At 47.2% G+C, this 72,089-nt stretch overlaps 2 protein-coding genes and 1 pseudogene across 2 annotated transcripts; all 3 read left to right on the forward strand.

Annotated features, from left to right (window-relative positions):
- Positions 1–75: 75 nt before the first annotated feature.
- Positions 76–2,935, forward strand: LOC109782144 (indole-3-acetic acid-amido synthetase GH3.8-like). The gene is made up of 2 exons (XM_020340739.4): positions 76–1,234; positions 1,313–2,935. Exons 1-2 carry the CDS (start codon positions 903–905, stop codon positions 1,830–1,832), a joined length of 852 nt encoding a protein of 283 aa, XP_020196328.2. The 5' UTR covers positions 76–902; the 3' UTR covers positions 1,833–2,935.
- Positions 2,936–15,222: 12,287 nt separating this feature from the next.
- Positions 15,223–17,063, forward strand: LOC141041549 (indole-3-acetic acid-amido synthetase GH3.8-like). Its single transcript, XM_073508048.1, has one exon. It carries the CDS (start codon positions 15,602–15,604, stop codon positions 16,463–16,465), a length of 864 nt encoding a protein of 287 aa, XP_073364149.1. The 5' UTR covers positions 15,223–15,601; the 3' UTR covers positions 16,466–17,063.
- A 34,849-nt stretch (positions 17,064–51,912) lies between these two features.
- On the forward strand, positions 51,913–54,451 carry LOC109782145 (alpha-copaene synthase-like; annotated as a pseudogene).
- The last annotated feature ends 17,638 nt before the right edge of the window (positions 54,452–72,089 follow it).

Below are 72,089 nucleotides of genomic sequence, written 5' to 3' on the forward strand. Positions count from 1 at the left end.
GCCCATGCGTGTCGGCAACATGTTTACTTTACAGTCCGCAAACTCGTTTGATCTCCTGCATGGTTTCAAGTTTTTTTTTTTATACTAGTGTAGTGTCAAAAAATGTTTTATATTATGGGAGGAAGGGAGTAGTTTCTAAAACTACTCAATAAATTTGTCGACCGTCGTATCAAGTTTCAGCAATTGAAACTTAGAAAGTTTTAGAAAACTTGTTAAAACGTATTCAAAAGTGTTTTATTTCAAAGCTCTCTCGTCATACAAAACACGAATATACATACGAAACATAACTTGGACAACTTGGACTTTCGGTTTGATATATAACCAATTCAAAACTGAAAGTACAAAAAAAATGGTGTCGGCGCCTCAAGTCGCCCTCCCGCACATGCTTGGCGTATATGCTGTCGGTTTGTAAATCGTGTCAGGTTAGCAGCATAGTGTACTATTGTGATTTGTACTGATCACCATCTCTAATTCATCGCCACCTGATTTCGAGACCGATAACCCATTTATAAATAGAAGAGGAAGCTCAAGGACCGAACACAGCATAGTACTCACTCCGTTCCTAAATATAAGTCTTTATAAAGATTTCACTATAGACCACATACGGATGTATATAGATGCATTTTAATATGTAGATTTACTCATTTTGCTCTGTATGTGGTCCATAGTAAAATCTCTTCAAAAACTTATATTTAAGAACGAGGGACTATATACGTGATCTAAAAAAAAAAGCATAGTATATACTACGTTTTGTAGCTCCTAGCGCTGAGCTATCGTTGCCAGTACGTGTTCCGGGGTGAGCAAATGGCGCCGGCGGCGACGGCCGGTCAGAGACCCACCTCGTCAACAACGGCGTCGGAGGCGGAAGCTAGGACGCCGAGAACCTCCGTCTCATCGACGAGATGACCTCCAACGTGGACGACGTGCAAGAGCGAGTCTTGGCCGAGATCCTCTCCCGGAACGCCGCAACGGAGTACCTCAGGGACTGCGGCGGCCCCATCGACCGCGCCACCTTTCGGGCCATGGTGCCGGTGGTGTCGTACGACGCTCTCAAGCCGTACATCAAGCGCATCGCCAACGGAGACAGGTCGCCCGTCATGTCGACGCACCCCGTCTCCGACTTCCTCACCAGCTCCGGCAACTCCGGCGGCGAGCGCAAGCTGATTCCCAGCACCGCGGAGGAGGGCCGCCGACGCCAGCTTCCCTTCGGCCTCCTTAAGGCAGTCATGAACTTGTAAGTCCACTGATATATACTCAACGTAGCACTCATTTCCATGCAAAGCACAGAGTGATGGTCGTGCTGAATGTGCAGGCACTTCCCTGGGCTTGACAAGGGGAAGGGGCTCTACTTTCTCTTCGTCAAGTCGGAGACCAAGACGCCGGGCGGGCTGACGGCGTGGCCGATGATGACAAGCATTTGCAAGAGCGAGCAGTTCAAGGACCCCTTGCGCGACCACACGAGCCCGAGGGCGGCCGTGCTCTGCGCGGACACGTCCCAGAGCATGTACGCGCAGATAGTATGCGGCCTGTGCCAGCGCCACGACGTGCTCCGCGTCGGCGCCGCCTTCGCCTCCGGCCTGCTGCGCGTCATCCGCTTCCTCCAGCTCAACTGGGAGCAGCTCGCCGCCGACATCGAGGCCGGCACGCTCGCCCCGTGCGCGAGCGACGCGTCGGTGCGCGAGGCGGTCGCCGGCATCCTCCGCCGCCCGGACCCCGAGCTTGCCCGCTTCGTCCGGGACGAGTGCCGCACGGGCGAATGGGCCGGCATCGTCCCGCGCATCTGGCCCAACGCGAGGTACATCGATGCCATCGTCACTAGTGTCAGCAAATAATCCCGTTGAGCTGTTTGTTATCCTCTAGTTTTTTCTTAGCTAAAATAAAGGGCCATGCAGCGTGGAATCTGTTCCCGACTTGGCGTAGTTTCAGACTTTCAGTTAGTTTGTTTAGCTGAGCCGTCACAGGTGGATCGTGGATGGCACGATTGTAAACATGTGACGGCCACACCCTAGCGATCGGGAGGACGTGGGATGGCACGTCCGATCAGCCCGCTCGTGGACCGGGTATCTTGTAGTTTCTGTTCTGAAGCACTTGACTGAATAAGAAGAAGAAAAAAGGCTGCAGAGGTCGAACGCAGCGCAAACACTCGTGTTCTTCGTGTGAGAAAGAGTTAGAACTGATCCTGCAACTACAATTGGCATCAGAGCCTTGTGGTGACCATGTCGGGACATGCATGGTGGATCACGCACGCCGCAGCGCTCCGGCTCGCGCCGGAGGAACACCCCATCGCCGGCTCGTCGGGGACGAAGCCCGACACGGCGCGGTGGGAGAGAGTTGGTCATCCACGAGCGGGTGGTCAGAGATGGCGGCGCGGACGCGATCCCGATGCTGACTCAGACGAACTACGTCGAGTGGTCAATCCTCATGAAGGTACATCTTCAGGCTGCACGGCTGTGGGAAGCCGTCGAGATGGGCGACGCCGATCACCCTGATGATCGTACCACACTGGGCGTCATCCTCCGCGGCGTCCCGCCGGAGATGCTGCGGACGCTGGCGGCAAAGGACTCCGCCAAGGAGGCGTGGGACACCGTCAAGACGCTTCACATGGGCGTCGAGCGCGTGCGCGAGTCACGGGCTCAGGTGCTGCGCCATGATTTCGAAAATCTCTCCTTCAAGGAGGGAGAGACAGTGGAGGACTTCGCGCTTCGCCTCACCGGCCTGATCCGCGATCTTCAGGAACTTGGCGACGACGTCGACGAGATCAAGGCGGTGAGGAAGTTTCTGCGGGTGGTGCCGCCTCGCTACGCCCAGGTAGCCATCTCCATTGAGACTCTTGTTGATCTCAAAACACTGACAATTGAGGAGGTGGCCGGCCGTTTTCTTGCCATCGAGGAGCGCCTCGACCCCGACACCGGCGGCTCCGGCGGCAAGCTGCTCCTCACAAAGGAGGAGTGGCACGAGCGGGAAAGGCAACGGCAATCAGGCGGAGGCTCGTCCGGCGGTGGATCCAAAGGCGGCAAGGGGAAACCCAAGCCGAAGCCTCCCACCGGCGCCGGCGGAGGACAACCTCACGGCGGTGCTCCTAAACGCAAGGGGAACTGCCGCAAGTGCGGCAAGTGGGGCCACTGGGCACGCGAGTGCTACGGCAAGCCCAAGAAGGAGCGCCGCGAGGAGACAAACGTGGCGCAAGTCAAAGAGGTCGAGGAGCCGGGGCTGCTCATGGCGGTGCTCGATGCACCGGAGGAGATCACAATCGCAGCTCCGCAAGCCGTCTTCCTCAACGAGGAAAAAGTGGTGCCCAAGGACGTCGGCGATGGCTCTTGGTACGCGGACACAGGGGCCAGCAGCCATATGACTGGCCGCAAGGAGTTATTTGCCACGTTGGACGAGACGGTGCGCGGTACTGTCCGCTTCGGAGATGGATCAGTCGTCGAGATATGCGGCAAAGGAACTGTGTTGTTTGAGTGCCTCACCGGCGATCAGCGTGTACTCTCGGAGGTATATTACATTCCCCGTCTTCGGAGTAACATTGTTTCGCTCGGACAGCTAGATGAGAAGGGCTGCGAGATCGTCATCAAGCGCAGTGTTCTCGCGATCTTCGACCAAGAGGGACGGCTGCTGGCGCGTGTCAAGCGCTCAGCAAACCGTCTGTACAAGCTGAACCTACAGCGTGCTGAGCCGGTGTGCCTGCTGTCCAAAGGAGGCGACCTGGCCTGGCTGTGGCATGCACGTTTTGGGCACCTCCACTTCCGTGCATTGTGTGCCATGGCAAGGAAGAAGATGGTGCGTGGGATTCCTGATGTGGATCACGTTGGGGAGTATTGTGATGGCTGCATGCTCGGGAAACAACACCGACTACCCTTCCCGCAGGCTGCAACATATCGTGCAAAGGCGTCCCTGGAGCTCGTACACTCGGATTTGTGCGGTCCGATCTCTCCGCCAACACCGGAAGGTAGAAATTATTTCTTGTTAATTGTGGATGATTACTCTCGGTACATGTGGATTGAGGTACTCAGGACAAAGAGCGAGGCTTTTGCTTTCTTCAAAAAGGTGAAAGCGGCAGCAGAGACCAGGAGCGGCTGCAAGCTGCTCGCATTCCGCTCGGATCGCGGCGGGGAGTTCAACTCCACGGCGTTCGTCGAGTACTGCAACGAGCTCGCCATCAAGCACTTCACGACCGCCCCGTACACGCCGCAACAAAACGGGGTTGTCGAGCGCCGTAATCAAACGGTGGTGGAGATGGCGAGGTGCATGCTGAAGAGAATGGGCGTGCCCGCGGTCTTCTGGGGAGAGGCCGTCAAGGCGGCCGTCTATGTCCTCAACCGATCGCCGACGCGGAGCCTCGACGGGGTGACTCCGTACGAGCTGTGGCATGGCAAGAAGCCGAGTGTGGCTCACCTGCGCACCTTTCGGGTGTCACGCGCATGTGAAGAAGCTCGGACCCGGGATCAACAAGCTGGCCGACAGATCGACGCCCGGCGTCATGATGGGATATGAGGAAGGTGCCAAGGCCTATCATATCTATGATCCCGTCGCCGAGAAACTGCTGGTGTCACGTGATGTTGTGTTTCAGGAGACACGCCCATGGAACTGGAAACCTGAAGCAGCAAAGGAAAGCACACCATCAGGTGTGTTCACGGTGGTATATGCCGCTGAGCCGGGAGTCACGGTGACTAACAGTGGCTCGGGTTCGCCTCGTCCGGTAGCAGCGGAGATGGCACCATGCACACCCGAACTGTAGACGCCACCAATACAGTTCGTGTCGCCGCCGTCGCGTGATGACGCGCTGGACACGGACAGCGGGCACCCGCGATATCGGCGTGTGTCCGACATCTACGACACCACCAAGGAGATCACAGCGCCGATCGACTACAGCGACTTGTTCGACGACGACGACGAGCAGCAGCATGTGGGCCTTTGTCTTCCGGCCGCCGAGGAGCTGGCGAGTGTTGAGGTAGCACTCTCTGATCACGCCTGGCGCAAGGCGATGGAGGAGGAAGTGGGCTCGATCGTCGACAATCAAACCTGGGAACTCACATCTCTTCCCGCTGGGCACCGCGCCATCGGGTTAAAGTGGGTTTTCAAGGTGAAAAGAGATCCTGCCGGCAACATCCTAAAGCATAAAGCGCGACTGGTGGCAAAGGGGTACTCTCAGCGACAGGGGGTGGACTTTGAAGAAGTTTTCGCTCCAGTGGCTCGCATGGAGACTGTGCGGCTGCTCCTCGCTCTCGCCGCGCACGGTGGATGGCAGGTACACCACATGGATGTCAAATCCGCTTTTCTGAATGGTGATCTTGCAGAGGAGGTCTATGTACAGCAGCCGCCAGGGTTTGTCGATGATCGAGAGAGCTGCAAAGTGTACAAGTTGCAGAAGGCGCTGTACGGGCTGCGACAAGCACCACGGGCCTGGAATGCTAAATTGGATGCATCATTGCAAGCCTTGGGTTTCAAAAGAAGCCGGCTGGAACATGCTGTGTATAGGCGTGGTGACCACAAGAACTTCCTGTTGGTGGGAGTATATGTGGATGATCTTGTTGGGAATCGTAGCATAATTTTAAAATTTTCCTACGCTCTCCAAGATGCATCTATGGAGTATACTAGCAACGAGGGGAAAGGAGTGCATCTACATACCCTTGTAGATCGCGAGCGGAAGCGTTCCAATGAACGTGGATGACGGAGTCGTATTCGCCGTGATCCAAATCACCGATGACCGAGTGCCGAACGGACGGCACCTCCGCGTTCAACACACGTACGGTGCAGCGACGTCTCCTCCTTCTTGATCCAGCAAGGGGGAAGGAGAGGTTGATGGAGATCCAGCAGCACGACGGCGTGGTGGTGGATGTAGCGGGATGCCGGCAGGGCTTCGCCGAGCTTCTACGAGAGAGAGAGGTGTAGCAGGGGAGGAGGGAGGCGCCCAAGGCTGAGATATTGCTGCCCTCCCTCCCCCCTTTACATAGGCCCCCTGGGAGGGGGGGCGCCGGCCAAACCCCATCTAGATGGGGGGGGCGGCCAAAGGGGGTGCCTTGCCCCCCAAGGCAAGTGGGGCGCCCCCCCACCCTAGGGTTTCCAACCCTAGGCGTAGGGGGAAGGCCCATGGGGGGGCGCCCAGCCCACTAGGGGCTGGTTCCCTTCTCACTTCAGCCCACGCGGCCCTCCGGGATAGGTGGCCCCACCCGGTGGACCCCCGGGACCCTTCCGGTGGTCCCGGTACAATACCGGTAACACCCGAAACTTTCCCGGTGGCCGAAACTTGACTTCCTATATATAATTCTTCACCTCCGGACCATTTCGGAACCTCTCGTGATGTCCGGGATCTCATCCGGGACTCCGAACAACTTTCGGGTTTCCGCATACACATATCTCTACAACCCTAGCGTCACCGAACCTTAAGTGTGTAGACCCTACGGGTTCGGGAGACATGCAGACATGACCGAGACGCCTCTCCGGTCAATAACCAACAGCGGGATATGGATACCCATGTTGGCTCCCACATGTTCCACGATGATCTCATCGGATGAACCACGATGTCGAGGATTCAATCAATCCCGTATACAATTCCCTTTGTTAATCGGTATGTTACTTGCCCGAGATTCGATCGTCGGTATCCCAATACCTTGTTCAATCTCGTTACCGGCAAGTCTCTTTACTCGTACCGCAATGCATGATCCCGTGACTAACGCCTTAGTCACATTGAGCTCATTATGATGATGCATTACCGAGTGGGCCCAGAGATACCTCTCCGTCACACGGAGTGACAAATTCCAGTCTCGATCCGTGCCAACCCAACAGACACTTTCGGAGATACCCGTAGTGCACCTTTATAGTCACCCAGTTACGTTGTGACGTTTGGCACACCCAAAGCACTCCTACGGTATCCGGGAGTTGCACGATCTCATGGTCTAAGGAAAAGATACTTGACATTGGAAAAGCTCTAGCAAACGAAACTACACGATCTTTAATGCTATGCTTAGGATTGGGTCTTGTCCATCACATCATTCTCCTAATGATGTGATCCCGTTATCAATGACATCCAATGTCCATAGTCAGGAAACCATGACTATCTGTTGATCAACGAGCTAGTCAACTAGAGGCTTACTAGGGACACGTTGTGGTCTATGTATTCACACATGTATTATGATTTCCGGACAATACAATTATAGCATGAACAATAGACAATTACCATGAACAAAGAAATATAATAATAACCATTTATTATTGCCTCTAGGGCATATTTCCAACAGTCTCCCACTTGCACTAGAGTCAATAATCTAGTTACATTGTGATGAATCGAACACCCATTGCGTCCTGGTGTTGATCATGTTTTGCTCTAGGGAGAGGTTTAGTCAACGGATCTGCTACATTCAGGTCCGTATGTACTTTACAAATATCTATGTCTCCATTTTGAACACTTTCACGAATGGAGTTGAAGCGACGCTTGATATGCCTGGTCTTCCTGTGAAACCTGGGCTCCTTCGCAAGGGCAATAGCTCCAGTGTTGTCACAGAAGAGAGTCATCGGGCCCGACGCATTGGGAATCACCCCTAGGTCGGTAATGAACTCCTTCATCCAGACTGCTTCTTGCGCTACCTCCGAGGCTGCCATGTACTCCGCTTCACATGTAGATCCCGCCACGACGCTTTGCTTGCAACTGCACCAGCTTACTGCTCCTCCATTCAAAATATACACGTATCCGGTTTGTGACTTTGAGTCATCCAGATCTGTGTCGAAGCTAGCGTCGACGTAACCCTTTACGACGAGCTCTTCGTCACCTCCATAAACGAGAAACATATCCTTAGTCCTTTTCAGGTACTTCAGGATATTCTTGACCGCTGTCCAGTGTTCCATGCCGGGATTACTTTGGTACCTTCCTACCAAACTTACAGCAAGGTTTACATCAGGTCTGGTACACAGCATGGCATACATAATAGACCCTATGGCCGAGGCATAGGGGACGACACTCATCTTTTCTCTATCTTCTGCCGTGGTCGGGCATTGAGCCGTGCTCAATTGCACACCTTGCAATACAGGCAAGAACCCCTTCTTGGACTGATCCATATTGAACTTCTTCAATATCTTGTCAAGGTATGTACTTTGTGAAAGACCAATGAGGCGTCTTGATCTATCTCTATAGATCTTGATGCCTAATATATAAGCAGCTTCTCCAAGGTCCTTCATTGAAAAACACTTATTCAAATAGGCCTTAATACTTTCCAAGAATTCTATATCATTTCCCATCAATAATATGTCATCCACATATAATAAGAGAAATGCTACAGAGCTCCCACTCACTTTCTTGTAAACACAGGCTTCTCCATAAGTCTGTGTAAACCCAAACGCTTTGATCATCTCATCAAAGCGAATGTTCCAACTCCGAGATGCTTGCACCAGCCCATAGATTGAGTGCTGGAGCTTGCATACTTTGTTAGCATTCTTAGGATCGACAAAACCTTCCGGCTGCATCATATACAACTCTTCCTTAAGGAAGCCATTAAGGAATGCCGTTTTGACGTCCATCTGCCATATCTCATAATCATAGTATGCGGCAATTGCTAACATGATTCGGACGGACTTCAGCTTCGCTACGGGTGAGAAAGTCTCATCGTAGTCAACCCCTTGAACTTGTCGATAACCCTTAGCGACAAGTCGAGCCTTATAGATGGTCACATTACCATCCGCGTCTGTCTTCTTCTTAAAGATCCATTTGTTTTCTATGGCTCGCCGATCATCGGGCAAGTCAGTCAAAGTCCATACTTCGTTTTCATACATGGATCCTATCTCGGATTTCATGGCTTCTAGCCATTTGTCGAAATCCGGGCCCGCCATCGCTTCTTCATAGTTCGAAGGTTCACCGTTGTCTAACAACATGATTTCCAGGACAGGGTTGCCGTACCACTCTGGTGCGGAATGTGTCCTTGTGGACCTACGAAGTTCAGTAACTTGATCCGAAGCTTCATGATCATCATCATTAACTTCCTCCCCAGTCGGTGTAGGCACCACAGGAACATTTTCCCGCGCTGCGCTACTTTCCGGTTCAGAAGGGGTGACTATCACCTCATCAAGTTCCACTTTCCTCCCACTCAATTCTTTCGAGAGAAACTCCTTCTCTAGAAAGGACCCGTTCTTGGCAACGAGGATCTTGCCTTCGGATCTGAGGTAGAAGGTATACCCAATAGTTTCCTTAGGGTATCCTATGAAGACGCATTTCTCCGACTTGGGTTCGAGCTTTTCAGGTTGAAGTTTCTTAACATAAGCATCGCATCCCCAAACTTTTAGAAACGACAGCTTAGGTTTCTTCCCAAACCATAATTCATACGGTGTCGTCTCAACGGATTTAGACGGAGCCCTATTTAAAGTGAATGCGGCAGTCTCTAAAGCATAGCCCCAAAATGAGAGCGGTAAATCGGTAAGAGACATCATAGATCGCACCATATCCAATAGAGTGCGATTACGACGTTCGGACACACCGTTTCTCTGAGGTGTTCCAGGCGGCGTGAGTTGTGAAACTATTCCACATTTCCTTAAGTGTGTACCAAACTCGTGACTTAAATATTCTCCACCACGATCTGATCGTAAGAATTTTATTTTTCTGTCACGTTGATTCTCAACTTCACTCTGAAATTCCTTGAACTTTTCAAAGGTTTCAGACTTGTGTTTCATTAGGTAGACATACTCATATCTACTTAAATCATCAGTGAGAGTGAGAACATAACGATATCCTCCGCGAGCCTCAACACTCATTGGACCGCACACATCGGTATGTATGATTTCCAATAAGTTGGTTGCTCGCTCCATTGTTCCGGAGAACGGAGTCTTGGTCATTTTACCCATGAGGCATGGTTCGCACGTGTCAAATGATTCGTAATCAAGAGACTCCAAAAGTCCATCTGCATGGAGCTTCTTCATGCGCTTGACACCAATGTGACCAAGGCGGCAGTGCCACAGATATGTGGGACTATCGTTATCAACTTTACATCTTTTGGTATTCACACTATGAACATGTGTAACATCACGTTCGAGATTTATCAAGAATAAACCATTGACCAGCGGGGCATGACCATAAAACATATCTCTCAAATAAATAGAACAACCATTATTCTCAGATTTAAATGAGTAGCCATCTCGAATTAAACGAGATCCAGATACAATGTTCATGCTCAAAGCTGGCACTAAATAACAATTATTGAGGTTCAAAACTAATCCCGTGGGTAGATGCAGAGGTAGCGTGCCGACGGCGATCACATCGACCTTGGAACCATTCCCGACGCGCATCGTCACCTCGTCCTTCGCCAGTCTCCGTTTATTCCGCAGTTCCTGTTTTGAGTTACAAATATGAGCAACCGCACCGGTATCAAATACCCAGGAGCTACTACGTGTACTGGTAAGGTACACATCAATTACATGTATATCATATATACCTTTGGTGTTGCCGGCCTTCTTTTCCGCTAAGTATTTGGGGCAGTTCCGCTTCCAGTGACCACTTCCCTTGCAATAAAAGCACTCAGTCTCAGGCTTGGGTCCAATCTTTGACTTCTTCCCAGTAACTGGTTTACCGGGCGCGGCAACTCCCTTGCCGTCCTTCTTGAAGTTCTTCTTACCCTTGCCCTTCTTGAACTTAGTGGTTTTATTCACCATCAACACTTGATGTTCTTTTCTGATTTCCACCTCCGCTGATTTCAGCATCGAATATACCTCAGGAATGGTCTTTTCCATCCCCTGCATATTGTAGTTCATCACAAAGCTCTTGAAGCTTGGTGGAAGTGACTGAAGGATTCTGTCAATGACCGCGTCATCCGGGAGATTAACTCCCAGCTGAGTCAAGCGGTTGTGCAACCCAGACATTCTGAGTATGTGCTCACTTACAGAACTATTTTCCTCCATTTTACAGCTGAAGAACTTGTCGGAGACTTCATATCTCTCGACCCGGGCATGAGCTTGGAAAACTAATTTCAGCTCCTCGAACATCTCATATGCTCCATGTTTCTCAAAACGCTTTTGGAGACCCGGTTCTAGGCTGTAAAGCATGCCACACTGAACGAGGGAGTAATCATCAGCACGCTGCTGCCAAGCGTTCATAACGTCTTGGTTCTGTGGGATTGGTGCATCACCTAGCAGTGCTTCTAAGACATAATCTTTCTTGGCAGCTATGAGGATGATCCTCAGGTTCCGGACCCAGTCCGTATAGTTGCTACCATCATCTTTCAGCTTGGTTTTCTCTAGGAACGCGTTGAAATTGAGGACAACGTTGGCCATTTTATCTACAAGACATAGTGTAAAGATTTTAGACTAAGTTCATGATAATTAAGTTCATCTAATCAAATTACACAATGAACTCCCACTCAGATAGACATCCCTCTAGTCATCTAAGTGAAACATGATCCGAGTTAACTAGGCCGTGTCCGATCATCACGTGAGACGGACTAGTCAAGATCGGTGAACATCTCCATGTTGATCGTATCTTCTATACGACTCATGCTCGACCTTTCGGTCCTCCGTGTTCCGAGTCCATGTCTGTACATGCTAGGCTCGTCAAGTCAACCTAAGTGTATTGCGTGTGTTCCGAGGCCATGTCTGTACATGCTAGGCTCGTCAACACCCGTTGTATTCGAACGTTAGAATCTATCACACCCGATCATCACGTGGTGCTTCGAAACAACGAACCTTCGCAACGGTGCACAGTTAGGGTGAACACTTTCTTGAAATTATTATAAGGGATCATCTTACTTACTACCGTCGTTCTAAGCAAATAAGATGCAAAAACATGATAAACATCACATGCAATCAAATAGTGACATGATATGGCCAATATCATTATGCTCCTTTGATCTCCATCTTCGGGGCACCATGATCATCTTCGTCACCGGCATGACACCATGATCTCCATCATTGTGTCTTCATGAAGTCGTCACGCCAATGATTACTTCTACTTCTATTGCTAACGTGTTTAGCAACAAAGTAAAGTAAATTACATGGCGTTATTCAATGACACGCAGGTCATACAAAATAATAAAGACAACTCCTATGGCTCCTGCCGGTTGTCATACTCATCGACATGCAAGTCGTGATTCCTATTACAAGAATATGATCAATCTCATACATCACAAATATCATTCATCACATCTTCTGGCCATATCACATCACATAACACATGCTGCAAAAACAAGTTAGACGTCCTCTAATTGTTGTTGCAAGTTTTTACGTGGTTTGTAGGTTTCTAGCAAGAACATTTCTTACCTACGTATGAGCACAACGTGATTTGCCAATTTCTATTTACCCTTCATAAGGACCCTTTTCATCGAATCCGTTCCGACTAAAGTAGGAGAGACAGACACCCGCTAGCCACCTTATGCAACTAGTGCATGTCAGTCGGTGGAACCTGTCTCACGTAAGCGTACGTGTAAGGTCGGTCCGGGCCGCTTCATCCTACAATACCGCCGAAACAAGAAAAGACTAGTAGCAGCAAGAAGAATTGGCAACATCAACGCCCACAACTGCTTTGTGTTCTACTCGTGCATAGTAACTACGCATAGGCCTGGCTCATGATGCCACTGTTGGGAATCGTAGCATAATTTTAAAATTTTCCTACGCTCACCAAGATGCATCTATGGAGTATACTAGCAACGAGGGGAAAGGAGTGCATCTACATACCCTTGTAGATCGCGAGCGGAAGCGTTCCAATGAACGTGGATGACGGAGTCGTACTCGCCGTGATCCAAATCACCGATGACCGAGTGCCGAACAGACGGCACCTCCGCGTTCAACACACGTATGGTGCAGCGACGTCTCCTCCTTCTTGATCCAGCAAGGGGGAAGGAGAGGTTGATGGAGATCCAGCAGCACGACGGCGTGGTGGTGGATGCAGCGGGATGCCGGCAGGGCTTCGCCGAGCTTCTACGAGAGAGAGAGAGGTGTAGCAGGGGAGGAGGGAGGCGCCCAAGGCTGAGATATTGCTGCCCTCCCTCCCCCCCTTTATATAGGCCCCCTGGAAGGGGGACGCCGGCCAAACCCCATCTAGATGGGGGGGCGACGGCCAAAGGGGGTGCCTTGCCCCCCAAGGCAAGTGGGGCGCCCCCCACCCTAGGGTTTCCAACCCTAGGCGCAGGGGGAAGGCCCATGGGGGGCGCCCAGCCCACTAGGGGCTGGTTCCCTTCCGACTTCAGCCCACGCGGCCCTCCGGGATAGGTGGCCCCATCCGGTGGACCCCCGGGACCCTTCCGGTGGTCCCGGTACAATACCGGTAACACCCGAAACTTTCCCGGTGGCCGAAACTTAACTTCCTATATATAATTCTTCACCTCCGGACCATTCCGGAACCTCTCGTGATGTCCGGGATCTCATCCGGGACTCCGAACAACTTTCGGGTTTCCGCATACACATATCTCTACAACCCTAGCGTCACCGAACCTTAAGTGTGTAGACCCTACGGGTTCGGGAGACATGCAGACATGACCGAGACGCCTCTCCGGTCAATAACCAACAGCGGGATCTGGATACCCATGTTGGCTCCCACATGTTCCACGATGATCTCATCGGATGAACCACGATGTCGAGGATTCAATCAATCCCGTATACAATTCCCTTTGTTAATCGGTATGTTACTTGCCCGAGATTCGATCGTCGGTATCCCAATACCTTGTTCAATCTCGTTACCGGCAAGTCTCTTTACTCGTACCGCAATGCATGATCCCGTGACTAACGCCTTAGTCACATTGAGCTCATTATGATGATGCATTACCGAGTGGGCCCAGAGATACCTCTCCGTCACACGGAGTGACAAATTCCAGTCTCGATCCGTGCCAACCCAACAGACACTTTCGGAGATACCCGTAGTGCACCTTTATAGTCACCCAGTTACGTTGTGACGTTTGGCACACCCAAAGCACTCCTACGGTATCCGGGAGTTGCACGATCTCATGGTCTAAGGAAAAGATACTTGACATTGGAAAAGCTCTAGCAAACGAAACTACACGATCTTTAATGCTATGCTTAGGATTGGGTCTTGTCCATCACATCATTCTCCTAATGATGTGATCCCGTTATCAATGACATCCAATGTCCATAGTTAGGAAACCATGACTATCTGTTGATCAACGAGCTAGTCAACTAGAGGCTTACTAGGGACACGTTGTGGTCTATGTATTCACACATGTATTACGATTTCCGGACAATACAATTATAGCATGAACAATAGACAATTACCATGAACAAAGAAATATAATAATAACCATTTATTATTGCCTCTAGGGCATATTTCCAACAGATCTGGTGATTACCGGGACTAGTCAGGATGATATTGACAAGTTCAAGCAGGAGATGCAACGGCTGTTCAAAATGAGTGATCTCGGCCTACTGTCCTACTACTTGGGTATTGAAGTTGAGCAGAGAAGTGGTGAGATCAAGATCTGTCAAAGCAGCTATGCTCAGAAGATTTTGGAGGTTGCAGGCATGGAGCAATGCAAACCGTGTGCAACTCCAATGGAATACCGCCTCAAGCTCAGCAAAAGGGATGGAGTTGAAGCCGTGGATGCCACTTTGTACAGGAGTGTGATCGGCAGTCTTCGTTACTTGGTCAATACAAGGCCTGATATAGCATGTGCCGTCGGCATTGTGAGCAGGTACATGGAGGCACCAAGCAAGCAGCATTGGACGGCAGTGAAACAAATTCTTAGGTACGTACAAGGTACTAAGGGGTATGGATGCTGCTACAGGGCTGGTGCAAAGGGTTTGGTGCTGACATGTTACAGTGATAGTGACCATGCCGGGGACATAGATGACAGAAAGAGCACTTCTGGAGTTGTGTTCATGCTTGGAAAGAACATTGTGACATGGAGCTCGCAGAAACAAAAGATAGTGACCACATCATCCTGCGAGGCGGAGTATGTGGCAGCAGCGAGCGGCGCTTGTCAAGGGGTCTGGCTCAGCAGATTGCTCGGGGAAATGACAGGACAAGCTCCGGCCATGTTCGACCTTATGGTTGATAACCAGTCAGCTATCGCACTGAGCAAAAATCCGGTGCATCACGACCGGAGCAAGCATATTGATGTTAAGTATCACTTCATCAGGGGGTGCGTCGAGGAAGGAAGAGCTGGCGTGAAGCACATTGGAACAACTGATCAACTTGCTGATCTTCTAACCAAGGCATTGGGGCGCACCAGATTCGTTGAGATGAGGAAGATGCTTGGTGTCGTTGAAGTGAAGACCGTGCAACGGGCTTAAGGAGGTGATTTGTTAGCAAATAATCCCGTTGAGCTGTTTGTTATCCTCTAGTTTTTTCTTAGCTAAAATAAAGGGCCATGCAGCGTGGAATCTGTTCCCGACTTGGCGTAGTTTCAGACTTTCAGTTAGTTTGTTTAGCTGAGCCGTCACAGGTGGATCGTGGGATGGCACGATTATAAACGTGTGACGGCCACACCCTAGCGATCGGGAGGACGTGGGATGGCACGTCCGATCAGCCTGCTCGTGGACCGAGTATCTTGTAGTTTCTGTTCTGAAGCACTTGACTGAATAAGAAGAAAAAAAAAGGCTGCAGAGGTCGAACGCAGCGCAAACACTCGTGTTCTTCGTGTGAGACAGAGTTAGAACTGATCCTGCAACTACAACTGGCACCATGGCGCAGTACGTCCCGGCCCTGGAATACTACGCCGGCGGCCTGCCGTTGGTGTCCACCTCGTACGCGTCCTCCGAGTACTACTTCGGCATCAACCTTCAGCCGCTGTGCAACCCGACCGACGTGTCCTACACCATCATGCCCAACATGGCCTACTTCGAGTTCCTCCCCGTGGACGACGCGACCACAGGCGAGGTCGTGGCGCCTGAAGGTGACGCGGCCCGGCTGGTGGACCTCGCCCGCGTGGAGGCTGGGCGGGAGTACGAGGTGGTGATCACCACCTACGCCGGGCTCAACCGGTACCGCGTCGGCGACGTGCTCCGCGTGGCGGGCTACCACAACGCCGCTCCACGGTTCACGTTCGTGCGCCGCAAGAACGTGCTGCTCTCCGTCGAGTCCGACAAGACCGACGAGGTCGAGCTGCAGCGCGCCGTGGAGCGGGCCTCGGAGCTGCTCCGGCCGCACGGCGCGTTCGTGGCGGAGTACACCAGCCACGCGTGCACCAAGCGCATCCCGGGGCACTACGTCATCTACTGGGAGCTGCTGACCACCAGCGACGAGGCGGTGAGCAAGGAGACCATCGACGGGTGCTGCCTGCAGATGGAGGAGGCCCTGAACGCGGTCTACAGGCAGAGCCGGGTGGCGGATGGGTCCGTCGGGCCGCTCGAGATCCTGGTCGTCCGGCCCGGCACCTTCGAGGAGCTCATGGACTATGCCATCTCTCGCGGCGCGTCCATCAACCAGTACAAGGTGCCCCGCTGCGTCGCGCTTCCGCCCGTCGTTGACCTGCTCGACTCGTGCGTCGTGTCCGCCCACTTCAGCCCTGGCTTACCGCACTGGACTCCAGCACGGCGCAACGACTAGAAGGAGACAGCTCGTCGGGTCATGCTCGCCAATGCTTGGGATGATTGATTTCCTTGGGTATGAAGAGGCTTCAGCTGGCCTTGGTCCTAGGCGTCATTGTGTATCTCGCTTGAACGATGTGCCTCAGATTGTTGTTGATCGGATGTGTGGTTTTCACTCCCTTCTTTAATAAATCGTGCTTTGTTTGATATTTCAACTTTGTACGTAGAATTGCTCATACCCAGCTGTCTATGTGTCTCACATTGTTCGTGACGCGGTCTAGGTGTCATGTGTCTCGTCTCCTCGCCTTCCTTGCCTGCAGTTCGAGCTAGGTGAGCTTAGCACTGTGTTGTATTGTTTGCTCTGTTCTTTCGACACCGGGTGCGGTTGCTCCTCTCTCCTTTCATGTCTATATGCCTCTAAATAAATACGATAAAGCGAAAGTCATGTTCTGCTCCTGAGCTCATTTGAGCTCGGGATGAACAGTAAAATCAAAAAAATGAAAAACATTTGAAAAAATTCTGAATTTTTTTGGGTGTAAACATTGACAAAAGTTCTCGCTGCTTGCAAAATTTCATCCAAAAATAACATTCATACAAGTCGTGACAAAAAAACAAAATCAGTACTCCAAAATGTTTTTGGAAATAGCATTTTTGGAGCATCAATTTTGTTTTTTTTCTGCGACTTCCAAGAATGTTATTTTGTGATGAAATTTTGTGAGCATTGAGAACTTTTGTCAATGTTTGCACACAAAAAAAATCAGAATTTTTTGAAACTTTTTAAAATTGTTTTCGGGGTTACTGTTCAGCCGCACTCATTTGAGCTCGTGCTCAAATACATCACGTGCTACGATAAAGCCGTAAAATACTCAATTATAATCCTAATTATTGAATGATGATATCAGATACAATGATTGTGACGCTAGTCTGGCTCAAATGATGCAAGTAAACAGCAAAACAACCAAGAAACAGTATGGTGGATGGACACAAGTAACCAAACACATTGCTATTAGGTCGGGCTGTTTAACCAATCCAATCATCAGAGGAAAATTTTGCATTTCTAATTTTATACGTAGAACTGCTCACAGTCAGCTGCCATGTGGCCTCTTGGCGTTTAGTAAAGCTTTCGGTATGGGAGTACATGCCAACAAGTGAGCAATAAACAACGTGTTTTTTCTGTACTAGGCATGTAAGGCAGAAGAACTGGAAGGGTTTCCATATATGAAGAGAATTTGAACATTGCGAAAAGAAAAAAACTGTAAACTAACAAAAGATCATATATTTAGGAATAGAGGGAGGAGGAGCCTACTATGGAGGGCACAAACATTCTCCATATTCACCACTGAATTTGAAATGTTTTGCATCCGGGTAAGGGTGAAGTGGAAATTTGTGACACATGCAATGTTGTCTACGTCTGAAAAGCGGTGCACTAATATGTGTCCTATATGTTTACTATGATATGTTAGATTGTTTGTTTTTTAATTCTGTTCTTTTGTGCATTTTCAAGATATGTCAATTATTATCTCTAAGAAACCAAATGGTTAGACTAGAATCACAACCCAAGCTTTAAAGATCACCTGAATTTATCTTCCTTGTCAATAGTACTAGTTGAATGCCCGTGCGTTGCTACGGGTCTTAAAAATGTATACACTGGTCATTGTTCTAATTCAGAAGTGTACGTCAAACATGATGGATATTCATCCATATAACGGCAACTTCCAATTCTTTCTCCCACTTCTTTCTCTATCATGTCTCTTTTTTAACGTGAAATAGTAGGGGAGACCCCTAATGTATATTTTACAAAATTAGAAGTGTGTCCTTAACTCCCTATGTCATCGTCTCTTTCAGTACCTTCCCTGCATCTAGAAAAAGCGGTTTTCTCCCCGTCGTTCCTCCTTCCAGATCCATGGAATTCATCCATCTTTGCTCTATCATTGTCGTCAATTCAAATGTTGGTCATTTTACCCTAACTATCACTTGGCCACTTCTTCAAAACATTAGAAGATCATGAAATAGTGCATACGTATCGACAGAAATAATGAGTAGGGACGACGACGTACCGACAAAGGGACATGCAATCACCAACTACCCTAGTATATCTCGTATGGGGTAGTCAATATGAAAATACCATGTCTAGTGTTGTACATTTACATGGAAATTTTGTAGGGATATCCATTCTAATAAAATTTGACTTAGAGCACTGACTACCAGTTACATGAAAGCCGATGCATGCCCTTTTAAATTACTCACCGCCAACTCCTAAGCAGCAATGGAGTTTCTTCCTTCCAACCAAAGAAGTGATTTATGATCTGAAAAATAGAACCGGAAAACAGTTAGTAAAGATTAACCTAATTTGGAAGAATATAGATTTTTGTCCTTTTTAGTGAAGTATGATTACTAAAGTAGTAGCGCATGGCAAGAGCATACAGGTCCAGGTCTCTCCTTTTTCCTTCAATTTATCTTACCTCTTTTGATCTTCATTCAACATCTGAGATCTATTGGAACAAAATACATTACTGGATTGTGTTTGTCTCCAATATAGTTACAGTGAAACAATTGGAAGCACTCATCTGATGGGAAATAACCTAAGCTTGCAACGCATGAGACGTATTTATAATGAATATAGATAAAATAATAATGAAGTAGCACTAAGACCTTTGTAGTATTTTACATCTTGGGAAAAGCTTATTTGAACACAAGGCACATCTGATACTTGCAAGTGGCACCACCTCATTGTAAAATGCAACAATTAGGCATACACCAATCGGCATGGACAAAAATCTAAAGATACTTAGTGTTATTGGATTCAACACATATACTTTTTAGAACCCTTAAAATACTCTGTAGGCAATTTTATGATCAACTACCACTAGTAGAAAAAGGGGCTTTTGGCCTGGTTGGTAAGGCCCTTTAGTCCCGGTTTTTGAACCGGGGCTAAAGGGTCGTTACTAATGCCTCTCCCCTTTAGTCCCGGTTCTTACACGAACCGGGACTAAAGGCTGCGGCCACGTGAAGCTCCACCTTTAGTCCCGGTTGGTGTTCTTACACGAACCAGGACTAAAGGCCGCGGGCACGTGGAGCTCCACCTTTAGTCCCGGTTGGTAACACCAACCGGGACTAAAGAAAATTTTATGATTTTTTTTGAAAAAAATTTGAATTTTTTTATTGTCAAATTCCTGAATTATTTTAACCTCTAATCTCTAATCATCACCCCTCATCACTGCTCAATTTATCCTCTATCTCTAATCACCCCTCATCATTCCAAATCATCTAACTTCCCGAACGGTCACCCATCCTCCCACTCCCCCAGCCTGAGCATGCTTAACTTCCAGGTTCTATTCTCCCTCGTTTCCAAGTCTGCACTTGTTGTTTTCCTGACAATAGTAAGATGTCAATCCTATTAACCCTCAGGAATTTTGCTTGAGCATGAAGTGACACATTTCACTGTTTGAGTTTGAAACTATTGTTTTAAAAACAATAATTATTTAGTAACACTAATATTTCTTGAATAATTAGTTTGACCATTGTTTGACCACAGTTTGACCAGATTTGACCAAAATTCAAAATAACTAAAATAATTATTTAGTAACACTAATAATCTAGAATAATTAGTTTGACCATTGTTTCACCATTGTTTGACCACAGTTTGACCACATTTGACCAAAATTCAAAATAACTGAAATAATTATTTAGTAACACTAATATTCTAGAATAATTAGTTTGACCATTGTTTGACCACAGTTTGACCAGATTTGACCACATTTTTTCCAAAAAAAATTGAAACTATATTTTTCTGTTACTAGTGGCGCACCTAGCAAATGGTGCGCCACTAGTAAGTTTGAAATTTTTTCAATTTTTTCCACTCTAGATCTTAAAAGCCCCGTAACTTTTTTCTGTTAGGTTTTTGAGGATTTTGAAAATGTTTAACGGGGTTCCCCCAGTTAAATTCGGATGTGTAGTGGAACGCAGCAGAAAACAAAAAAAATTCCGACCTACGCACCAGCCCAGGACCACTATGGAGACTGCATACAAGGTTTGATCTTTTTCGTTACCGACTCGTAGCGCAGCGGGAAGTAGAGTCGATGACGATCGGCAGTGCAGATCCCCGCAGCTAGGATTTACAACCTCCCAACCGCGAGGATGTATACCCTCATCTGCTTCTCAGACAGCCCTCCGGGAGGCGGTCGAACAGCCCCCCGGACGGTGTCGCGGACAGCCCTTCGGGAGGACCTTCGAAACTCGAACGGTCACTCGGACAGCCCTTTGGGAGGACCTTCGAAACTCGGACGGTCACACGGACAGCCCTTCGGGAGGCACTCACGAACTAAGACCGAAACTACGATCTCTCTACAGAGTTGCACACATACGGTGTCATCTATCCGGCAGGGCTTCGCCGTCCAGAACTAGTTCCCACCGGAACCCAGACAGCCTTTCGGCTCTACGAAACTATTTCGCTGGGAGGGAGAGAGAAGCCAGATCATGCATGGCACTTGTATGTGAGAAGGGATGATCCTTTAGGCAGCCCCCTCCACCCCTATTTATAGGCCAAGCCCAAGGGTGGCTTCTCCAAGAAGCCAACGGGGGAAATACCAAAAAGGCCCTCAAGGTGGCTTCTCCAAGAAGCCAAGCAAAAAGCACTTTCACTATTCATGACGACATTTTTCAGCGTCCGTTCGAACTGAAAATATTTATGTGGGCTCAGAACATTTCCAGTACCCACTAAAATAATTTTCAACGCGTTCCGAAATAATTTCGGTTTATTGATTTTCATCTGCGAAAAGCAAACAAGAATGCGTTTTCACTATTCATGAAGACAATTTTTCGCGTCCACTAAATCCGAAAATATTTCTGTGGGTCTTAGAATAATTCCAGTACCCACTAAAATGATTTTGGATTCGTTCTGAAACAATTTCAGATTAGTGAATTTCATCTGCGAAAAACAGCCAAAGCGGTACCGGCAGCTCCGAAACATTTTTGGTTTTTATTTCTGAAAATTTCAAAAGGTTTCCAGAATGATTCTGGCACCCGCCAAGAATTATCAGGCATGTGCCGAAACCATTTTGACTTAATGTCATACCCCGAAACAACTTTTTCGGTTTCACTGAAACTCATCTGGTGACCTCTCTCTGCGGTACGATTCCGCTGTCCGAAACTTTTCGGTGTCCGAAACTTTTTCGATGATTTTCTCTCAGACTCCCTGTCTAGTATTCAGCAGATAGATGACCCTTAAGCGTGTGACCCTATAGGTTCGGTGAAGTATAGACATGACCTGGAACCCCTTCCGATCAATGATCAACATCGGAGCCGTGGACACCCATATTGATCCCTATACCCACACGAATGAATATTCGAGTGAACCTCCAGTTGAGGTGAGCTATTCCTGTTGCTTCACGATATATCACAAACACCTGAGGTGAGATTTATTGCATCCCCGTGGGCCAACACTTTCTCCACTATGCAAGTTACCTCGTTACCAGTTTTGTTCTCTTTTCTCGTTTCGTGTTCCGGCATCCCCGTGATCAAATCACAAAGTGTCTGGCCAGACGATGATGGACACCGTAACACCGAATGGGCCCGAGTATATCTCTCCATCGTCGGAGGAGCAAATCCCAATCTCGAGCTATCAAGTTACTTAACATACTTTCCCATGAACCCGTAAGCCGCCGTAATAGCCATCCAGTTACGGATGACGTTTAACAAACCCCAAAGTTCATGAAGCAAGCATGAAGAAACTCGATACTCTCATGGTCTAAGGAATTATGCAAACATTAACTATCTCTGTGTTATAAACCATTAACTTGTGACGAATGTATCTCATAGCATAACATCAATTCGGGTCGATTCAACACAAATGTCCTTCCTGACATTGTGCCCTCAAAGTTGCTTGGCATAGACATGCCCATGATTGGGAAAACATAATCATCATGCAACACTTGAGCTAGTCTTAGAGGCACGACTAGGAATACATTTTACCGTTTATTATTCCACACGTGCATATGGGTTCTCCCCAGAGCCTTTATGGATATACGGGCTCGGGAACCACAGCAGTTATAGCATGGAACATAAACATAATTATGAACAGGGAGATAATCAATAACATTTATTATTGCCTCTAGGGCATATCTCCTACAGACTCCCACTTGCACTAGAGACAATAATCTAGCTTATGCTAATGCACTTCACACATGTGGCACACCGGTGTAAATATGCTTCGCTTGTGGTATAGCCTGATGTCCAACGGATCTGACGACTTCAGTTCCGTGTGTATCTTTGCATGTCCTCGCGTTTTTACGTTTTCACAAAATTCATATTTTGTGTGGACTTGCCTTTGTATGTATGTGAATCACAGGTCGAACCTGGATTCCTCAGACTGAGTTATGGAGCAACTACCTGCAATAGTGTCCCATTGTCAAAAGCCATCTTGGAACTATACTAAGTTCATGAATGAACTATATGATTCAACATCTTCTTTGTCGCTTCTAAAGCGTCAACATACTTAGCCCTTGTTATAGAATTCGCCACAGTAACTAGTTTGAACAAATTCCAACTAACTGTGCCACCACATTGTGTGTTACACAAAACCCTTAATTTAAATCAAAAATCGCATGGAGAAAAGATGAAGACTGTATCGATGTAACATTTTACAACGAACTCTTCATGATCTCTGCTTGCGAGAAAACCATGCCATCAGTACTTACTCTAGTACTCTGTGACATCTTTCACTGTTGTCCCATGATCAGTAATTTGATCACTTTGGTATCCATACTCGCAACACCTTGGGAGTATCGGACATATCTGGTTGTTTTACATACCATGGAATACATGATTAATCCAAACACAAAAGTGTGTGGAATCTGCATCATGTATTTTACTCATCAGTGTTTTGGGACACCGAGTCTTGCAAAAACTCTTTCCATGTGACTTTGGCAAGAATCACTCCTTGGCGTTTTAAATGCTAAAAGGTTTTAGCATCTTTTCAATATGTATTCATTGCTTAGCCCCATTAGGTAAATCTGTCTCCATAGATCATCATGCCTAATATTGAGGCTATTTAGCCTAAGCACTTCATCGAAAAACTATTTTCAAATGAAGTCCTAATTTGTGTCAAGAAATTTATTTCCAATTACCAATGTGCCAAGCACATAAGGTTTTTAGAAATATTATTACGCTCCCACTTACTTTCTTGAATTACAAGCATCTTCGTTACCCATTGATGAAGTCAAAACCCCTTTGACCATTTCATCAAAACACGAAGATTCCAACTCCATTTTGCTCTCTTCTGTCCATTGCTGAAACTCTGAAGTTTGCATACCTACTAGCATCCTCTGGATCGACAAATTACTTTGGACTGTATCATATACAAGTCCTAGCTTTCATTTCCATCAGATGAAAATCCTTTTATCATCCATGTTTCATATCTCATGAGTGAAATATGTATTAATTGCTAGTTCAACCCGAACCGACTTTAAGCATCGCTACGATGAAAACAACCTCATCGTAGTCAACTCTTGAACTTGTTATTTCAACAAGTCGAGCTTTATGGATAAAACATTTTATCCGTATCAGTTTTAAGTTCCATAAATATTCGTTAGACTCTAAGTCTTCCGAAAGGTGTATCAAGGTTTTAATCTTGAATCACTTATATGGAAACTAACTCGGGTTGTATTGGCATTTAGCCAATTCCGGAGTCAGGGCCCATCAACGCTTCCTTGTGTATCGTAGGTATAATGTTGTCTAACAACAATATCTCGTTTGCGCACCTGAGAGGTTTGCACGAGCCTTGCCTACGTGGTTCAGCTGCAAGTTCGACCGAAGTTCATACATTTTATTGTAGAGACTTCCGTATCAGTCGCAGTAGGAAACTCTGGAATTACTTCCAAGGTCTCTTTCCTTTGATCTGATGACGTAGATACTGTTTATCTCGTCGAGTTGCACTATTCTCCCACTCACCTTTTTGAAAGAACCATTCTCTTTAAAAGCACACCGTTTCGTGGCAAAACTATTTGCCTCGGTATAGTGAGGGAGGAATACCCAACATTTTGGTATAACCTACAAAGTAGCACTTGTCTGATTTGGAATAGGTTTGTAACCTTTTACACAAGCCCCATATTCCAAATGTTAAGAAAAGATATAAGATGGTTGGGCGTACCATACCATGGCTTCATTTCAACAGACCCGATGTAGCTCTTTTCAGTGTAAAAGCCGCAGTCTCTAAAGCATCACTTTAAAAGGGATAATGGCAAATTTATTTATGTCATCTTTGACCTTACCATGTCATAAATGGTTTGATTACATCTCCACGGACTTTCTACTTGCAGTGGTGTTCCGGGAGGTGCAAGTTATGAAACCCCTTTCACAACTCATCAGACATTCGCTAAACATGTAACTCAAATATTCCTTTGTGCAATCAAATTGCATAAACATAATTTTCTTGTTACAATAACTTCTACTTCATTTTTGAGAACCTTTCGAATGATTTCAAAAGATCCAGACTTACGTCTCATCAAGTAAATATCCATATATCTACTTGAGTCATTTCTGAAGATAAATAAATCCACCACTAACAACACTTATCGGACTACACACATCAAATGTATGATCACTAATAAGTTTGTTGTTCGTTCCTTATGGCCTGTGAACGGTATTTTAGTCACTTCACTTTTCGGAGGAAAGTTGCAAGTGTCAGATGATTCAAAATCAAAAAGACTTCAAAATCCATCATAATGGAATTTTCCATGCGGGTTTCTCCAATGTGACCAAATGTAGTGCCACACTTGTGTGGTATTCTTTTAGTCTTGCGACATTTAGCGTCACTGTTATGGATGTATCATATTACCCTCAATATTCATAACATACGTCCCATCGATGATGGAAGTATGGCCCTTATGTTATTCATAATACTTAACAACAATTGTTGTTTTTATGAACAACTCTTTTGCAACAAACATTGTGCAATGGGCTAGAGTGTATGAAACTCCAAAATGAATTATGAAAGTAAACCCAGAGGTATTGTATTATTATCAATATTCATAACATACATCTCATTCATAATGAAAGTATGGCCCTTGTGTTATTCATAACATCGAACATAAAAAGTTCTCTTATGAACAACCTTCTTGCAAGATACCTTATGCAATGGGATAGAGTTTGTAAAACTCTAAATGAATTATGAAAATAAATACAGACGACAATACACCGATGGAAGGTATAGTAACATTTACTATGTTCCCTGTGTATACCTTAACCTCATTTCTAGCTAGTCTTTCAGGCCATAGTAGTTCTTACATCGAGTTGCAACAGAATGCAATCGAGCGGGCATTTTTGTGATGAACTCACAATACCCAAGAATTAGTGATTAACATGTTTAACCATAATTCGCAAGAACTATATCTTTGACCAGCCTTCTATACATCAAAAACTTGCATGACATTCATACATGAGCTGGATATTCCACTCTTCTTTCCTTTTGCCTTTATACTTCTAACAGTTTAACTTTTAGTACTTCTCCTACTCTCAGAAGAAGCACCCAACTTAAGAGTGGCATTAGCCCCGGACTTCCTAGGCGTGTAAGTCATACTAACACCCTTTGGACACTTCCTTTCTCTTTAAGTTGTTGTTTTATTCACCTTTCATTATATGACAGGCGTTCTTCTGGATCCCTTTCCCAACAGTCAAATGCATAGTAAACACTTTTACTAATACTTGCAAACAAACATTGCTTTGTTTGTATCTGAAAATAATTTTTAGTTCCATGAATATCATATAACTATCCCAACTTTCGAAGTTTGGGTTTCATGGAAGCAAACATATTCCACTTGACCGTAACAGAATTCTAGCTTTTGGATCGAAGGACGAGAGTCACATGATCCATAGCATTAGCGGGAGGATACAGAAAGCATGCGATAGGACAAAGTCCTTCTCGGCACTTTTGAGGACAATCCTCATATTACGTTACCAATCGTAAAGTTTTAACCAGATATTTAACAGCTATTCAATTTTAATAGGGAAGGTGGAAATGCGAGCCATTATTCTACAACTATTATGCAAGAAACACTTAGACAGTGTTCATAATTAATTGCACTGAGAATTAAACATGTTAATTCAACAGTGCGCTCCCACTCAAATCAATATCTCTCACAATTAATTTGAGTGATACAAGATCCAGACTTCAATTCATCGCCATAGAATCATCATCTCATAACGGGAATTTTAATCGGTAGGCCAACTTGCCGATCACATCTCTATGTGACTCTTGCTCATCTTTCGATGCGTGTGTTCCGAGCTCAGGACGATCCTGCCATGAACGTCAAGACAACCAAGTGATCTTGCTGCGAGGTCTGGCCTCACCAGCCTCACACTTCTCTAATCGTTCGTACCCATGCATCCATGGCGCACCCCGAAAAGATAGGTGCCGTGACGGTGCTACACTTGGGAGAACACTAACTACTTGATATTTTAAGTGAGAGATCACCCTAATAAAAGCGACTACCGCGCAATCAAGAAGGGTGCATCATAAGGGATAAACATCTCAGGCAATTCATAATAGCATGATATGGTATAGCCCTTTCTGACGGAGAAGTATTTCATTTCTTCGTCTTCGGCATTCGCGTCGGTGTTCACCTTCGTGAAGATTGTCACCACCTTGTCGATGCACCAGATAATATTGCTATCTCTATAGCTAACAAAATAATGCATTACAACAAGGTTGACATGCAGGTCATTAAAGTGCAATCATATGGCTCCAGCCATCATGCCGAATCATGACACGCAGGTCATGTTAATCAAATTACATCATATAGTCATCTCATACATAATCGAATTAGTATGAGCACTGCTATACCACATCACATGCACATCCTGCAAAACCAAGTTAGACGCCTCTAATCGGTTTATGCAAAATTTATTTTACGTGGCTTCTAAGGTTTTGACTTAAACCGCAGCTACCAACATTTTATCATCAAGTATGATTATTCAGGTTGCTAGATTAACATCTCGGGGTGTATGAAACACGGGATAATTAAATCCCGAGCCCCATACTAAACTTCGTCATACGCATGACCCCCGTGCAGATCATATCTGCAATGCCCTTTCATCTGCGAATTTCATCTTTTTTTGACTACGGGAGAACCCAAAGAACTGATAGCACTTCCATGATCAATCAGGATCACGGATTGCCAGAACTTTGTCAAATTCCACCATGCTGTCTCAAGATTGAGCAAATGCAAATTCTAGGGAAGCAACAAGAACGTCGGGTAACAGATTTCATCTGTCACCCGCATAAATAATTTTCAGCAATAGATCTCATCCACTCCAAAATTATATTATGCAATACCCATACATCTCTATGTATTCTAGATCGCAACCTCCATCTACGCATAGCACGGCTCATGATGCCACTGTAGGGGAACGCAGCAGAAAACAAAAAAATTCCGACCTACGCACCAGCCCAGGACCACTATGGAGACTGCATACAAGGTTTGATCTTTTTCGTTACCGACTCGTAGCGCAGCGGGAAGTAGAGTCGATGACGATCGGCGGTGCAGATCCCCGCAGCTAGGATTTACAACCTCCCAACCGCGAGGATGTATACCCTCATCTGCTTCTCAGACAGCCCTCCGGGAGGCGGTCGAACAGCCCCTCGGACGGTGTCGCGGACAGCCCTTCGGGAGGACCTTCGAAACTCGAACGGTCACTCGGACAGCCCTTCGGGAGGACCTTCGAAACTCGGACGGTCACACGGACAGCCCTTCGGGAGGCACTCACGAACTAAGACCGAAACTACGATCTCTCTACAGAGTTGCACACATACGGTCTCATCTATCCGGCAGGGCTTCGCCGTCCAGAACTAGTTCCCACCGGAACCCAGACAGCCTTTCGGCTCTACGAAACTATTTCGCTGGGAGGGAGAGAGAAGCCAGATCATGCATGGAACTTGTATGTGAGAAGGGATGATCCTTTAGGCAGCCCCCTCCACCCCTATTTATAGGCCAAGCCCAAGGGTGGCTTCTCCAAGAAGCCAAGGGGGGGAATACCAAAAAGGCCCTCAAGGTGGCTTCTCCAAGAAGCCAAGCAAAAAGCACTTTCACTATTCATGACGACATTTTTCAGCGTCCGTTCAAACTGAAAATATTTATGTGGGCTCAGAACATTTCCAGTACCCACTAAAATAATTTTCAACGCGTTCCGAAATAATTTCGGTTTAGTGATTTTCATCTGCGAAAAGCAAACAAGAATGCATTTTCACTATTCATGAAGACAATTTTTCGCGTCCACTAAATCCGAAAATATTGCTGTGGGTCTTAGAATAATTCCAGTACCCACTAAAATGATTTTGGATTCGTTCTGAAACAATTTCAGTTTAGTGAATTTCATCTGCGAAAAACAGCCAAAGCGGTACCGGCAGCTCCGAAACATTTTTGGTTTTTATTTCTGAAAACTAGTTTCCAGAATGATTCTGGCACCCTCCAAGAATTATCAGGCATGTGCCGAAACCATTTTGACTTAATGTCATACCCCGAAACAACTTTTTCGGTTTCACCGAAACTCATCCGGTGACCTCTCTCTGCGGTATGATTCCGCTGTCCGAAACTTTTCGGTGTCCGAAACTTTTTCGATGATTTTCTCTCAGACTCCCTGTCTAGTATTCAGCAGATAGATGACCCTTAAGCGTGTGACCCTATAGGTTCGGTGAAGTATAGACATGACCTGGAACCCCTTCCGATCAATGATCAACATCGGAGCCGTGGACACCCATATTGATCCCTATACCCACACGAATGAATATTCGAGTGAACCTCCAGTTGAGGTGAGCTATTCCTGTTGCTTCACGATATATCACAAACACCTGAGGTGAGATTTATTGCATCCCCGTGGGCCAACACTTTCTCCACTATGCAAGTTACCTTGTTACCGGTTTTGTTCTCTTTTCTCGTTTCGTGTTCCGGCATCCCCGTGATCAAATCACAAAGTGTCTGGCCAGACGATGATGGACACCGTAACACCGAGTGGGCCCGAGTATATCTCTCCATCGTCGGAGGAGCAAATCCCAATCTCGAGCTATCAAGTTACTTAACATACTTTCCCATGAACCCGTAAGCCGCCGTAATAGCCATCCAGTTACGGATGACGTTTAACAAACCCCAAAGTTCATGAAGCAAGCATGAAGAAACTCGATACTCTCATGGTCTAAGGAATTATGCAAACATTAACTATCTCTGTGTTATAAACCATTAACTTGTGACGAATGTATCTCATAGCATAACATCAATTCGGGTCGATTCAACACAAATGTCCTTCCTGACATTGTGCCCTCAAAGTTGCTTGGCATAGACATGCCCATGATTGGGAAAACATAATCATCATGCAACACTTGAGCTAGTCTTAGAGGCACGACTAGGAATACATTTTATCGTTTATTATTCCACACGTGCATATGGGTTCTCCCCAGAGCCTTTATGGATATACGGGCTCGGGAACCACAGCAGTTATAGCATGGAACATAAACATAATTATGAACAGGGAGATAATCAATAACATTTATTATTGCCTCTAGGGCATATCTCCTACAGGATGTAACTTTTCGAGTAGATGATTTTTCATATAAAAAACTTTTTCATCCGAGTTCGTATGCAAAAGTTATGCCCATTTTACAAATTCCAGAGAGATTTTGCAAATAAAGTCGAAATTCATATTTGTAAATTTTCCCAACAACTAGACCACATATCACATGGGAAACTTATTTTATTTTATTTTTTTGACATTTCCATCATTTTCTTTTGTTTTTTCTAAAACTGAAAAGGCGGTCCAGGGGGGTAGAGTTTGAAAATGGGACTTTTAGTACCGATTCGTGCCATGAACCGGTACTAATGCCTCAAAGCCCATTAGTACCGGTAACCTTTAGTCCCGGTTGGTGCCACCAACCGGGACTAATGGGCATCGCACCCTTTAGTCCCGGTTCGTGGCACCAACCGGGACTAAAGGGCCCAGGTGAACCGGGACTAATGCCTTAGCCGCACGAACCGGGACGAATGCTCACATTAGTCCCGGTTCGTGACTGAACCGGGACTAATGTGAATACTGCCCTGTGACCAAAGCCCTGCTTTCTACTAGTGTACATTTATGAAGATCATTCTGAAATACACTTATAATTTTCCAGAACTAACTTTTAATATAAATTTGAGAGCAACATCTTCCGGATGGAATTAACAAGAAGGCACGTACTACATCCAGCATCATCTTAAGTAGCAACACACAGATATTTAGCTAGTCTTAACTGTTAGGTAGGTGTGTATAGAAAGCGCTCGACTGCAGCATTTTAGTACATCATAGTGGCTAATTTCAGGATATATGAATAGTCTAAACAGAGCAAAGAAAGGGTCACCAAAAGGTTCAGCGACGTGGAGCTTACAAAGTCTTCCACCTTAGTTTATCCTATATTGCCACAGCCTACATGTATTGCTACAGCCTACATGTATTTACTTGCAAGAGTCCTAACCTTGGTATTGAATTGTTGTTACAGCAAAAAAATATGGATATCGAAGAAAAACAAAAGGCAAGTTGCATTCTCTGCCAAAACCCCGGCAATATGACCTGTCGTAGGAATACTTTCAGCAACAACTATGATGTACTACTACTAATTTCAGTAAACAAATAAGATAGATGCAGCAATAACACGATGTGGAGTACTAAGCAAAAGCAAGACCATTGTCAGCGAGAAATAGGAAGTTAACTCTGATGTGCTGCTACAGCCGTCCGTGTGACCTCGTCGTTCTCCACCCCATCCGACCCGGTTTCCTCTGATGGCTGCCCCCGCGCCTATCCATCAGAACAAGACTAATCCACATTCAGAATGGCGTAATAAACACAACAAGACTATCAAATTTTAGTTACAAATCAAGCAAAACTCTCACAAGGTTTACAGAACTGAAAAGTATAATTTCTCCTAGACTACATCTCAGCAATGACAGATTTACTTTCTTTTTTGAGAAAGTGTCAAAAAATTTCAAACATATAGAGAAGTATTAGAAGTCCATGCTCATACATCTTCTTTATCCTGGAACTATTATGCCATCTCCATTAGAAGTTGCTCGAAGAATCTGACGAAAAATAATAGTGCATGTCATAGCCAAGAAATCAAGATCAAGCACAAGTTTTCTATTAGGAATCAGACAAAGAAGAGAACCGTATAAATTTTGAGAGAATATGCATCAGTACTATTAGTGCAGATCATAACTAAGAAACCAAGATGAATATTTTTACTCGAGTTCTATTTTAGGAATCACACCTTTTCGCTCAGAATATCCATGCAAGAGAGCATTGTGAGCTGGCTAGTGGGCCCTGGGACCATCTGTAACTGTGTGTGCGTGTTGCGTAGGAGGAGTATATGCGACGGTTAGTCTCTGAATTCTCTGTCTCGTTCTCTGAACCTCACAAACTCTCCTGTATGGCTTCCTCCACGTATCTTCAATTCCCCATCCCCAAACTCTCCTGTATGGCTGATGAAATAGATGATTCGGGACATTACAAAAATTTAAGAGAGAAGGAAGAGAAACTTATTGGGTGGTTGTACGTCTTCTATCCAGATCAGGCCAAAGCAGGCGGGGCTGTGGACTCAGTCGCGGAAGGCCTCCAGGGCAAGCGAGAAATCTCGAGGTCGGTGTTGAGCAATGACAGGGTGGAGATGTTGCCGTGCTCCATGCGCAGTCACCGGATGAACTCCTCGAACACATCCGCTGCAGCGTGCTGCCGCTCGAAGTTGTCATAGGCAGGAGGAGGTCAGCGATGGCGATAGAGCCACCAGATCGAGAGCGATGGAATTGGGGGAAGGGGCGCGTGGGCCTTGGAGGTGGGACGACGTGCATACGTGGGCTGTTTTATTTTCTTTTTGATTTTTCTTTCGTGCGAGGAGTTTCTTTTTCAAGTACGAGAGGGAGGGGTATCGAACGAGGTGGGGGTATGGAACGAGGCGGGGGGATCGAACAAGGGGGTCGAACCATCACGACGTTCGATCCCCCTTTAATAGTAGAGATATGTTTGATGGTTGGCATGGGTGATGCTATGACAAAAGAAGCTGTTGAGTGGATAGCTGATTAACCCAGTCTCCAACACATGCGGGAAGATAGCATGTCCAATATTTTATTTTTCTATTTAGGCAAAGCTATAACCATTAACTACCATGGGGCATTCAAGATAATGTATCTAATTGCTACTACTCCCTCTGTTCCTAAATATTTGTCTTTTTAGAGATTTCAAATGGACTACCACATACGGATGTATATAGACATATTTAGAGTGTAGATTCACTCATTTTGCTTCGTATGTAGTCATTTGTTGAAATCTTTAGAAAGACAAATATTTAGAAATGGAGGGAGTATTATATAAATATGCAGGTAGGGAACACCAAGGGGGATATGCCAAGCTCTATAGAGTGTTACATGACTGAGCATAGGGTTACAAATCACAAGTGAAGGCCATTTTCAAGATCCTTTCACTCGTAGAAGATGAATGGAAAGCTCTATATCAAGTTTTTTTAACATCATACAACACATTATAACTTGGCTAATAAGATGAAACTATTTTTGCCACTATAGAATATGCATATACCTTTGGCATGCATCTTAAGGAAACTGTTGAGAGGCTTTTGTGGAAGCCATTCTCTTGTAGGCTCTAGTAGGTTTGTGTGGCAGTTTATCGTAGGTAAAGATGCACTTTGCATCACAGCTTGTCAGTTGGAGCTTGTGTGCTGTCTATATCCCTCTAAATAAATGTGGTAAAACCGTAAAATAAGCAATTGTAATCCTAATTATTGAATGATATCAGATACAATTATTGTGACGCTAGTCTGGCTCAAATGATGCAAGTAAACAGCGAAACAACCTAGAGTATGGTGGATGGGTACAAGTAACCAAACACGTTACTATTAGGTCGGACTGTTTCACCAATCCAATCAGAGGAAGTTTTTGCATTTCTAATTTTGTACGTAGAACTGCTCACAGTCAGCTGCCATGTGGCCTCTTGACGTTTAGTAAAGCTCTCGGTATGGGAGTACAGTACATGCCAACAAGTGAGCAAGAAACAACGTGTTTTTCTGTCCTAGGCATGTGAGGCAGAATAACTGGAAGGGTTTCCATATATGGAGGGAACATGAACATTCCGAAAAGAAAAAAACTGTAAACTAACAAAACGTCGTATATTTAGGAGCAGGGGGAGTAGGACTGTAGGAGCCTACTACGGAGGGTACAAACATTCTCCATATTCACCATTGAATTTGAAATGTTTTGCATCCGATTAGAATAAAAAATCGTACGTGATACAAGAGTTGGTTTCGTCAGACTATGAGCTCAATGATTTTTTGAGCCCACATGAGCTCAATGATTCATTGGATGCTCTTTCTTACGGTGCATAGATACGAGCTGGGAATAGAGAATTTTGGCGGCAACACCACCACCACCGCACATGCATGCCCGAGCCAGGTGATGAGGACATAGACCTAGGGTAGGGTAATAGGCCTAACCTATATGTCCTACCTAAGGTCCTTGTCCTAAAAGCAAAGAAGTTCAGGAGCAAATAGAGAGGGCTCAACAAAGATGTCGAGTGTTATCCACTCGACCTACCATTCACTCGAAGATCCCTCCTTATTTAGGTCACTCGACCACTCAACCACTCAACGTGCGGAAGACCTAAAGCCACTCCGCGCAGCAACGGTCGGACATTTACTCATAGACTTAATGATCATTTATAGCACTTTATTATTGACGTTACCTGTAACGCTCTCATTTTATGTACATTGAATCATGTGTAACGGAGGGGAGCTGGGGTCCTGGCACACTCTATATAAGCCACCCCCCTCCTCTAAGACAAGGGTTCAGACCCCCTGTAACACACACGCGCGCATATAATCCAGTCGACCGCCTCCGGGCTCCGAGACGTAGGGCTGTTACTTCCTCCGAGAAGGGCCTGAACTCGTAAAACCTGTGCGTACAGCTTCTCCATAGCTAGGATTTTGCCTCTACATCCCTACCCCCATTCTACTGTCAGACTTAGAACCACGACAGTTGGCGCCCACCGTGGGGCAGGTGTCTTAGCGACTTGTTGGAGAAGTTGCAATTTTTCCGATCCCCATCAGCATGGTTTCAGGCGAAGGATTGACCGAGGGCCGCGAGATCCGTCTCGGCGCGCTCGTGTTCGTCGCCGACGACTCCGCTTGGCTCCAAGAAGCTCCACTCGACGTCGAGGCGCTCCCCGTCCGCGGGGCAACGCACTTTCGCGCGTGCGTCCGCGACGTCCTCCTGCGGCAGCCGTCGACTCAGTATCGGTCGGCTCCGGTGGCGTCTTCACTCCCTGCTGCCCGCCGGCACAAGCGTTCCGGTCGGTCGAGGCTCCAGCGGTGGGTGAGGCACGCGGTGGCTCGCCAATCGGCCACCCCTCAAGTCGCGGCAATCGAGCCCGACGAAATTCTCTACGGCCTGTTCGACCCGTCGACTGGCTCCGTAGAGACTGCGTCCGAGTGCGACAGCAGTGACCCCGCAGCGGAAGTCCTGATGGTCAACGGACCGCGCAGTCCTTCTGGCTTCCCCCGCGAGGATGGTGGCGACGGCGGAGGCGATCCGTCGCGTGCCCACGAGGAGTACCGCCCCGAGCCCCTCTCTTCGCAGCAGAGGGAAGAGGTTCGCCGCCGCAACATGGATGCACTTCACACTCCTATCGTTGGAGAAACCCCCGAGGCCCGGGCCTTGGAGGAGGTGCGCCTGGCCAACTTGGCTGAGCGCACTCGACTGGAGAATCTCCAGCACGCGCTCGACGAGCGTGCTCGGCAGCGGATTACTGAGTCCAGTCGACGACAACTTTTTCCGCCTCCGACTCAGGTATACCGAACTCTGATTTAGAATCTCACAGCTGCAGCCCGAATAGCAGAGTCGATTCAGCCCTCCCAGTCAGAAGCTGGCAGAGGTTTGATGCAGATCAGGGCTTTACTCCGGGCAGCAGGGGAACAAAACACACCAGTATCTCAGTCGCGGAATAGGATCCATAGCAGATCCGTGGTAGCAGACACAATTCAGTCGGCTCACAGCCCAAGATCACCCCCGAGGCGTGAGGGACGTGGAGACCGACGAGATCAGTACAGAAACCGTGAGCAGTATGATCACCGACTCGACCACGATGATCGTCGTCGAGTGCCCACGCCTCCCCCAAGGAGTGGGTCGTACGCGCCTCGGGAACACGATGACAGACGCCCTCACAGCGGTGGGCGAAGGATTCCAGTCGACCCCCGGGAGCCAGGTTTTGACGCGAGATCCATTCTCGTTCAAGGTTTGGTTGACAGGAACAGAGCACACAGAGATGGCCACGATAGAGATTACCCGACCGGCAGCAGGGTGCATGTTTCAGGTCCCGAGTGTTTCAGCAGAGCCATCAGAGCGGCAGTGATTCCTCCCAACTTCAGGTTGGCGACTGGAGTCAGCAAATTCACTGGTGAGTCCAAGCCTGACACTTGGCTTGAGGACTACCGAGTGGCTGTGCAGATTGGTGGCGGCAATGACGAAGTGGCCATGAAGCACCTGCCTCTGATGTTAGAGGGTTCGGCCAGAGCGTGGTTGAATCAGTTAGCACCTGGCAGTATTTACAGCTGGGAAGAGCTTGCCCGAGTGTTTGTCAGAACATTTGAGGGTACATGCAAACGACCAGCGGGGCTAGCTGAGCTACAGTCTTGTGTGCAGAAGTCGAATGAAACTTTGAGAGATTATATCCAGAGGTGGATCACGTTGCACCACACGGTGGAAAATGTGTCTGATCACCAAGCAGTTTGTGCCTTCAAAGAAGGCGTCAAGTATCGAGAATTGAATCTGAAGTTCGGTCGGACCGGAGATATGTCTCTGAGTCGAATGATGGAAATTGCCACCAAGTACGCTAATGGTGAAGAGGAGGATCGGCTCCGGAGTGGCAAGCACAAAACCGTCGCCCACGAAACCGGGGGAGGGAACTCCAGTCGGAAGCAGAAGCGCAAAGCCGAGCTAGCTGCTCCTGGAGAAACCTTAGCCGTGACTCAAGGAAAGTTCAAGGGGAAGCCCAAAGGGCCATGGAACCCCAAGAAAGTAAAAGATCAAGACGGAAATGATGTGTTGGATTTACCATGCCACATTCACATCAAAAAAGATGAGGAGGGTAATCTCATTTACCCGAAACACACCACTCGACAATGTCGGCTCCTAATCCAGCAGTTCCGAGAGAAACAGCCCAAAGAAAAGGAGAAGGAATCGGACAAAGTTGAGGATAAGGAAGAGGACGATGATGGTTACCCCCACGTCAATTCCACTCTGATGATTTTTGCTGATGTTGAGAGCAAGAGTCGACTGAAAGTCATCAACAGAGAAGTGAACATGGTCGCTCCGGCGACGCCGAGTTATCTGAAGTGGTCCCAGACTACCATTACATTCGACCAGTCTGATCACCCAACACACATAGCCACCCCTGGGAGGCAAGCGTTGGTGGTCGACCCAGTCGTCGAAGGCACTCGGTTGACTAAGGTTCTGATGGATGGTGGCAGTGGCCTGAATATACTGTATGCGGAGACCTTGAAAGGGATGGGCATCCTGATGTCCAGACTCAGTGAAAGCAATATGAGTTTCCATGGGGTTATTCCTGGCAAGAAGGCTGAGTCACTCGGCCAGATCGCCTTCGATGTGGTTTTCGATGATTCCAAGAATTACCGCAAAGAAAAGTTGACGTTTGAAGTCGTCGATTTCCAGAGTGTTTATCATGCTATTCTGGGCAGGCCGGCTTATGCACGTTTCATGGCTCGACCATGTTACGTTTACCTTAAATTGAAGATGTTTGGTCCTAAAGGAGTGATTACCATCACTGGCAATCGGAAGAAGGTAGAAGAGTGCTTCCAGAGGGCTCAAAGATCGCTGATGCACAAATGGCAGTTGTGGAATTACAGGAGTATCAAAAAAATGCAGACCCGAGTGATTTGTTGCGAGCTAAGAAGCCTGCCACGGATTTAGCATTTCAGTCGTCTGGTGAAACGAAGCCAATTCATATTCACCCGACCGATCCCAATGCTGCTCCGACTCACATCTCGACAACACTCGACTCCAAATAGGAAGAAGCGCTCATCCAGTTCCTCCGTGAGAACTGGGACATCTTTGCATGGAAACCTTTTGACATGCCGGGTGTTCCCAGGGGGCTGGCTGAGCACCTTTTGCGAGTCGACCCGAAAGTGAAACCGGTCAAAGAACATCTTCGACGGTCCGCCGTGCAGAAGAGAAAAGCAATCGGTGAAGAAGTGGCTCGACTCCTAGCAGCTGAGTTTATCCGAGAGATTTACCACTCCGAGTGGTTAGCCAATGTTGTCATGGTCCCCAAGAAGGACGACTCACTTCGCATGTGCATTGACTTCAAACATATCAATCGGGCCTGCCCGAAAGATCACTTTCTTCTCCCCCGCATCGATCAAATTGTCGACTCGACTGCAGGGTGTGAGCGCTTGTCCTTTTTGGACGCTTATTCCGGGTATCATCAGATCCGACTGTATGGACCCGATGAGATAAAAACAGCTTTCATCACTCCATTTGGGTGCTTTTGTTATGTCACCATGCAATTCGGCCTGAAGAATGCTGGAGCCACATTCATGAGGATGATTCAGAAGTGCTTACTCACTCAAATCAGTCGGAATGTGGAAGCATACACGGATGACATTATGGTCAAGTCACGTAAAGGTTCCGACCTGTTGGCTGACCTTGTTGAAACTTTTGCCAACCTCAGAAGGTATGATATCAAGCTTAATCCATCAAAGTGCACATTTGGAGTTCTGGGCGGAAAATTACTCGGTTACCTCGTTTCCGAACGGGGGATCGATGCTAACCCAGAGAAAGTTGGTGCCATTCTCCGGATGAAGCACCATGTGCGTGTGCACGATGTCCAGAAGCTTACAGGTTGTTTGGCCGCCTTAAGTCGATTCATTTCTCGCCTCGGTGAAAAGGCATTGCCTCTTTACCGACTAATGAAGAAGTCTGACAAGTTCGAGTGGACTCCTGAAGCTGATGCAGCATTTGCAGAGCTCAAAGCCCTACTTTCCACCCAGCTGGTGCTTGCTGCCCCAATCAGCAAAGAGCCTTTACTACTTTACATTGCAGCCACTGGACAAGTTGTCAGTACGGTACTTACGGTCGAGCGGAAAGAAGAAGGAAAAGCCTATAAAGTTCAGCACCCAGTATATTATGTTTCCGAAGTTTTGACTCCATCAAAGCAAAGATATCCACATTATCAGAAGCTTGTTTATGGGATTTATATGACCACGAAGAAGGTTGCACATTATTTCTCTGACCACTCCATTACAGTCGTCAGCGACGCTCCATTATCAGAGATTCTGAACAACAGAGATGCAACTGGTCGAGTGGCAAAGTGGGCGATTGAACTCCTTCCCTTGGATATTAAGTTTGAGGCAAAGAAAGCTATCAAGTCCCAAGCAATAGCAGATTTCCTCGCCGAGTGGATCGAACAGCAACTGCCGACTCAAGTCCACTCGGAACACTGGACCATGTTCTTTGATGGTTCCAAGATGCTGAATGGTTCCGCTGCTGGGGTGGTACTGGTATCCCCCCGAGGAGACAAGCTCAGATATGTTCTCCAGATTCACTTTGATTCCTCCAATAACGAAGCGGAATATGAAGCACTCTTATATGGGTTACGTATGGCCATCTCACTCGGCGTCCGTCGCCTCATGGTCTACGGCGACTCAGATTTGGTAGTCAATCAAGTGATGAAGGAGTGGGACGTCAGAAGCCCAGCTATGACTGGTTACTGCAATGCAGTGAGGAAGTTGGAAAAGAAGTTTGAGGGGTTAGAGCTTCATCATATACCCCGACTGAAAAATCAAGCAGCCGATGATTTGGCAAAGATAGGTTCCAAGAGAGAAGCCATTCCCAGCAACGTGTTTTTAGAACACATTCATACACCTTCAGTTCAAGAAGATCCTTTCACTGAAGAGCCCCCGCAGCCTAAGAGTGCCACAGATCCGACTGAAGTCGAAGTCCCAGCCATGGTCGACCTGATCATGGAGGTTTTGGTCATCAATCCCGACTGGACAATGCCATACATTGCGTATATCCTTAGGAAAGAACTCCCAGAGGATGAAGAAGAGGCTCGACAGATCGTTCGTCGATCCAAAGCCTTCACTGTGATAAGAGGACAACTGTTCAGGGAAAGCGTAACTGGAGTCAGCCAGAAATGCATAACACCAGAAGAAGGTCGAATGAGCCTCAACGACATCCACTCGGGGACCTGTGGTCACCATGCGTCCTCTCGGACCATTGTGGCCAAAGCATACCGAGCTGGATTTTATTGGCCACGAGCAAATGAAATGGCGAAAGACATAGTAGACAAATGTGAAGGCTGTCAGTTTTACTCTAATATGTCCCACAAGCCTGCGTCAGCCCTGAAGACTATTCCACTCGTCTGGCCCTTTGCTGTTTGGGGATTGGATATGGTTGGACCCCTGAGGACTAGTAGGAGCGGCTTCACTCATGTGCTTGTAGCAGTCGACAAGTTTACCAAATGGATTGAAGCCAAGCCTATCAAGAATCTTGAGGCCAGTATTGTCGTCAGTTTCATCTGAGAATTGACATTCAGATATGGAGTTCCGCACAGCATCATCACTGACAACGGGTCGAACTTCGATTCTGATGAGTTCAGAGCCTTCTGTGCTTCCCAAGGCACACGAGTCGACTATGCTTCGGTCGCCCACCCCCAGTCGAATGGACAAGCAGAAAGAGCAAATGGCTTGATTCTCAAAGGACTGAAACCCCGATTGATGCGTGATCTCAAGCACGCAGCAGGTGCCTGGGTCGATGAACTTCCATCAGTTCTTTGGGGATTGAGGAAACTCCCAATCGGTCGACTGGCCGAACTCCATTCTTCTTGGTTTATGGAGCTGAAGCTGTTCTGCCGAGTGACTTACTTCACAATGCACCCCGAGTCGAGATCTTCTCTGAAGATGAAGCAGAACAGGCCCGGCAGGACGCAGTCGATCTCCTAGAGGAGGAAAGAGAGATGGCCTTAATCCGGTCGACCATTTATCGGCAAGCCTTGCGTCGATTCCACGCCAGAAACGTGAGGGGCCGAGCCTTTCAAGAGGGAGACTTGGTTCTTCGAGTGGATCAGCAGAAACCACACAAGCTCGCCCCTGCTTGGGAAGGTCCCTTCATTGTCACCAGAGTTCTCCACAATGGAGCATACCATCTTTACAATGTCGAGCATCAGAAAGACGAGCCACGGGCTTGGAACGCGGAGCTGCTCCACCCCTTTTATACTTGAGTACTCATTCGGATGAGATGTAATAAGAAATACCTTTGTAGTTTGTTTATCAAAGACAAGAGCTTTACAGTCTTCCTAAATGGTTGTTGTTACTTTTGTTTGCGTCTGAAATCCCCCAGTGGGTGACTTTGCCGCGAATCCGTTTCGCCTAAGTTTGAAAAAGCCTACCGAGTGATGAGCAAGCCTCTAACTCGGGGGCTTAGCCGCGAATCCGTTTCGCCTAAGTTTGAAAAATCCTACCGAGTGATGAGCAAGCCTCTCACTCGGGGGCTTAGCTGCAGTCCAGTACTCGCCTAAGTTTAAAAAATCCTACCGAGTGGTGAGCAAGCCTCCCACTCGGAGGCTTAGCTGCAGTCCAGTACTCGCCTAAGTTTGAAAAATCCTACCGAGTGGTGAGCAACCCTCCCACTCGGAGGCTTACCTGCAGTCCAGTACTCGCCTAAGTTTGAAAAATCCTGCCGAGTGGTGAGCAACCCTCCCACTCGGGGGCTTAGCTGCAGTTCAGTACTCGCCTAAGTGTGAAAAATCCTACTGAGTGATGAGCAAGCCTCTCACTTGGGGGCTTAGCCGCGAATCCGTTTCGCCTAAGTTTGAAAAATCCTACCGAGTGATGAGCAAGCCTCTCACTCGGGGGCTTAGCTGCAGTCCAGTACTCGCCTAAGTTTAAAAAATCCTATCGAGTGGTGAGCAAGCCTCCCACTCGGAGGCTTAGCTGCAGTCCAGTACTCGCCTAAGTTTGAAAAATCCTACCGAGTGGTGACAACCCTCCCACTCGGAGGCTTAGCTGCAGTCCAGTACTCGCCTAAGTTTGAAAAATCCTACCGAGTGGTGAGCAACCCTCCCACTCGGGGGCTTAGCTGCAGTTCAGTATTCACCTAAGTGTGAAAAATCCTACCGAGTGGTGAGCAACCCTCCCACTCGGGGGCTTAGCTGCAGTCCAGTACTCGCCTAAGTGTGAAAAATCCTACCGAGTGGTGAGCAACCCTCCCACTCGGGGGCTTAGCTGCAGTCCAGTACTCGCCTAAGTTTGAAAAATCCCACCGAGTGGTGAACAACCCTCCCACTCGGGGGCTTAGCTGCAGTCCAGTACTCGCCTAAGTGAGAAAAATCCCACCGAGTGGTGAGCAACCCTCCCACTCAGGGGCATAGCTGCAGTCCAGTACTCGCCTAAGTTTAAAAAATCCTACCGAGTGGTGAGCAATCCTCCCACTCGGGGGCTTAGCTGCAGTCCAGTACTCGCCTAAGTGTGAAAAAATCCTACCGAGTGGTGAGCAACCCTCCCACTCGGGGGCTTAGCTGCAGTCCAGTACTCTCCTAAGTGTGAAAAATCCTACCGAGTGGTGAGCAACCCTCCCACTCTGGGGCTTAGCTGCAGTCCAGTACTCGCCTAAGTTTGAAAAATCCTACCGAGTGGTGAGCAACCCTCCCACTCGGGGGCTTAGCTGCAGTCCAGTACTCGCCTAAGTGTGAAAAATCCTACCGAGTGGTGAGCAACCCTCCCACTCGGGGGCTTAGCTGTAGTCCAGTACTCGCCTAAGTTTGAAAAATCCTACCGAGTGGTGAGCAACCCTCCCACTCGGGGCTTAGCCGCAGTCCAATACTCGCCTAAGTTTGAAACACATCCTTATCCGCAAGGACGATGAGGTGCAGGTCGACTACAACCTTCTCCTCGGAGCTACGCCACAAATACAACGTATGCTCCATCCTCATCCGCAAAGACGACGAGGTGCAGGTCGACTGCAACCTTCTCCTCAGAACTACACCACAAGTACAACGTACGCTCCATCCTCATCCACAAGGACGATGAGGTGCAGGTCGACTGGAATCTCCTCCTTAGAGTTGCATCTCAAGTTCAAAGATTATTTTGAGTGAAGAATAAAACCCACTCGAAGACAAACGCAAGCATATTTCAAGGTAAACAAAGTTCAGATAAATCCTAAGGTTCCGGGCCGCATATCAAAAGTACTCGAGCATCAAGCCCGAAGAAGTTTAAAGATTACACAATCACTCGGCATTCCGAGGCAAATAAAGGTGGAGCATAATGTTTTTTGGTCACTCGTCGGGAGAAGGACTGGCTGGGTCGCAGAAACTGTCAAGGTCTATGATGTCTGTGATGCGAGTGGCAGCGTCAAGGAAAGTGTCCATAAAGGACTGGAAAGTGTGCCTTTTTGTGTTAGCAACCTTGAGCTCCGCCAGCTTGTCTTCTTTGACATCCTTGCAGTGCACTCGGACCAGAGACAAGGCGACATCAGCACCGCAGCGAGTAGACGACTTTTTCCATTCTTGCACTCGGTTAGGTATTTGGTTCAGTCGAGCCATCAGAGACTCGAGGTCTTGAGATAGTTCCGCCTGAGGCCAGAGTTCAGCATCAACCCGAGTCATCGCCGCCTTCAGGCGGGCAAGATAAGCAACCGCGCTGTCCATGCAAGATTCCAATCGCAGCACATTCATTGCGACGTCATCTTTGACTGGGCAATTTATGGGGTCGAGACCTGTCTAGACCCGCCCAGTTTCCGCTTCAAAATCTTGGCAAAGCTCTGCACAGTTCAGTAAATGGTGAGTCGACGATATGATCGGGCTTGACAGTCGACCGCAATAAGTCAGTCAATCATCAGTACCTTCAAGTTTTAGGGCCAGCTTTGCAGCAAGCTGGCCCAGATAAGACTCCAACTCGCCCTTCCTGGCCTTGAGGCTCCCAAGCTCGTTTGTCAGCTTGTCCTTGTCTTTCTTCAGTCGCTCGACCTCCTGATTGGCATCAGAAACAGCAGCCTTCAGTTTGGAGTTCTCTTCTTCTAACTTGCCAACTGAAGCAAGCTTCTTGTCAACAAGCGCCGTCTTCTCTCGCGCTTCCTTCTGTGCAGCAGCAAGATCCTAATCCTTCTTCTCCAAAGCCTGCTTCATTTTCTCTAAAGAAATAACATTCTTCAGACGGGCTTGGAGTTGACGGTTTTCACTACATACATCTGCTCGAGTGGAGTCACTCGGTTCAAAAAATGGAAAGGAAAAGTGCCAGCAGTGAGATAGACAGTTGATGATTGGTTACCTCCCATGGCAGCTACTTCATCACGAGCAGTCTTGAGATTCTTCTTGGCCAATTCCAAATCAAGGTTGAGGCTGATTTGTTGTTTGTTCATTGCAGAAAGCTGAGCCCCAAGATCACAAGATTTCTGTAGTATAAGCCATATCAGTTGACTGAGATAAAAAGACATCACAGTGATAGCTACTCTAAGACTACCACCGAATCAAACATTCAACGGCAGTCTCGGGGAGTGGGTGCACTTAGCGTGCCCCCACTGGTTTGAATAAACACTCGACATGGCCTGCCCAGCGCGAGAGTTAAAAAAAGTTCTCAGGCCATAGTCGACTGCCCGCAGTCAACCACGGTCTCGGGGACTACACCCAGTGGGTGCACTTAGCGTGCCCCCACTGGTTCTGGTTTCATTCGACCTGGTCCGTCCAAACCGAGTGACAAAATTTAGATTCTCAGACCACACTCGACTGCCCGCAGTCAACTATGGTCTCGGGGACTACACCCAGTGGGTGCACTAAGAGTGCCCCCACTAGTTCAAAGATTCAATTCAAGACGACTCAAATTGCCTCATACAACTTCATAACAGTCACACCCAGTGGGTGATCGGATGAGAAGTATGATCAATCAGGAATCAACTAACCTGGACATTGGTCTGCAGAGCTGCTCCGGCGTTGAAGGCCACCTGACTGGCCTCATGCACCACTTTTATTTGCCCCATCACAAGGTTCAACTGAAGAAGAGCTTCTTTGGCGGCAGCCGGTGGGTCGTCCGGAGTCTGATACGCAGTGAAAAGCGATGATGGCAGAGCAGTCGGTAATTGCGCAGCAGAAGTCTGAGCAGCTGATCCTGATGGGCAATCAGTCGAAAGCGGGATAGCGAAAGTGACATTGGTACGTGCCGGATCTGTCGATCGCTCGACTGCCGTCTCAGGCATCTCAGTCGACTGAGGAACCTGGACCTCAGGCGTCTTCCCGCTCAGTTCCGCGTCCCTCCTCCTCCTTCCCCTCAGCGGTACTTCTTCTTCATCGTCCGGGAGCACAACAACGTCTCGTGGTGCTGCAACAGACAGAGAAAGTCAAAGAGATAGCTGACAAACAATCCAGTCGTCCAAATAAATTCGAGTCGGGCAGACTTACTGGCTTTGGAGGTAGCTGCATCAGTGGTTTCCTCGTCGACTGGAGTCTTGTCAATATCCATATCAGTCGTAGCCGAGGCCGGGCTGTAAAGGTTCATCATCCACTCGGTCAGTACAAGAGAATCGGTCAGAACAAGAAAATACGGGGAGAACATTTACCCAGAAGCAACAGGAACGTCCATCTTGATTTTAGGCAGGGTCTTCCGAGCCTTCGAAGGATTGATCTTGGGCTGCTTGGTGACCTTCTCAGCCAATTCTGGAGTCGAAGACCGAGCGCGCTTTTGAGATGGAGCGCTCGAGGCCACAGCCTTGCCGCGCCTGCCCGCGGGATCATGGTGCTGCTTGGATCGATGTTCGGAACGAGGTGGTGAGTCGGCTACCTCCTCGTCGTCCGACTCATCGCTCTCACTTCATCACCGTCGGCTGGTGACTCCCACTCGCCGCTCTCCTCCGCGCTGTCCTCGCCTTCATGGTCCTGCTCCAGAGCTTGCTCGCCATTGGGCATTGAATACATCTCTGTATAAATCTAGAAAACAAGGAGCCGAGTGGAAATCAGTCGGATCAACAAACAGTCAGAAAACACATCCAAATTCAATCGAGTGTAGTGGCCAAACCTTGTCTGGCTGGTTGCTTTCGCTGAAAGGTTTGACCCTCCTGGCACCCCTGGGGTTGTCCTTGTTCCCGGTGATGCCCCTCAGCCACTCGGCCACTGTTTTGGCCTCCACCTCCTCCGGATGAACCCGAGCGGTATCACCAGCCCCGGAGTACATCCACATGGAGTGGTCACGAGCTTGGAGTGGTTGAATGCGTCAACTGAGGAACACCTCCAGCAGATCCATGCCGGTGACACCTTGGTTGATCAGTTGAACTACTCTCTCGACCAACATGCCCATCTCCGGCTTCTCCGCGGCGGTCACTTTCAACGAAGATGGAGTTTGAACACGATCAAGAGAGAAAGGGGGAAGTCCAGTCGAATGGCCTGGGGTCGCGATATCCTGGCAATAGAACCAGGTCGACTGCCAGCCCCTGACCGACTCAGGAAGAGTCATCGAAGGGAAGGAACTCCTCTTCCTCTTCTGAATACCCAGACCCCCACACATCTGGATAACATGGGTTTTCTCGTCGTTCGAGTTCGCTTTCTTCACTGTTTGGGAGCGGATGGTGAAAATGTGCTTGAAAAGACCCCAGTGCGGTCGACACCCCAGAAAATTCTCGCACATGGACACGAATGCGGCAAGGTATGTGATGGTGTTGGGAGTGAAATGATGGAGTTGAGCCCCGAAGAAATTCAAGAAACCTCGAAAGAAGGGGTGTGGAGGAAGCGAGAAACCGCGGTCGACATGGGTGGCAAGCAGAACACACTCACCCGGTTGCGGTTGTGGCTCCGTTTCCCCCTCCGGCAGCCGCGCGGACCCATGGACGATCAGCCCTAACTCGGCCATATCATCCAAGTCCTCCTGCTGAAGCGAGGAACGGATCCAATCTCCCTGGATCCAACCCCGCGGCAGCCCCGAGCGCGATGAAGATCCCCGATTCGTCTTCTTGCCTTTCGCCACCCCCGTCGCCTTCTTCGCGCGCTCCAGCGCCGCCGTTTTCTCCTTCCCCATGGCGGCAGAGCGGAGGCGTCGAGAGTGGAGAATTCGGATGGGGTGAAAGAGCGAGAGGAAGAAGAAGGAGAATGGGCACGCACAGTGCAGACACCTCGGCCTCGCCGCTTTTAAAGGCCCACTTCCGAGTGGCTGACGCGTGGGTCCGGGCAATCCTGTCAAATCCCGCAATAGTCGCACACAGAGTACGTGGCGAAAAAGGTGGCGCAGAAATCGAAACGCCCTGTTTAACCACTCCGCTTACCACGGCACGCTCCGCCTGGCGCGCTTTCACCGAAATTTCGAATCCCGCGAAATCCGGGATCCTCTGCAACCGATCACGCCAAAGATTTCGCGTCAAAGACAACACTCAGCGGGTGATGTTGTAAAAACCAATCGGCAATTCATGAATCGATCAAGGCAACTGAAACGAAGCCGAAGTACCAACACTAGCCTCCGTTCAGAGATGAATTCTTGAGAAAGGCAAGAGTCAAAGCAAGATCAACTTCAACCTTCTTTTCACTCGGACCTCAATCCATTCGGGGGCTAATGATGAGGACATAGACCTAGGGTAGGGTAATAGGCATGACCTATACGTCCTACCTAAGGTCCTTGTCCTAGAAGCAAAGAAGTTCAAAGAGCAAATAAAGAGGGCTCAACAAAGGTGTCGAGTGTTATCCACTCAACCTACCATTCACTCGGAGATCCCTCCTTATTTAGGTCACTCGACCATTCAACCACTCGACATGCAGAAGACCTAAAGCCACTCCGCGCAACAACGGTCGGACGTTTACTCATAGACTTAATGATCATTTATAGCACTTTATTATTGACGTTACCTGTAACGCTCTCACTTTATGTACATTGAATCCTGTGTAACGGAGGGGAGTTGGAGTCCTGGCACACTCTATATAAGCCACCCCCTCCTCTAAGACAAGGGTTCAGACCCCCTGTAACACACACACGCATATAATCCAGTCGACCGCCTCCGGGCTCCGAGACGTAGGGCTGTTACTTCCTCCGAGAAGGGCCTGAACTCGTAAAACCTGTGCGTACAGCTTCTCCATAGCTAGGATCTTGCCTCTACATTCCTACCCTCCATTTTACTGTCAGACTTAGAACCACGACACCAGGGACTCCATGTGTTACACTGAGGCTCGGCTGTCTTCATCGTCACTATCGTGCGCAAGTTCTCGGCCACTGTACGTTTAGCGCTTTGCGACCCTGCCCGCGTCTTGGCGCTTGCCCAGAAGATCTCACTGTCGAGTGACCAGTCGATTAGGCAGCAGATCGAGCCGTGATACATGACAACTCCATGAAATTTCTACGTTTGAGATGTCCCACGTCAAGTGACCAGTCGATTAGGCGGCGAGTCGGCGGATCGAGCTCACTCTCAAGTTACCGGTCAGACTAGGCGATGTTAAATGCCAAACACATGTAAGTCACTTTCTATGTTAAAGATGCTCCGTACGTCGATCGTCGTGAATGCAACAATGATGTGGTGGTTCGTTTTTACCCAGAGGGCAATTTTAGAACACAGTGTCCGTTAAAGGTAGTTTGTCTCTCAAATCATGACGAGGTGGAGGGGGCGGGGAGGAGGTGGAGGAGGACGGGGAGGACGCGGGGCAGGAGGAGGACGTGGGACGCTGGAGACGTGGATCTGCAGGCGGAGCAGCAGGTGATCCTCGATTCCCTCCGGTCGGAATTGGAGGCGGAGGCCAACCGCCGTCGTCTGCATGAGGTGGAGGTGGAGCACGCCGCGAACGTCGACGAGATGCTCGTGTATATGATTGAGGAGGAGGAGGAGGAGGAGCCCTCCTACGCGCCCATCTACCCGGCGCCCGACACCGATGTCGTGAACAGCTCAGATGACGAAGCGTAGTTAGGCTAGCGTGATGTGCGTAGTACGTAGGATTTCTTTTGCATGGTTTTAATGGATCTAGGGCATGAAATATGAGGTACTCACACGATACTGATTAATCCCCGCGTCGCCCCCCCCCCCCCCCCCGCCCCTCGGGCGACTCGGGTGGCACCCCAACCCTAGCCGCCGCCGGAGCCTAACTCATCTTCCTCCCTACCTCCCGCCGCTGCCGGAGGACACCGCCGGCCTGCGCCCGGAGGCCGACTGTGGTGACGGCGGCCCCTCTTCCCTCCCGCGTCTCAGGGGTGGCAGGGCCCCAACGCGCGTGGAGGTGCGGCCGATCTAGAAGCGGCGGCGATGGCTTCGACGACGGCGGCGGTGGTCGGCCGTGCCTCGGGCCACGTGCGGCTGCCTGCGTCAGCTGGCCTGGATCGGGCGGCGGCGCGATGCGGTCTTCAGCGGCACGTCATCTGGTTTTAGATTGGCGACGGCGTCGAGGGCATGGTGGACTGCTCGGCGGCACCTCTGGCAGATCTGTTCTGGCCGGTAGCCAGTGGTGGTGGTCCTCTTCTTCGTCGGAGGTGGCCGGCCAGAGGCTTGGTGATCGGATCTCGAGATCCATCATCTAGTCCCGGCTGCGAGTTGGGGAGACATTGTTGCCGGTGAAAACCGAGCCGACGGCAGGCGATGGCAGTGTTCTACGCCGTTACCTTGATGAAGGCATCGTCGTGTAACTACTGTCGACTCACTCGTGCTACTCCGGGGGAAACCCTAGGATCTGGTGTTCCAGATCGGATGATAGCGGCATTGCGGTGCCGTTTCTCTCTTGGGAGCATCGTTTGTGGAGCAGCGCTGGAAGTCAGAGGCAGGAGGTGGAGCGGCTTCGTCTTGCACGGAGCTTCGGTGGAGATGTCACGTCATGCCTGACCGACAGGTACTACGCTATGTCATGCCTAGTCGGCAGGTGCTACGCATGACAGATCTTCCAAAGACTTCAAGTTGTGCCGGCTGGTGGTACTTGGCAGCATGGTGCTGAGGTGCATCGGTGGCGACCGCGACGTGCTCAGCTGTTTGCGCGTAGGGAGGTGGTGCCGTTGGGCGCCGTGGTGGCGTCGACGACAGCTAGACTGAGCAAGGTTGATGCGTTAGTACAGCTCTGAAGATGAAGCGGTGGTAGTTGGCGGCAGCGGCCTCTGAGAGCGCGCCGGACCGGTGTGTGCCCCAAACCCGGCAAGTGGCTAGGTTGGGGTCTCAGGTCTTAGATGTTAGGCTTGGCTGCGAGGTCTGTGGCATTACGCCCGGACTATCAGCATCCCTTTATCAACTGGATAGGAGTAGCGATAGATGTTGCCTAGATGGTGGCTTCAAACTTATTGTTGTATTCCTTTGTAAGGTTTTTTGTGAATAATTAATAAAGTGATTGCATGCATCGCTCAGATGCAAAGGCTGGGGGTCTTCCTCCTTTTCAAAAACAAAATAAAATATGAGGTACTCGGATGAATAGCACAAATATGAAGTGTGACCGCGTCCATGGACGCGACCAACGTTTGAGATGTCTTAACATACTGTATTCTTTAATAATTTTCAAACATGATGTACATGAAGTTTTCATTGCAACATGATTTCCATCGGATATTGTCTCGCGAGGTCTATCCCCCACCAGAAGTGTTGACGGCAACCCCGTCCGGATTAAAGCTAACGTCGGAAAATCATGTGGGATTTTATTATATATATGCATTTTTTTAAGGAGGTTAAAACCCTGGGCCTATGCATCAATCGATGCGTACGACTATTTTCATGAATTATTCAATAAATGTCTGACAAGAATATACATCAAACCACTCGAAGCCATCACTCATACCTACAAACTCGATAATGTGGCCATATCTAAAACCGGTGTCGTCGCCGATCCATCCACATAACGTACCGGAAGCAACACACGGTGCAGGTGTGCAGCATACCTAAAGTGTACACCACATGCACACGTTTTAGAAGCCGTCATCATCGTCGAACCGCTAACTCATCTTCAAGAGAGAGATCTGCATCATACTTGCCAACCCGGCCATCCGTCGACGCCACCACGGCGCCACCGCCCTACACTCATCGTAGCACCTGCCGAACAGGCATGACACGACATAGCACCTGTCGGCCAGGCATGACTTGACATCTTCACCGAAGCTCCGTGCAAGACGAAGCCGCTCCACCTCCTGCCTGTGTCTTCCAGGGTTGCTCCACCAACGATGCTCCCAAAAGAAAAACGACACCACAGTGCCGCCGTCGTTTGATCTGGAAGACCAGATCCTAGGGTTTCTCCCGGAGCAGCACGAGTGGGTGGACAATAGTTACACGAAGATGCCTTCATCAAGGTAACGGCGCAGAACGCCGCCATCGCCCGCCGTCGGCTCGATTTTCACCGGCAACTATGTCTCCCCGACTCGCAGGCGAGACTAGTTGACGGATCTCGAGGTCCGACCATCCAGCCTCAGGCCGACCACCTCTGACGGAGGAGATGGCCACCACCGTCAATCCCAGGGCCACCGCATTGCCGCTTGCCCGCCGCGAGGACGCCGCCGCCGCCGTGCCGCCGAGCCCTGCGCCCGTCCGGCGCCACCACCTGGATAGGTCGCCCCGCATCGGCCATCCCCGAGCAGCGGAGAAAAAGGGGCCCGCCGCCGGCCACGGCGAGGGGCATTGCCCCGGGGGCTCCGGCCAGCGGTGAGGGTCTGAGAGGGCGGGGAGGAGGCAAGGGGAGGGAGGCGCGCGCCGCCGCCCGAATCGCCCACGGAGGGGACGACACGGGGGCTCAGATGCTATCCCTTTTTCAAATTTCGTTCTGCTACAGAGAACAAACTATTACCATTATATATGCATGTTGTAAGCGACATGATGGATATGGTGTGGATACGCATGCCCCCGTGTTTAAAAGATTGATTGCCTGCCAATTACAGTACAAACTATTAGCGCTCAGCAAGAGCAGCTTCGCCTCACACAACCAGCAAAAATAAACACGTTCGGTTACGCAGGCCAGGATGCACGACAACGACCTGCTACATGCACGTAAGAGCCTGGTGTGGATGAGGATTCATGAGCTGAGCAATCCATTGAGAGGTGTGGAGGTTAGACGTACATAACATCCTTCCTATATAAAAGCTCCATGGATGTGGATGCTCTTATAAAACCTGGGTACCACGGTGCTTCCTAGGTCACAAGTCACAACTACGCGAAATTCATTACAGGATGGCAGTGAGTTTGATGCCAACGCTGCCAATCCTCTTTAGCAGCCCCTCCTTCACATCTGCCATCGCAACGGGTGGAAACTACTCTTCTCGTCTCCCTCTCCAAGCATCGCCTCTCCCCTGCATCCCCCATGTCCAAGCATCACCTGCGGCAGCGAAAGCTACACCACCCTCTAGTATTGAACACGAAACAGTAGATGAGAACTATGATGGCGCTGCTCCGAAGATGTTATCAAGCTATGAGCCCTTTCTGTGGGGTGACTACTTCCTCAACTACGAGCCAAAACCACTGCAGGCATAAACTACTCCCACGTATTCATATAATTTGCTTTCTTCCTCATCATTATGGTTTGAGATGAACATCACTAACCAAGATATTTGTTTCATTGCAATATTAGAAGCTATTCTCTCAACTTAGAATTTTTTTGACATTACTGTTTATATGCATATATGGTATATTAATAGACATAAAGTTCTAAAAATGTAATATTCTCTCCTATGGATATTAATTGTCACTACTTATATTTTGAACTTTGTACTAAATCAGCAACAATTAACATAGATCAAAGGGAGTATAAAAACATTAGTCGTCACAAATGGCATGCCTATTACTTTTCAGGTATGTATTGTCCCCTTTGGTTTGCCCCAGCTAATCAATGCATTCGTGCATGTGTGCAGAGGTCAGACAAATGGACGTCGACATGTTGTTTAAGAGTTGCAACTGCACGGTGGAAAGAATAACCTTATTGGACACTGTCCAACGTCTCGGAATGGTCATCACTTTAAGAAACATGTTGATACCACGTTAAGTCAAATTTTTGAGGATGAATTCAGTAGCCCTAGCCTCCATCAGGTTGCCCTTCGGTTTGGCTTGCTTAGGGAGCATGGTCTTTGGGTGTCTTCACGTATGTATGAAGTATCTATTTATAAATAAATAAATACAAGGCACGAATATTCACAAATCATAGAACTATATTGTTCTCCACTAGGGTAACCCTGAGCTTACATTACTAACTATAAAATGGCATGAGTTGTTTGAACAATGTCTCGCCAATATTTGTCTTGCAGATGTTTTCGATAAATTTAAAAATGAAGATGGGAGCTTTAGGGAAGATATTACTAATGACCCGAAGGGACTTTTATGTCTATACAACGCAGCTCATCTTCTCATTCATGGTGAGCCATCACTGGAAGAAGCTATCTCTTTTGCAAGGCATCATCTTAAATTGATGAGGGACACTCTCAATTCCCCTTTAGCCGAGCAAGTCAAATGTGCCCTTCACATGCCATTGTCAAGGACGTTTAAGAGGATGGAAACACTGCGTTATATCTCTGAGTATAAGCACGAGGAAGGACATAACCCAACTCTATTGGAGCTAGCGAAGCTGGATTTTAACCTTCTACAACATGTCCACTTGAAGGAACTCAAATATCTCACTAAGTATGTCTTCGTCATACTCAACTACACAATGAAGATGGAATCAATATAAAACGTGCCCTTCACATGTTGTATCCTACACATATATAGTTTGGACATTGTTCGTCACGTGATGTATTACGACAAATCTATTTTACCTGGACTAATCAAAGTATTGTAGGTGGTGGCGCGATCTTTACGGATATGTCGGGCTAAACTATGCTCGGGACCGTCTAGTCGAGGGTTACATTTGGTGTTATGCGGTATACCATGAGAAAGATTTTGCATTGTCCAGAATATTTCTTACCAAGCAATTGATGCTTATTTCCCTGATGGATGACACATATGATTCCCATGCCACCATAGAGGAATGTCGATTGCTAAATGCGGCCATACAAAGGTTTGTTAAATTTGGATTTGATTTACATCCATGTATCAAGAACTAACATACAATCAATTTCTATTTAATTTTTCATCGACTTATTTTCATGCAATGTAATTCAACATGTAGATGGGATGAGAGTGCCACTTCTCTTCTACCCAACTACCTTCAAAGATTCTATATTGAATTGTTGAGGATATTTAAAAACTATAAGCGTGAAGTGGTCATTCGTGACACCTACCATGTTGCCTATGCCCAGAAAGCGGTACACCACCATGTGCCCTATATCATTACTATCATTCTATATATTGCTGGCTTTGTATCTAATTTATTTTCTTCTGTGTAGTTTCAAGATCTATCAGCTTATTATCTCCGAGAAGCTGAATGGTTACACGAGAATCACAAGCCAAGCTTCAAAGATCACATGAGTTTATCTGCCATGTCCATAGGATCACTAGCATTATGTATAGGTTTGATGGTTGGCATGGGTGATCTAGTGACGAGGGAATCATTTGAGTGGGCAGCTGGTTACCCTAATGTCGCCATATCATGCGGGAAGATAGCACGTCTAATGGATGACATTGCTGCATTTAAAGTATACTCTTTCATCTTCTTATTCAGGCCAAACTACAAATATATCTAATTACTGTTATAATATAAACATGCAGGGCGGGAAGGCCAAGGGAGATATGGCAACCTCTATAGAGTGTTACATGGTTGAGCATAGGGTCACAAGTGTGGTTGCCCTTTCCAAGATCCTTTCACTGCTAGAAGATGAATGGAAAACTCTAAATCAAGCTCTCTTTCAACATCACGCACAGCTCCCGGTGGTGCGGAGGATTATTAAGTTTGCTAATAGCATGCCATTATTCTATGCTGAGAAAGATGCATATACCTTCAACATCCATCTTAAGGATACCGTTGAGAGCCTTTTTGTTGAAACCATTCCCATGTAGGCTCTAATAGTATAGGTTTTGAGGCAGTTTATCTTTAGTATAGATGCCACTGTGCACCATGACGTGTTAATTGGAGCTTGTGCATTGTCTTTATCCCTATAAATAAATATGATAAATAAGTTATTGCATTCATATTGTTGGATGGTATCAGATATAATTGTGTGTCTCTATGTTTTATACTTATCTAGTTATCTTATTAATTTATCATTTTACAAAAAGAACTCCATCTACCGCAATGGAGTGCTTTTTCTTTACGGGGCATGAGTCCTTGAAGAGCATAGATTTCAAGTGTGCCAATTTACATTATTATTTCTCAGAAAGGCGAGAATACCCTTTTATCTTGCTCAGCAACGTTGTTTGCATCACATCACATGACGCTGCCTAACCTGAATAATGCAAATAGAGAACCAAGCGACCTAGAAATGGTATGGTGGAGGCAGATCAAGGAGGGATACAAGAAACCTAACACATCGTTGTTAGGTCGGACTGTTCCACCAATGCAACCAAAAGAAAAGTGTCAGACAATTGAAATTCCCCGGCGATACACTAGATGACAACACAGATCCGATACAAGAATCACTCAGAATAAGGGTGAATCAATGGTTTGAGAGGAATGAGAGGTGCACACGCAAGTGCTAAGAGGTAGCTATTTTGTTCTTCGGTCCCCTTGTAGTCGTTAATGCTATCAGCTTTCCCCGTGTGTCAGGTTGTAGATTTGGGGAGCCATCAGTCGTGCTGGCTTCCCCCTGATAGGCTTGAGATGGTCCTTCCATGTCAGTCGCCGTATCAGTACATGCCAACAAGGGCAAAAACGATAAATATGACATGTGGTCGAAATCAATTCACAAACTGAACTGTTGGCGAAAAAAAATCGCTTCGCTGACCCTTTCATGTAACGCCCGACAGCCAGGCGCCACACTACATTATGCAGCGCCTGACTAACAGGCGCTACACGCCTGGCCAGCGTCACACCCCAGGCTGCCTGAAAATTTCCAAGTCAGTTGCAACACCTGAGAGCTAGCAATTTTCGAACAATCCGGGGTGCGACGCTAACCAGACGAGCAGCGCCTGTTAGTCAGACACTGCACAGCATAGTGTGGCGCCTGGCTGTCGGGGCTACACAAAAGGGGTCAGTGGAGCGAATTGTTTTCGTCAATAGTTCAGTTTATGAATTGATTTCAATCACAGGTCAGAACAGTGATTTTTGCCAGCCAACAAGTAGGCAAGGGGATATGAACCAACGTGTTTCTATAGTGTAGGCATGTGAGGCAGGAGAGATCGAAGAGGTCTGCACGCATGTGTGAGACAAAGAACTGACTCCACGTGTTGACAGGAGGCTCGGTTGTTTTCATCATCGTCACTACTGTGCACGAGTTCTCTCGGCCACTGTATTTTAGCGCTTGCGACATGTCCGAATACCTCACTGTGGATTAGGTACGGAAACAGCGACGGATCAAGCCGTGGTACAGAGAGAACTCAAGGAAATTTACACGGACTTCGTGCGTCAGTAGAGACCTTGGAGAAGGACGGTCCTCTTCCAAGTCGATGGTGCTGGAAAAGGTCACAAATGAAATGTATGTATGACAAATTCTAAAGACATGTATGTTTCTAAGTAGTCCCTCCGTTCCAAAATAAGTGACTCAACTTTGTACTAGCTTTAATTAATATGTCAGAGAGGTTCCGCACGTCAATCGTCGTTGATGCAAAATGCTGAAATCTAAAATGGGCTCTAGGCCTATATAACAATTTCTGAAAAATCTCTAAGGGCCCATTTGGGTTTATTGGCACTAGATGGAGTAGGAAGTTTAGTCCCACTCCGAAAGTGGAAGAGAAGTTGGACCTTTTTATAAGGTTTCTCTTCTATATGCTATTGGAGCTTGAGAAGAGATGAGGCCCTCGCGCACTCCTCCTCCGCCGCCCGCCTGGTCGCGGGTTGCGGGATTGAGCCGAGCCGAGCTCACACATACGCGCTTATTTTTGCCAATCACTAACGGAGAGTTCTCTGACAGCTGGGCCACGATCTGAGATGTCGGATCGTGGGCTGTTATGGACTCGGACATGGGTCGAGCCCACGTCTCTCCTCGCGGCTGCGCCTATATAAGTGTGCGGTGCCCCCTAACCCTAGCCGCCACGAACAGATCAAATCTGCTCACGCGCATGCCCACCGGCGTTCCTTTGCTGCTGCTGCCGCCGGTGACTCCATCAAGTCCGCCGCGTACACGGTCGACGGGAGAGCAGGTCTCCGAAACCCCATCTCTCCGGTTCCTGTACGGGAGAGAGGCGAATAGGTTTTTGGGAAGCGACTACGTGACTGCTCGTTGTTCGTCTACTTCCACTACGTCCGCGTCGCCCTCATCATCACCATGTCCACCGACGCCGAACGTGCCGCCGCCGAGAAAGCTGAAGCCGACAAGAAGGCCGCCGAGGACTCCGCTGCTGCCACCAACGCCGCAGCCCTCTGCATGGCCTACGGAAGGGTATAACTCGTTTATCCCGCTCTTACTGTTTTCTGTTTTAGCCATACTAGCGTTATACGTAGATCTTTCTGCACTTAGCGTAGTATGTGCTTGCTTGACTGAATATCAGTATGCGTTTATTTGTGTCAATGCCATGCTAGTGATTTACTCGTGGATTAATTTAATCGAGAAATTGCCTATTTACTCAACAATCCAAAAACCTATTATGTGTAGGAATTTTTAGGCAAGTGGCTTTGCCGCTGCACTGAAACCGGATAAGTTTACCGGTACGTACTTTATGCGTTGGCAGACTAAGACCGCGTTATGGCTCACGGCTATGAACGTGTTCTGGTCACCGGTGTCTCCACGGGAACGATTGCTCCTGAACAGGAGAAGGCGTTCAAGGAGGCCACCGTTGTGTTTCTCGGAGCAGTTCTTAGCGTGATCGGAGATAAACTGGTCGACGCATATTTACATGTGCATGTCGCCAAGGACTTGTGGGAGACGCTCGAATCTAAGTTCGGGGCCGCCGATGCTGGGAGCGAGATGTATATTATAGAGCAGTTCCACGATTACAAGATGGTTGAAAACCGTCCTGTATTGGAGCAGGCTCATGAGATAATATGCATTGTTAAGGAGCTTGAGCTTCTTAAGTGCGAGTTACCGGGCAAGTTTGTCGCGGGCTGCATAATCACTAAGCTCCCTAATTCCTGGAGGAACTTTGCCACCACTCTGAAACATCAGAGGCGTGAATTCTCTGTGGAGGATGTCATTGACCATCTGAGTGTTGAGCAGAATTTGAGTGCAAAAGACTCGCACGAAAAGGGGCCGAAGGGACTTCTGTCGCCAACATGGTGAACCAGAAGAACTTCAACTCTCACAAGCCCAAGGGAAAGAACGGTGTCCAACACAATACCGACTTTAAGAAGAAGGGTAAGAAGACCTTCAAGAAGAACAAGAAGGGTGAGGGCTGCTTTACTTGTGGTTCGGTTGAACATTGGGCCAACAAGTGCCCAAACAAGTACAAGAAGCTAGGACAGGACTCCAAGTCCGTCAACATGATTGTGGGCAACAATGAGAATGGTGCATCTGGGTACGGTAATTTATTTACTGTTTTTTCAGTGTTTCAGCCCACCGATTGGTGGGTGAACACAGGTGCAGGTGTTCATGTGTGTGCTGACATTTCATTGTTCACTTCTTACCAGGTCACAGGCCATGGGTCTGTATTGATGGGGAATGGCGCGAGTGCTTCTGTTCATGGTGTTGGCATGGTCGATCTCAAGTTTACTTCGGGAAGGATCGTGCAGCTGAAGAACGTGCAGCATGTCCCCGCCATCAAGAAGAACCTCATTAGTGGCTCCCTTCTATGTAGAGAAGAGTTTAAGTTGGTTTTCGAGTCTAATAAATTAGTTGTTACGAAATATGGACTCTTTGTTGGAAAAGGTTATGAGAGCGGAGGGATGTTCCGCCTTTCCCTCGCAGATTTTTGTAATAAAGTCATGAACCACATTCATTCGAATGTCAATGAATCTGAAGTTTGGCATTCATGTCTTTGTCACATTAGTTTCAATGTTATGACGCGGCTAGCCAAGTTGGATTTAATCCCGAGTTTCACTTTAGCCAAAGGTTCTAAGTGCCTTTCATGTGTGCAAGCTAAGCAACCTCACAAGCCTCACAAGGCCGCGGAGGAGAGACACTTGGCACCATTAGAACTCATACATTCTGATCTTTGTGAGATGAATCGTGTGTTGACTAAAGGTGGAAAGAAATACTTCATGACATTGATAGATGATTTCACTAGATATTGCTATGTGTATCTGTTAAATACTAAAGATGAGGCTCTACACTACTTTAAAATCTATAAGGCAGAAGTTGAGAATCAACTTGAAAAGAAAATTAAACGAGTCCGGTCAGATCGTGGTGGAGAGTATTTCTCGAGTGAGTTTGATTCCTTCTGTGTGGAACACAGCATTATTCATGAGAGGACGCCTCCCTATTCACCCAAGTCAAACGGGGTTGCCGAGAGGAAAACCGTACTCTAACTGATTTGGTTAACGCCATGTTAGATACATCGGGTTTATCCAAGGCGTGGTGGGGGGAGGCTATATTGGAGGCATGTCATGTCCTGAATAAAGTTCCGACAAAGGATAATGAGATCACTCCCTATGAGAAATGGGCAAAGAGAAGGACAACACTCTCGTACTTGCGTACTTGGGGCTGTTTGGCGAAAGTCAATGTGCCGATCCCCAAAAAGCGTAAGCTTGGACCAAAGACTGTGGACTGCGTTAATTTGGGCTACGCTAAGAACATCGTTGGCTATAGATTTCTAGTAGCGAAATCTGAGGTACCTGACCAGAAGGTCGGTACAATTATGGAGTCTAGGGATGCTACATTCTTTGAGAATATTTTTTCTATGAGAGATATGCAAAGCACTTCAAGACAGGAATCTGAGGAGACTCCTGAGCCTGCCATTCCTATGGATTATTATGAACAAACACATGATGAAAATCCTGAGGAGGATGACGAGGAAACCCTTGGTAGGGGCAAGAGACAAAGGACTGCAAAGACCTTTGGTGATGATTTCTTCGTGTACCTCGCGGATGATACTCCCACTGTTGGGTAACGTAGTAGAAATTCAAATTTTCCTACGTGTCACCAAGATTAATCTAGGAGATGCTAACAACGAGAGGGGAGGAGTGCATCTACATACCCTTGTAGATCGCGAGCGGAAGCGTTCAAGAGAACGGGGTTGATGGAGTCGTACTCGTCGTGATCCAAATCACCGATGATCCTAGCGCCGAACGGACGGCACCTCCGCATTCAACACACGTACGGAGCGGGGACGTCTCCTCCTTCTTGATCCAGCAAGGGGGGAGGAGAAGTTGATGGAGATCCAGCAGCACGACGGTGTGGTGGTGGAAGTAGCGGGATCCCGGCAGGGCTTCGCCAAGCGCAAGCGGGGAGGAAGAGGTGTCACGGGAGGGAGGGAGGCGCCAGGGCTTGGGGTGCTGCTCCCATGCGCCTCCCCACTATATATAGGGGTGGAGGGGGCTGGTTTCTTGCCCTCCAAGTCCATTGGGGCGTTGGCAAAGGTGGGGAAAAGAAATCCCATCATTTCCCTTCCCCACCGATTGTTATCCCCTTTTTTTAGGGATCTTGATCTTATCCCTTCGGGATATGATCTTATTCCTTCTAAGGTGGGATCTTGGTGCGCCTTGACCAGGGGTGTGGGGCTTTCCCCCACTACCCACATTCATGTGGGTCCTCCCATGCAGGTGGGCCCCACTTCGGAACCTTCTAGAACCTTCCCGGTACAATACCGAAAAATCCCGAACATTTTCCGGTGGCCAAAATAGGACTTCCCATATATAAATCTTTACCTCCGGACCATTCCGGAACTCCTCGTGGCGTCCGGGATCTCATCCGGGACTCCGAACAACTTTCGGTTAACCGCATACTAATATCTCTACAACTCTAGCATCACCGAACCTTAAGTGTGTAGACCCTACGGGTTCGGGAGACATGCAGACATGACCGAGACAACTCTCCGGTCAATAACCAACAGTGGTATCTGGATACCCATGTTGGCTCCCACATGTTCCACGATGATCTCATCGGATGAACCACGATGTCGAGGATTCAATCAATCCCGTATACAATTCCCTTTGTCAATCGGTACGTTACTTGCCCGAGATTCGATCGTCGGTATCCCAATACCTTGTTCAATCTCGTTACCGGCAAGTCACTTTACTCGTACCGTAACGCATGATCCCGTGGCTAACTCCTTAGTCACATTGAGCTCATTATGATGATGCATTACCGAGTGGGCCCAGAGATACCTCTCCATCATACGGAGTGACAAATCCCAGTCTCGATTTGTGCCAACCCAACAGACACTTTCGGAGATACCTGTAGTGCACCTTTATAGCCACCCAGTTACGTTGTGACGTTTGGTACACCCAAAGCATTCCTATGGTATCCGGGAGTTGCACAATCTCATGGTCTAAGGAAATGATACTTGACATTAGAAAAGCTCTAGCAAACGAACTACACGATCTTGTGCTATGCTTAGGATTGGGTCTTGTCCATCACATCATTCTCCTAATGATGTGATCCCGTTATCAATGACATCTAATGTCCATGGTCAGGAAACCATAACCATCTATTGATCAACGAGCTAGTCAACTAGAGGCTTACTAGGGACATGTTGTGGTCTATGTATTCACACATGTATTACGGTTTCCAGTTAATACAATTATAGCATGAACAACAGACAATTATCATGAACAAGGAAATTCAATAATAACCATTTTATTATTGCCTCTAGGGCATATTTCCAATAGTCTCCCACTTGCACTAGAGTCAATAATCTAGTTCACATCACCATGTGATTAACACTCAAAGTTCACATCGCCATGTGACTAATACCCAAGAGTTTACTAGAGTCAATAATCTAGTTCACATCACCATGTGATTAACACTCAATGAGTTCTAGGGTTTGATCATGTTATGCTTACGAGAGGGGTTTTAGTCAACGGGTCTGCAACATTCAGATCCGTGTGTGCTTTACAAATCTCTATGTCATCTTGTAGATGCAGCTACCACGCGCTACTTGGAGCTATTCCAAATAACTGCTCTACTATACGAATCCGGTTCACTACTCGGAGTCATCCGGATTAGTGTCAAAGTTTGCATCGACGTAACCCTTTACGACGAACCCCCTTTCCACCTCCATAATCGAGAAAAATCCTTAGTCCACTAGATACTAAGGATAAGTTCGACCGTTGTCATGTGATCCCTTCCTGGATCACTATTGTACCCCTTGACTAACTCATGGCAAGGCACACTTCAGGTGCGGTACACAGCATAGCATATTGTAGAGCCTACGTCTAAAGCATAGGGGACGACCTTCGTCCTTTCTCTTTCTTCTGCCATGGTCGGGTCTTGAATCTTACTCAATACTCACACCTTGTAACACAGCCAAGAACTCCTTCTTTGCTGATCTATTTTGAACTCCTTCAAAATCTTGTCACGGTATGTATTCATTTGAAAGTACTATTAAGCGTTTTTGATCTATCCTTATAGATCTTGATGCTCAATGTTCAAGTAGCTTAATCCAGGTTTTCCATTAAAAACACTTTTCAAATAACCCTGGATGCTTTCCAGAAATTCTACATCATTTCTGATCAACAATATGTTAACAACATATACTCATCAAAAATTCTATAGTGCTCCCACTCACTTCTTTGGAAATACAAGTTTCTCATGAACTTTGTATAAACCCAAAATCTTTGATCATCTCATCAAAGCGTTCATTCCAACTCCGAGATGCTTACTCCAATCCTTAGAAGGATTGCTGGAGCTTTGCATACTTGTTAGCATCTTTCAGGATTGACAAAACCTTCTGGGTGTATCACAAACAACCTTTCCTCAAGAAAATCATCGAGGAAACAATGTTTTGACATCCTATCTGCAAGATTTCATAAATAATGCAGTAACTGCTAATATAATTCTAACAGACTCTTAGCATCGCTACGAGTGAGAAAGTCTCATCGCAGTCAACTCCTTGAACTTGCCGGAAAACATCTTAACGACAAGTCGAGCTTTCTTAATGGTGACACTTACCATCATTGTATGTCTTCCCTTTAAAATCCATCTGTACCCAACAGCCTTACGACCATCAAGTAGTTCTTTCAAAGTCTATACTTTGTTTTCATACATGGATCCTCTCGGATTTTATGGCCTCAAGCCATTCGTCAGAATCCGGGCCCACCATCGCTTCTCCATAGCTCGTAGGTTCATTGTTGTCTAGCAACATGACTTCCAAGACAGGATTACGTACCACTCTGAAGTAGTACGCATCCTTGTCGTCCTATGAGGTTTGGTAGTGACTTGATCTGAAGTTTCATGATCACTATCATAAGCTTCCACTTCAATTGGTGTAGGTGCCACAGGAACAACTTCCTGTGCCTTGCTACACATTAGTTGAAGTGACGGTTCAATGACCTCATCAAGTCTCCACCATCCTCCCACTCAATTCTTTCGAGAGAAACTTTTCCTCGAGAAAGGACCCGTTTCTAGAAACAATCACTTTTGCTTCCAGATCTGAAATAGGAGGTATACCCAACTGTTTTGGGTATTCTATGAAGATGCATTTATCCGCTTTGGGTTCGAGCTTATCAGCCTGAAACTTTTTCACATAAGCGTCGCAGCCCCAAACTTTTAAGAGACAACAGCTTAGGTTTCTCTAAACCATAGTTCATACGGTGTCGTCTCAACGGAATTGCGTGGTGCCCTATTTAAAGTGAATGCGGTTGTCTCTAATGCCTAGCCCATAAATAATAGCAGTAATTCGATAAGAGACATCATGGTATGCACCATATCCAATAGGGTGCAGTTATGATGTTCGGACACACCATCACACTATGGTGTTCCAGGCAGTATTAGTTGTGAAACAATTTCCACAATGTCTTAATTGTGAGCCAAACTCGTAACTCAGATATTCATCTCTACGATCATATCACAGACATTTTATCCTCTTGTCACGACGATCTTCAACTTCACTCTGAAATTACTTGAACCTTTCAATAATTCAGACTTGTGTTTCATCAAGTAAATATACCCAGCATCTACTCAAATCATCTGTGAAGTAAGAACATAACGATATCCACTGCGTGCCTCAGCACTCATTGGACTGCACACATCAAAATGTATTACTTCCAACAAGTTGCTTTCTTGTTCCATCTTACTGAAAACGAGGCCTTTCAGTCATCTTACCCATGTGTTATGATTTGCATGTCTCAAGTGATTCAAAATCAAGTGAGTCCAAACGATCCATCTGTATGGAGTTTCTTCATGCATATCTACCAATAGATATGGTTCGCATGTCTCAATCTTTTCAAAAACGAGTGAGTCCAAAGATCCATCAACATGGAGCTTCTTCATGCGTTTTATACCAATATGACTCAAATGGCAGTGCCACAAGTATGTGGTACTATCTTTACTATCTTATATCTTTTGGCATGATCATGTGTATCACTACGATCGAGATTCAATAAACCATTCATTTTAGGTGCAAGACCATTGAAGGTATTATTCAAATAAACAGAGTAACCATTATTCTCCTTAAATGAATAACCGTATTGCGATAAACATAATCCAATCATGTCTATGCTCAACGTAAACACCAAATAACAATTATTTAGGTTTAACACCAATCTCGATGGTAGAGGGAGCATGCGATGCTTGATCACATCAACCTTGGAAACACTTCCAACACATATCGTCATCTCACCTTTAGCTAGTCTCCGTTTATTCCGTAGCCTTTTATTTCGAGTTACCAACACTTAACAACCGAACCGGTATCTAATACCTTGGTGTTACTAGGAGTACTAGTAAAGTACACATTCATATAATGTATATCCAATATACTTCTGTCGACCTTACCAGCCTTCTCATCTACCAAGTATCTAGGGTAGTTCTGCTTCAGTGACCGTTCCCCTCATTACAAAGCACTTAGTCTCGGGTTTGGGTTCTACCTTGGGTTTCTTCACTAGAGCAGCAACTGATTTGCCGTTTCATGAAGTATCCCTTCTTGCCCTTGCCCTTCTAGAAACTAGTGGTTTTACTAACCATCAACAATTGGTGCTCCTACTTGATTTCTACTTTCGCGGTGTCAAACATCGCGAGTTGCTCAAGGATCATCATGTCTATCCTTGATATGTTATAGTTCATCACGAAGCTCTAATAGCTTGGTGGGAGTGACTATGGAGAACCATCACTATCTCATCTGGAATATTAACTCCCACTCGATTCAAGTGATTGGAGTACTCAGACAATCTGAGCACATGCTCAACGATTGAGCTTTTCTCCCTTAGTTTGCAGGCTTAAGAAACTTGTCAGAGGTCTCATACCTCTTGACGTGGGCACTAGTCTGAAATCCTAATTTCAGTCTTTGGAACATCTCATATGTTCCGCGACGTTTCAAAACCGTCTTTGGTGCCACAATTTTAAACCGTTAGCATCACACACTGAACTATCATGTAGTCATCAAAACGTGTATGTCAAATGTTTCGCAACATCTACAGACGACGCTCGAGGTTTAGCACACCGAGCGGTGCATTAAGGACATAAGCCTTCTGTGCAGCAATGAGGACAATCCTCAGTTTACGGACCCAGTCCGCATAATTGCTACTATCAACTTTCAACTAAATTTTCTCTAGGAACATATCTTAGTAGAACTAAAGCGTAAGCTACGACATTATTTGCAAAGACCTTTTGACTATGTTCATGATAATTAAGTTCATTTGATTATTTAATGAACTCCCACTTAGATAGACATCCCTCTAGTCATCTAAGTGATACATGATCCGGATTGACTAGGCCGTGTCCGATCATCACATGAGACGAACTAGTCATCATCGGTGAACATCTCCATGTTGATCGTATCTACTATACGACTCATGTTCGACCTTTCGGTCTCTTGTGTTCCGAGGCCATGTCTGTACATGCTAGGCTCGTCAAGTCAACCTAAGTGTTTTGCTTGTGTTCCGAGGCCATGTCTGTACATGCTAGGCTCGTCAACACCCGTTGTATGCGAACGTTAGAATCTATCATGCCCGATCATCACGTGGTGCTTCGAAACAACGAACCTTCACAACGGTGCACAGTTAGGGGGAACACATCTCTTGAAATTTTAGTGAGGGATCATCTTATTTATGCTACCGTCGTTCTAAGAAAATAAGATGTAAACATGACAAACATCACATGCAAATCATAAAGTGACATGATATGGCCAATATCATCTTGCGCCTTTTGATCTCCATCTTCGAGGCGCAGCATGATCACCTTCGTCACCGGCATGACACCATGATCTCCATCATCATGATCTCCATCATCGTCTCTTCATGAAGTTGTCTCGCCAACTATTACTTCTACTACTATGGCTAACGGTTAGCAATAAAGTAAAGTAATTACATGGCGTTTTTCATTGACACGCAGGTCATACAATAAATTAAGACAACTCATATGGCTCCTGCCGGTTGTCATACTCATCGACATGCAAGTCGTGATTCCTATTACAAGAACATGATCAATCTCATACATCACATATATAACTCATCACATCCTTTTGGCCATATCACATCACATAGCATACCCTGCAAAAACAAGTTAGACGTCCTCTAATTGTTGTTGCATGTTTTATGTGGCTGCTATGGGTTTCTAGCAAGAACGTTTCTTACCTACGCAAAAGCCACAACGGTGATATGCCAATTGCTATTTACCCTTCTTAAGGACCCTCTTCATCGAATCCGATCTGACTAAAGTGGGAGAGACAGACACCCGCTAGCCACCTTATGCATCAAGTGCATGTCAATCGGTGGAACTTGTCTCACGTAAGAGTACGTGTAAGGTCGGTCCGGGCCGCGTCATCCCACAATGCCGCCGAATCAAGATAAGACTAGTAACGGTAAGCAAATTGAACAAATCATCGCCCACAACTAATTTGTGTTCTACTCGTGCATAGAATCTACGCATAGACCTCGCTCTGATACCACTGTTGGGTAACGTAGTAGAAATTCAAAATTTTCCTACGTGTCACCAAGATCAATCTAGGAGATGCTAACAACGAGAGGGGAGGAGTGCATCTACATACCCTTGTAGATCGCGAGCGGAAGCGTTCAAGAGAACGGGGTTGATGGAGTCGTACTCGTCATGATCCAAATCACCGATGATCCTAGCGCCGAACGGACGGCACCTCCGCGTTCAACACACGTACGGAGCGGGGACGTCTCCTCCTTCTTGATCCAGCAAGGGGGGAGGAGAAGTTGATGGAGATCCAGCAGCACGACGGCGTGGTGGTGGAAGTAGCGGGATCCCGGCAGGGCTTCACCAAGCACAAGCGGGGAGGAAGAGGTGTCACGGGAGGGAGGGAGGCGCCAGGGCTTGGGGTGCTGCTCCCATGCGCCTCCCCACTATATATAGGGGTGGAGGGGGCTGGTTTCTTGCCCTCCAAGTCCATTGGGGCGTTGGCAAAGGTGGGGAAAAGAAATCTCATCATTTCCCTTCCCCACCGATTGTTATCCCCCTTTTTTAGGGATCTTGATCTTATCCCTTCGGGATATGATCTTATTCCTTCTAAGGTGGGATCTTGGTGCGCCTTGACCAGGGGTGTGGGGCCCCCACTACCCACGTTCATGTGGGTCCTCCCATGCAGGTGGGCCCCACTTCGGAACCTTCTAGAACCTTCCCGGTACAATACCGAAAAATCCCGAACATTTTCCGGTGGCCAAAATAGGACTTCCCATATATAAATCTTTACCTCCGGACCATTCCGGAACTCCTCGTGATGTCCGGGATCTCATCTGGGACTCCGAACAACTTTCGGTTAACCGCATACTAATATCTCTACAACTCTAGCGTCACCGAACCTTAAGTGTGTAGACCCTACGGGTTCGGGAGACATGCAGACATGACCGAGACGACTCTCCGGTCAATAACCAACAGCGGGATCTGGATACCCATGTTGGCTCCCACATGTTCCACGATGATCTCATCGGATGAACCACGATGTCGAGGATTCAATCAATCCCGTATACAATTCCCTTTGTCAATCGGTACGTTACTTGCCCGAGATTCGATCGTCGGTATCCCAATACCTTGTTCAATCTCGTTACCGGCAAGTCACTTTACTTGTACCGTAACGCATGATCCTGTGGCTAACTCCTTAGTCACATTGAGCTCATTATGATGATGCATTACCGAGTGGGCCCAGAGATACCTCTCCGTCATACGGAGTGACAAATCCCAGTCTCGATTCGTGCCAACCCAACAGACACTTTCGGAGATACCTGTAGTGCACCTTTATAGCCACCCAGTTACGTTGTGACGTTTGGTACACCCAAAGCATTCCTACGGTATCCGGGAGTTGCACAATCTCATGGTCTAAGGAAATGATACTTGACATTAGAAAAGCTCTAGCAAACGAACTACACGATCTTGTGCTATGCTTAGGATTGGGTCTTGTCCATCACATCATTCTCCTAATGATGTGATCCCGTTATCAATGACATCCAATGTCCATGGTCAGGAAACCATAACCATCTATTGATCAACGAGCTAGTCAACTAGAGGCTTACTAGGGACATGTTGTGGTCTATGTATTCACACATGTATTACAGTTTCTAGTTAATACAATTATAGCATGAACAACAGACAATTATCATGAACAAGGAAATACAATAATAACCATTTTATTATTGCCTCTAGGGCATATTTCCAACACCCACTTCTATTTCAGAAGCGTATGTCTCTCCAGAAGCTGACTACTGGAAGGATGCAGTCCGTAGCGAGATGGATTCCATCATGGCTAACGGGGCATGGGAGATCACTGAGCGTCCCTATGGTTGCAAACCATTGGGATGTAAGTGGGTGTTCAAAAAGAAGCTTAGGCCCGATGGTACGATTGAAAAGTACAAGGCTAGGCTTGTGGCCAAGGGTTATGACCAGAAAGAAGAGGAAGATTTCTTCGATACTTATTCACCTGTGGCTAGACTGACCACCATTCGAGTATTACTCTCGTTGATGGCCTCGCATGGTCTTCTCGTCCACCAGATGGATGTTAAGACGGCTTTCTGAATGGTGAGCTGGATGAGGAAATCTACATGCAACAGCCAGATGGCTTTGTGATAGATGGTCAGGAAAGAAAGGTGTGCGGGTTGCTGAAATCTTTATATGGCCTGAAGCAAGCACCTAAGCAATGGCATGATAAGTTTAATACAACTCTGACATCTGTTGGCTTCATTGTTAATGAAGCTGAAAAATGTGTATACTATCGCCATGGTGGGGGCGAAGGAGTTATACTGTGCTTGTATGTTGATGACATACTGATATTCGGAACCAACCTCAAAGTCAATGAGGAGGTTAAGTCGTTTCTATCTCAGAACTTTGAGATGAAAGACCTTGGTGTGGCTGATGTTATATTGAACATCAAGCTACTGAGAGATAATGAGGGTGGGATTACACTTCTGCAATCCCACTATGTTGAGAAGGTGTTGAGTCGTTTTGGATATTCGGACTGCACACCATCTCAAACACCATATGATCCTAGCATGTTGATTCGAAAGTCTCAAGGCATGGCTAAAGATCAATTGATATACTCTCAAATCATTGGTTCACTAATGTACCTAGCGAGCGCAACGAGGCCTGACATCGTGTTTGCTGTGACCAAACTTAGCAGGTTTATTTCCAAACCGGGTGATGTACATTGGCATGCTGTTGAGAGAGTTATGCGCTATCTGAAAGGTACTATGAACTATGGACTTCACTATACCGGATACCCGTCGGTACTTGAAGGGTATAGTGATGCAAATTGGATCTCTGATGCTGATGAGATGAAGGCTACAACTGGGTATATGTTTACTCTTGGAGGTGGCGCTGTTTCCTGGAAGTCTTGCAAGCAAACGATCTTAACGAGATCGACAATGGAAGCAGAATTGACAGCATTAGACACATCTGGTGTCGAAGCAGGATGGCTTCGAGATCTTCTGATGGATTTGCCATTGGTTGATAAACCGGTTCCGGCTATCCTTATGAACTGTGACAATCAGACTGTTATCACCAAGGTGAAGAGTTCAAAGGACAACATGAAGTCCAACAAACACATAAGAATGAGATTAAAAGCTGTCAGAAAATTAAGAAACTCCGGAGTGATAGCGTTGGATTATGTCCATACGGCTAAGAATCTGGCAGATCCCTTTACAAAAGGGCTATCACGTGTTGTGATAGATAGTGCATCGAGGGAGATGGGTATGAGACCCACATGAGTTGCCATGGTAGTAACCCAACCTATGTGATCGGAGATCCCGTGAATTAGGACCTGGGAAAACAAGCCAGTGGTGAACTGAGGAGAGTAACTATACTAACCCACTCCGTTGGAGATGCAGTACTCTCGATAATGTATGGTAGGATGACTATTGTCTTAATGTGTTCCAAAGCTTATGTAAGAAAGATGCTATCTGCTACCTCTTGAGCACTGCGTTGGTTTTCCCTTGAAGAGGAAAGGGTGATGCAGCAAAGTAGCGTAAGTATTTTCCTCAGTTTTTGAGAACCAAGGTATCAATCCAGTAGGAGGCTACACACAAGTCCCTCGCACCTACACAAACAAATAAATCCTCGCAACCAACGCGATAAGGGGTTGTCAATCCCTACACGGTCACTTACGAGAGTGAGATCTGATAGATATGATAGGATAATATTTTTGGTATTTTTGTGATAAAGATGCAAAGTAAAATAAAAGCAAAATAAAAGGCAAAGGAAATAACTAAGTGTTGGAAGATTAATATGATGGAAGATAGACCCGGGGGCCATAGGTTTCACTAGTGGCTTCTCTCAAGAGCATAAGTATTTTACGGTGGGTGAACAAATTACTGTTGAGAAATTGACATAATTGAGCATAGTTATGAGAATATTTAGGTATGATCATGTATATAGGCATCACGTCCGAGACAAGTAGACCGACTCCTGCCTGCATCTACTACTATTACTCCACACATCGACCACTATCCAGCATGCATCTAGAGTATTAAGTTCATAAGAACAGAGTAACGCCTTAAGTAAGATGACATGATGTAGAGGGATAAATTCATGCAATATGATAAAAACCACATCTTGTTATCCTCGATGGCAACAATACAGTACGTGCCTTGCTGCCCCTACTGTCACTGGGAAAGGACACCGCAAGATTGAACCCAAAGCTAAGCACTTCTTCCATTGCAAGAAAGATCAATCTAGTAGGCCAAACCAAACTGATAATTCGAAGAGACTTGCAAAGATAACCAATCATACATAAAAGAATTCAGAAGATTCAAATATTGTTCATAGATAAACTTGATCATAAACCCACAATTCATCGGTCTCAAAAAACACACCGCAAAAGAATATTACATCGAATAGATCTCCACAAGAGAGGGGGAGAACATTGTATTGAGATTCAAAAAGAGAGAAGAAGCCATCTAGCTAATAACTATGGACCCGAAGGTCTGAGGTAAATTACTCACACTTCATCGGAGAGGCTATGGTGTTGATGTAGAAGCCCTCCATGATCGATGCCCCCTCCGGCGGAGCTCCGGAACAGGCCCCAAGATGGGATCTCGTGGGTACAGAAGGTTGCGGCGGTGGAATTAGGTTTTTGGCTCCGTATCTGATCATTTGGGGGTACGTAGGTATATATAGGAGGAAGGAGTATGTCGGTGGAGCAACGTGGGGCCCACGAGGGTGGATGGCACGCCCCCTACCTCGTGGCTTCCTGCTTGATTTCTTGACGTAGGGTCCAAGTCCTCTGGATCATGTTCGTTCTGAAAATCACGTTCCCGAAGGTTTCATTCCGTTTGGACACCGTTTGATATTCTTTTTCTGCGCAACTCTGAAATAGGCAAAAAACAGCAATTCTGGGCTGGGCCTCCGGTTAATAGGTTAGTCCCAAAAATAATATAAAAGTGAATAATAAAGCCCAATAATGTCCAAAACAGAAGATAATATAGCATGGAGCAATCAAAATTTATAGATACGTTGGAGACGTATCACTATCCTACAGAGCGATCTTTGGAGGAACACACCTATATGAGCCCGACTGCTGGTCACAGTCTATGAGATTGGGGTGATCTCTAGTAAGCTCATGAATAGGCCAGGAGTGTGACTTATATGCTCCACCCGAGGGGTCAGCCTTCGGCAGCCTAGTACTAGTAAGACATGTGGTGAAACTTCTTTACGCCAAACTGACAATTCAAGGCATAGTCCATTGTTCAGTTGTGAAGGAGTGTAGCTACTTGCTCTAGGTGAAGCTCAACCTTAACAGGTCTTCACTGAAACACTGGTATATCAAAACAGCAATTGGAACAGAGGACACAATGGGCCCTCGAGATCTGGTGGGGGATTGCTGAAATTTGAGATGGGCTCTAGGCCCGTATAGCAATTTCTGAAAAATCACTAAGGGCCCATGTGGGTTTATTGGCACTAGGTGGAGTGGGAAGTTTAGTCACACCCCGGAAGTGAAAGAGGAGTTGGACCTCCTTATAAGGGTTTCTCTTCTACATGTTATTGGAGCTTGAGAAGAGATGAGGCCCTCGCGCACTCCTCCTCCGCCGCCCGCCTCGCCACGCCACGCCTCGTCACGACGCGCCGCGGGTTGCGGGATTGAGCCGAGCCGTGGGCTGTCACGGACTCGGACGTGGGTCGAGCCCACGTCTCTCCTCGCGGTTGCGCCTATATAAGTGTG

Source organism: Aegilops tauschii, chromosome 2, assembly GCF_002575655.3.
Source record: "Aegilops tauschii subsp. strangulata cultivar AL8/78 chromosome 2, Aet v6.0, whole genome shotgun sequence".
Taxonomy (NCBI): Eukaryota; Viridiplantae; Streptophyta; class Magnoliopsida; order Poales; family Poaceae; genus Aegilops; species Aegilops tauschii.

Coding starts and splice junctions, on each gene's coding strand:
- LOC109782144 (XM_020340739.4), top strand. CDS start 903: ATGACCTCCAACGTGGACGACGTGCAAGAGCGAGTCTTGGCCGAGATC. Junction 1,235..1,312: donor CTTAAGGCAGTCATGAACTT/GTAAGTCCACTG, acceptor CTGAATGTGCAG/GCACTTCCCTGGGCTTGACA.
- LOC141041549 (XM_073508048.1), top strand. CDS start 15,602: ATGGCGCAGTACGTCCCGGCCCTGGAATACTACGCCGGCGGCCTGCCG.